Raw genomic sequence first — 72,089 nt, forward strand, 5'->3', positions numbered from 1 at the left:
AAGGCGTGTCTGAGTCCAGCGAATCCGGAGATGCGCGACAGGAGCTGAGGGCCGGGGCCCACCAAACGGACACACGTGCTGCTGTGAAGAGGACGGAAGCTGCTGCTGGCTTTTCCAGTTTTTCGTCTAACTCAACATCTCTAACAGACAAGCATATGCACCGTATCTCCATCCCATTGCCTAATGTGTTTCTGTATCAGAAGCATGAAGAGCCCATTCTAATATTTGCCATGGAACACAACAACAGGTTAGGGACACAGGAGGTAGCCCGGGTGCTTGAAGAGGCAGTGGTGTGGAAAGACGTTGTCTTTCTGTCACTCAAACTTGTGTATAAGTCTCACCTGTGCCCTCTCCCAGCTGGGCCATCTGGGACAACTTTCTGTTTCCTACTTTTTAAAGTGGAGAAAACAATACCTGGCTTACAGAATTGAGATGATGTTTGGAGGTGACATACGTGGCATCGCTCCTATTTCCATCCTCGCTGTCTCTCTGTTACCTTCTGCATCCTGGTATGTGGTTCTCACCCCACTCTTCCACTCTGGCTGGGTCATCAATGCCATCTCTGTTACTAAGTTACTCTTTGTTTTAGGTGTTCTCTCAAGAGTATTGACCAATTTCACTTTCTCAGATCATTCTCTTTCCTTAGTTTCTAAGAAGTGCATCTTTAGATGAGACTTAAGCACAAGTCTGAGTGACAGAAAGACAAAGTCTTTCCACACCACTGCCCTTCTGTTTCTGTGGGCGCTTCTCCTCCTCCAGGGTGCTATCCCAGTCCCATCCCCTATTCCAATGTTGATGGTACTCTGCCTCTGTCCTGGATCCCCTTCTTCTGTACACTTTTGGTTCATAGTCCCAGTCGTCTCCATGACATCAACTGTCATCTATACATTGGAGTGTTCACAACACTATTTAGGTTCAAACAGCATCCCAGTCGCTCTCTAGATGGCAAAGCTTGGACACCACATGTTGGAAATGCAGAGGTTATATCATTCCACATTTCCCTGGCCCATCTTGTGTTCCCTTCCCCTGTGTGGGTCCAGGAGTCTCAGAGAGCCAGCCAGTCCCCTGAGGAGGAGGAGTCTAGTACAGCCTGGCCCTATCCTGGGGTTCTGTGGGCGTGGGCTTGATGAATCCTGTCTGCTGTGTAGAGGCTAAATTTGGTGAGTTGTATGTGGAGTGTGAACAGCAGACCAAGTCCCCACCTCCCCAGTGACCATCAGTGATTGGGTTAAGTCTTGTAGTGACTCTGCAAATGGGTAGCTTGCTTCCCAGAATTCCTATCAAGGAAGGAAAATCTCATCCAAATTGGGCAAAGCCTGAAAGATTAAAAATCACTTTATTTGCTCCCCCAGGTACTTCCTCAGGGCACCAGGGCCAACTGCAGCAGGAGAAGGTTTTGTTAATCACCTAAGGTCATACAATCACATCTAATGAGCAGAGAATGGACGGTGAAGCATCTTTGTGACCCAAGGCCACACAGATACACAGAAGCATTTAGTCTTCCCTGCAGAGGAAATGAGGCTATTCAGGAATGTGGCGGCACCTGAGCCGTCAGTGGGAGATGGGGCTGCACGGGAGGGAGCGCTACTTGTACTGGGCAGCTGACCTGGCAGGTTGGGTCCACATCATGACACCAGCAGCTGCTACCATGACAGCCCTCTTCCAGAAGATCTTGGGGTGAAGGCAGCTCTTGGGCTGGTTCCATGAGAGCTGAGTTGGAAGAGGCTCCAAGTTCACAGTCCCCTATGCGTTAGTCATTAATGCCATTTATCAGTGATTTCCAGCTCTCCATCTCCCAAATATATGACAGTGCACTTTATGGCTCTCTGCTGATTTGGTGGGGCCACGTGAGTAGTTCTGACCAATGGCTTGTGAACAGATGTGGCATGGGTCACTTCTAGGCAAGAGCATGCTTTTGCTGCTTCTTGATCCTCCAGAGCTCTTTACCCTCTGGTAGGCATTGACAAGTTTAGAAATATAGCTGCTCTGTCATTGTGGGTATTTGAGAGACTACAATGAGCAGAGCCCTCTGCTGACCTGTAATGGGCATATAGCGAGAATGAGAAATAGAGCATTTGCTGCCCTGAGCGACTGGCATTGTTCACACTGTTTGTTATCACTGCAGAGCCTAGCTTATTCTAATACATACTCTTTCTTATTCAAGCATGTACTCTCTTCAATAGCATAGGTATAGGTACTTCTTAAAAGACATTTAAAACACAGAGGACTTATTCCACCCTTCTACTAAGGCAGCCAGTAGAGGGCACAAACCAAGATGTTCTTTACTAAACAAAGAAGATCTGCGTTAAGATGATTGTCTGTCCCAGAGCTATCAAGCTATCGGCAACTTTTCTCAAAAAGGAAAAGAAAAATCTATGGTATAAAATGCTGTTAGGGTATCTCTACCTTGTATCCAACACCGATCTCGCGGGCTTCAGACACATCTTTAGCTGCCTACTGATTATCTTCATTTGGAAATTCTACTGGCCTCTGAAACTCATTGATTTCACCCCCAAAATGTTGCTTTTACTGTGTTTTCTATGTCAGAAATGTTTATGTCCATCTGGTTGAATTATCCTTGGCTCCTTTGCCTTCCTTTGCTCTTAGACTGCATTTTTGCCCAGATCTCTGGTCTCTGCTTCAGTGTCTCCCCACCACCGTCCTCTGTACCGGCCACAATGACCTCTTTCACATCAACATAACCCTTCTCATGGGTCCCCCAAGCCTCTCCTATTTTCCATCCATGCTTTACATTGCAGCCAGAATGATATTTCTACAAACAGATCTGATCAAAATATTCCCCCGTTGAGTGACCTTTGACAGTTCCCTATTGTTCTTAGAAGAATGATAAACTTTTAAAATGTCTGTAAATTTCTGATTCGGTTCCTGCCTCCCTCTCTGATTGCCTTTTGACCAATGGTACACATTCAACCACACTGAACATAATTGGAAGTCGCATGCTTTAAGAAACTCTCTTGGCCTTGTTGCCTCCAGCTGGAACACTCTTTTCTCGTTTCTTAGCTAATAATCCTGCTCGTTTCTTTTTTTGTCCTTAGCTTAGATCTTACTTTCTCTGGAAAACCTCGTTTGACCTACGCAGGCAAACATAGGTGGCCTCTTGTGGACTCATTTTACAATGTATTCCCATGCTTGGCCAGTGTTCACAAGTATGTCATTTAATCCTCACAATAATCCCTTAAAATAAATAATATTCCTATTTCAGAACAAGGACATTGAGGAACAAAGGCTTAAAATGAGTCACCTAGTTATTGGTGATGTGGGACATGAACCCATGCGTGCATCCCCAGTGTTTAGGCTCAGCCACTCTGCTGTCTTACACAACTTCAGTGTTTATAGGAGTCAGTCTATATTACTCATTGCTGCATTCCCGGTGCCTGGCACATAACAGGTACTCAGTAAACTTAGCTGAATAAATGAATAAAAGAAAGAATAATGAAAAGGTACCCAGCATGTGATAGGCTTATTGAAAAAGTAGCTATTATTTTTTACAACCCTTATGCACAGCAAAACCAAAAAAGGAAAGAAAAATCAAATAGTACCAGCTCAGTTTCTAGAAAGAATATGAGAAACTGTCACGGAAGACTCAGGATGCAGAAAATAGAGGGAACACTGCTTTGGAACTGAGAGGCAGTTTTCCATGGATGAGGCTTGCTGGGCTCAGGGCCTGTTTGGTTCAGGGTCTCCCTGCACCTTTATAAACGGCTGTGTCACTAATGAACTTTTCCTGATTCAACACCATTTGCCAGGATGCTGTACATTCATCTGTATTTCCTTCAGGACAACAACGTATAAAAAAAAATTCTTCTGAAATAAATCAGTGTTCATGGGACAAGAAAAAGTTTCTAGTAAATTCAATACCAATTTGCATTTGGCTGATACTTAAATACAAGAAAATTAAAATTTTTAAAGTAAAAATTTATATATGGCAGATGATGCTGGTAGGATTTTTGGTACTTTTGAGTCCATATCTTAGTTGAAGATTTTAGGGTAAGCTTTAAAATTACAAATTAAGAACTTCATCTAAGTAACACGTGCATGTATAAATGAAGTTGTAATCAGGATTTAAAATGAAAAGCTCTAGTCTCCTGCCACTCACAGTGCGACTATGCAGAGGCAACCAGCTTTACCTGTTCCTCCTTGTTTTTCTTGTGGACATATGTTATATTTCTAAATTAGTCCAGATTATACTTAATACTGCCCTGTTTCTAAATATGTATATTAAATGATCTCTTGATTGATCATGCACTTGTCAGGTTTCTGATATCTGAAATCTTTTGAACACTCTTTCTTTATTTGGACATGTTCCCTGTTATGGGTCCCACCTCCACAAGGTAGAAGCCAAAATGTGTTCTCCAACCTCCCTTGCTGAAAGGACCAGGTTTTTGGCACTGGCTCTGCCAACCAGATACACTGGCACAAGGGAGTGAAGAAATTGATATAAGGAAACACTTTGCTGAGCACGGCTGCAGTGCTTCCAGCTCGTGAGGGCAACCCAGTGTCCCTGGGAGCAGCTGCCGAGCCTCTGCTGGTCACTACGGTGGGGCAAGGGGCATCTCCTGAGAGCAGCCATTGTACCTACTCACTGCAGAGCCTTCTTGGTGCTAACGTCTGCTTTTCTTTCTCTCTGAGTTTAAAGCCAGGACTCCTGTGCCCACCCAGGCATTGTAGCTGGGCTTGGCATTGGGCGAAATTGTGTAACCAGTTCCGTGAGCCTCAGGGGTATTCTGTGGACTACCCAGATTCCTATAAGGAATTTATTTTCTGTTTCAACTAGTCCCGAATTCTGCTCTTTTCAGAACTGGTCCTTTAGATCAAGATATTGACCACTGACACAGGAGATGAGGATTAATGTTATTATCACAACTTACCTCCTTTTCTCCCTTCTTTGCAATTTTTGGTGGTTATATTTTACCTTTATAGTGATAAAACTAGTGCATCTCCACCTACTATTCCATAACTTTTCTCTCCTGATTCCTCACTCCTAGGATCACAACCCCCTACCCTTCCCACTCTCTCTCATTGCCCTTTCACCTTCCACTTTCTGTCAGCTGTAGCTGTGCCCCTATTTTGTCAAAGTTGATAACATTTCTATTCTGTTCTATGATCATAATTAAATCTTCGGTGCTTTATCTCTCTGTGGATTCTAAAGCTGAAAAACTAATAAGCAGCATTGACATTATTAAGACTATATAAATGTTGACTTCAGAGACAAGGAAGAAGCTAATGATTACATTTGCTGGCCTTCAGGCCTAATGTCATGATTCCTGGGCATTTGAAGCACAATGCTCCTGGCTTCAAGGTCATGTGGATTTTCAGTTCTTACACTTTATCAGTCATTCAAAATCAAATCATAATTTTTTTCCCTTCATATTTGGACCCTGACTTTTGTTTTTCTATGTTTACCAGGTGCTTCTAATTGGAATTCTTTTTTATTGCTTAAAAAAGAATCTTAGGTCACCATCATAACCTCATATGTATCCAACCTTTTAATAATGCTCATTATTATTGAATAATCCTTTTATCCCTCCTGGGATATGTCCATTCCAGAAGGCTCTAATCTGGACAGTTATCATCTACATCTGCTACAAGCCATCATCCTTGGGCTTCTTTTCAGTGACCTGTGGATTAAAGCCCAGTCCTGGATTTTATGTCATTTCTTGGTCTTCTTGCTTTTTATTTATTTTTTGTTGTTGTTGTTATTAATATACAATTACATGAGCAACATTGTGGTTACTAGATTCCCCCCATTATCAAGTCCCCACCACATACTCCCTTACAGTCACTGTCCATCAGTGTAGTAAGATGCTATAGAGTCACTACTTGTGTTCTCTGTGCTATACCGTCCCTGTGCCCCCCCCATACATTATGTGTGCTAATGGTAATGCCCCTTATTCCCCTTATCCCTCCTTTCCCACCCATCCTCCCCCGTCCCTTTCTCTTTGGCAACTGTTAGTCCATTCTTTGATTCTGTGATTCTGCTGCTGTTTTGTTCCTTCAGTTTTTGCTTTGTTGTTACACTCCACAGATGAGTGAAATCATTTGGTACTTGTCTTTCTACACCTGGCTTATTTCACTGAGCATAATACCCTCTAGCTCCATCCATGTTGTTGCGAATGGTAGGATTTGTTTCCTTCTTATGGCTGAATAATAGTCCAGTGTGTATATGTTACCACATCTTTATCCATTCATCTACTGATGGACACTTAGGTTGTTTCCATTTCTTGGCTATTGTAAATAGTGCTGCAATAAACATAAGGGTGCATATGTCTTTTGAAATTGGGATCCTGCATTCTTAGGGTAAATTCCTAGAAGTGGAATTCCTGGGTCAAATTGTATTTCTATTTTGAGTTTTTTGAGGAACCTCCATACTGCTTTCCACAATGGATGAACTAATTTACATTCCCACCAGCAGTGTAGGATGGTTCCCTTTTCTCCACAGCCTTGTCAACATTTGTTGTCATTGGTCTTTTGGATGTTGACCATCCTAACTGGTGTGAGGTGATATCTCATTGTGGTTTTAATTTGCATTTCTCTGATGATCAGTGATGTGTAGCATCTTTTCATGTGCCTGTTGGCCATCTGAATTTCTTCTTTGGAGAAGTGTCTGTTCAGATCTTCTGTCCATTTTTTAAGTGGATTATTTGCTTTTTGTTTGTTGAGGCACATGAGCTCTTTATATATTTTGTATGTCAACCCCTTATCGGATATGTCATTTATGAATATATTCTCCCATACTGTAGGATGCCTTTTTGTTCTGCTGATGGTGTTCTTTGCTGTACAGAAGCTTTTAGTTTGATATAGTCCCACTTGTTCATTTTTGCTTTTGTTTTCCTTGCCCGGGGAGATATGTTCATGAAGAAGTTGCTCATATTTATGTTCAAGAGAGTTTTGCCTATGTTTTCTTCTAAGAGTTTTATGTTTTCATGACTTACATTCAGGTCTTTGATCCATTTTGAGTTTACTTTTGTGTATAGAGTTAGACAGTGATCCAGTTTCATTCTCTTACATGTAGCTGTCCAGTTTTGCTGACACCAACTGTTGAAGAGGCTGTCATTTCCCCATTATATATCCATGGCTTCTTTATCATATATTAACTGACCATATATGCTTGGGTTAATATCTGGACTCTATTCTGATCCACTGGTCTATGGATCTGTTCTTGTGCCAGTATCAAATTGTCTTGGTTACTGTGACTTTGTAGTAGAGCTTGAAGTTGGGAAACAAGATCCCCCCAGCTTTATTCCTCCTTCTCTGGATTGCTTTGGCTATTCGGGGTCTTTTGTGTTTCCATATGAATTTTAGAGAACTATTTGTTCCAGTTCTTTGAAGAATGCTCTCGGTATTTTGATAGGGATTGTGTTGAATCTCTAGATTGTTTTAGGCATTATGGCCATTTTAACAATATTAATTCTTCCTACCCAAGAGCGTGGGATGAATTTCCATTTATTAGTGTCCTCTTTAATTTCTCTTAAGAGTGTCTTGTGGTTTTCAGGGTGTAGGTCTTTCACTTCCTTGGTTAGGTTTATTCCTAGGTATTTTATTCTTTTTGATGCAATTGTGAATGGAACTGTTTTCCTGATTTCTCTTTCTGCTAGTTCATCGTTACTTCTTGGTTTTACTAGGATATATACTCAGATGACTTCCTAAAACAGAAAATATCGTATCTAAACTGGGTCTTTGTATGTCTGAAAGTATTTTTATTTTACTCTCACATTGCAATGCTAGTTTGGTTAAGTATAGAATTATGGGTTCAAAATATTGTTCCTTTTGAATTTTGAAAATGTTGATTCATTATCTTCTGAAACTAATGTGATTAGTGAAAAGTTGGGTGGTTCCTTGCATTTTTCTTTGGAAATTTTTATGATTGTTTTCTCTACCTTTGATGTTCAGAAATCTCAAGAGAATGTGCCTGCTGTGTAGCTATTTTCATACATTCAGCTCAATATTCAATAGATTCATCAAAGGTGGGTATTTGCTTTTCTTCTGTTTGAGGAAATGTTTTCTTATTTCTTTCAGAAAATTCTCCTACCCATATTCTCTGTTCTATTTTTCTTCAATTCCTCTTAGACCACTGGTGGATTTCTGCAACTACTATACTAATTCTTTATAAATCTTACCTTTGACACTAAAATTTGCTATCTCTTTGCTATTTACTTTAAACCCTAGGAACATTTTTGGCTTTCTATTTCAGCCCTCCTGTTGAATTTAATATTTTAGGTATTATATTTATTTTTAATTTATAATAACTCTTTGCTGTACTCTAGTTGTTCCCTTTTCAATCATACTATTCTTGTTTTATGAATACAATATCTTCTCAAATGTCTTTGAAGATATTAATTAAAGTCTTAAAAAGCATCTCTCAGTTCCTGAATTATTTCCTCTTTCCTTGAGACTCTGTGTGCTTTTTAGACTTCTTATTTCCTATGGTGGCTGTTCTCAAATGTCTTGTGATCTTTTTTATACATTCATATTTATGAATAAAGGATTTCATAATGGTAACTTGCCAGTGTTGGTTTCTTCTGAATTTGGGCTGATAGCCTTCTTGATGGGCTTTCCTGGATTGGAAGGCAGACAAGAAGCTCCACACACATGCATAGGGCTAACTAATGGCCACATTTTGCTTTAGGAGGTACACATGGGGTGCCGGCCTTTGCTTAGACACTTTGTTTCCATTCATCCCACCAAATGCTAGAACAAGGAGAGCTCTACTTTCAGACCAGTGCTCACAGCAAAATACAAATTCTTTGTTAGCTAATTCATACTTCTTAGAGATGAGTCTCCAGTTTTTTTTCCTTCCTTTTCTAGAGGTAAAAACCTGGATGCCTTTGCTCTATCTATGTGGAGGGGAAATCACTAACCCTGTGTCTATACGTCCACTGGCATTCTGCTAGGAGGCCTGGCAGCCACTTCTGAAATTCCCCTCATACTTCCATTTAGGCTTTGGCTTCCTCTACTTTGTTTCATCCATGGATATGCTTCCATCTGCTTCCATATTCAAGAAATATGTTGAAGTCTTTCATCTACAATTGACCTTCCTTCCCAATTTCTTCACTGCTACAGATTTATTTTCTTGCACTCTAACACTGTTATTTTAGTGAAATCTCTGGCAAGGAGGGTAGTGTATTCATATGCTCAATCAACTGTCTTGCACCAGACACTTTCCCATTCCAGAGTGGTGTTTTTAAATGCAATTTATTTTTTGTTGAAAGTCTACTCATCTCTTATTTATATTCGTACTGCTTAACATGATATTTCTGGAAATAAGAATAGGGTCTTGTTGAAAGAAGAAGGAAGGAAAGAAAGGAAGAAAAAGAAAGAAATTTAAAAGGAAGTAGGCAAATGAAAGTAATTTAGACAACAACAAGCAATACAGACCCTCTCTTAAACATTTCTGATAACTAGTTAAAAGCAGCCTTCATTATTATTCTCATTGAGTGACCTTGGTTTCACTGACCACCTTACCATGTGCCACAGATATTATTAAATAAATAATTTTCAAGAGAAACCTGGTCCTTCATACATCAAGCTAGAGTTTTTGCTAACAGGGACCCCAGCACACAGAAAACACATGCTCAGGAGTGTCTGTAGGAGAACACAAACTAATCCTGCTCAGGCTGTTGAGGGTTATATCAAGGATCTACTTGATTACAAGATTGGAGAACACCAATACTGCAAGTGTAAGGTTCAGTTTTAAAGAGTGTACCTTCTACTTATTTCCTTTCTGTGAAATTAATTCTGATGTTAAAACTCTACCCTCATTAGGATAGCAGGAAATTTAATCTCAGTTGCTATGATACAACAGAATCATGGAGCTGAGAATATGAAGAGAATCCAGTCTACCCACATCATGAACGCTGTCTTCTTGGTGCTGGAAGTCTAACAGACCTTTGCTGTGGATATTTGTCTAGAGAGGAAATTCAGCACTGTAGGCATTATCTCCCTCTCAGATCTAGTTATCTCTTTGAGGCCTTGCCTTGGGGTGGCATAGGATCTCCCCTTCTTGAGAGACCTGTAGACCATTCACTTCTCTCTAAAACACTCTCACTTTTGAGATGTTTGGATATAATCTCGTTAATTGGTTGAGGCTTTAGGAAATCCAGTAGCTAAACCAATAGACCAGCTTTGCCTTCTGCCCTTCCTTGAGGCAATGAATCCAGAAGAGACTATCTACTTGAATAAGAGTGTGGGTAGTAAGTCTGAGTAGGAGGTACAGGGGAGAAAAAGGAAAAATATCAGAAGGAAAAAAAAATCAGTTAATGTTTCAAAAATACTGTTATGCCATAGTATATATGTCCAAACATGAAGGCATACCCAGTGGGTAATGTGGGGGATTATGAAATGGCACCCAGCCTTGCATGGTTTGGAGAATTAGAGTGGAGCAGGGATGGGGGACAAATAGGGAAGGTTTTCCTAAAGAGAATTCCACAGAGACTATGACAGAATCTCTTGAAGAATTTGAGTACAGGATACGCAACTTCTGGTTGTGCTGGAAAAAACAGTGATGATGACATCCATGCCGTTGCCACAAGACAGCTGTGGAACGCTGTCCGCTGACGTCTCCCAGTATTCCGAGGGACTCTACATTTTAAAAGGGGGCCAGTGTGGTTTCATTTGGAGGAGCAATCATGCCTAGTCACTTAAAATTATAAAGATTCATTTTGTTCAAGGAAAAATATTGAAGATCATGAATATTTAATTAAGCAGATTCTCACACAAGCTCATGGACCCATTGGGTTACACAAATTGAGCTGGTATGGAGAAGAGCTTCCTTACTGTGCCTCAGGCCCCAGCAGCCAGGTTCAGCTCCCTCTTTAAGGACTGATGAGGAGCCAAGTCTGAGACTCCGCCGGGTTCTGTAACTGGGAAGTCATGTAGCAGCTTGGCTGCATGGCCAGCATTTCTTCAACCTTCTCCCCACACAGACTGGATCCTCTGCTCGCTTATGGCTAAATGTGACCACCAGCCTCAAGTCTCCATGACCCAATCTCTCGGGGCGCCAAACCCAATTTCCTATAGGAGAGGATGTGATTGACCAGGGTTGAGTCATGTCCACCAATGTATATAAAGCTGCTTTCTTAGAGATGAGTTTGTTGGTAAAAAACCCAGTGGCCCGGTCATGTCCCTTAGCCAAAGCCATAATTGTGGGTAGAATATTTTAGAAAAGCATGAAGGCAACAGTGCAATGATTGGCCAGTCCTCTAGTCATCCACAGCTAATCCTGGACATCACTGGTGTAGTTACTAAAGCAATTACACCTTATTTCAGTGCATCCTGCCTTTGATTTAGAAATACTCAATATTTTCTGATTCTTGATGTGGTTCTATATTCACTAATGGGATGAATAGAAGGTTATCGTAAACAATTATTTTAGGAAGTTCTACAAGGTTTTCAGGAAGGAACCCCTTGATGATATCATTGCTCTCAAAAATTAAGGGGTGGGTGGTCACATACATGCCTGCTCCAAAAATAAATCAAGGGCTATTATTCATCATCCACTCATTTAATTTCTTTATTAACTTCATTTCCTAAAGGCAACAATTATTAAAGAAATCTACTGCTCAGTGAAGAAAGGCATTCCAGGTCCTTAAAGCTCACTGCAATGAGGGTGGTTTCTATAAAGTCTAATAGTTATTGAATCCTACTTCTAAATGCTAAAACACGTCAATAAACACAGGACACCATTTTGTCTGTGCTATTTTAACTGCTACCATTTTTGCATTTTAGCTCAAGAACTGTTCTTAGCAAAAAAATGCCAGATGGCACTGAAGCAGTGCATTCATACTCTTCCAGAACAACGTCATCTGCAGATGAGAGCCAATAGTTAATTGACAAAGATACCCTTGCTGTTCTTATACAAGTCAAGACGTCCTACTTCTATCACTATGACTTTCCTTTTATAATTGGCTTGAGTCTCAAGCTCTCTTTGGAACCTTTTTCTGGGCATAATCCTACCTCCTAAATTCAACCTTCAGATGCAGCTCTGCAGTGCTTTTTATTTCATAGGGCTTCTCTTTACTTCTTCAGCTTTAGATATTCAGTCTGCTCTTCCTTCGAGTTACCTTAGCATCCTTTGTCTGTATTTTTGGATAATTATCATTTGTTATTTGAAATTTTTAGTTATCTTTTTAAAAAATGTATCTACTTCTTGTCTTGCCAACCAGCTGGTAAGACCTTTCTAGAAGACAACTAAGTATCTTGCTTCTTTGTCTCTCCAGTGGGGCCTCTGAGGTGGTTTTCACTTAGCATGTACCTAATTAATAATTGTCGATTGAGAGGTTGCAAGTCTGAGGTTTGCTGTATCCAGATCAGAAATTTTAGAAGAACATAGTCCTGTAGTGTATGATACAGGAGGGAATTAAATAGTGAAGATTAGCCAAAATCATAGAGAGGGCAATGAAGGTATCTTGGGGTAGATTTCCCTAGAAATTTGTTTTGTTACTCAATAATTCAGCTAGGCCACAGAAAAAATGGCCAGGAAATTTCTTTTTACATGTCATTCTAAAGTTTGCTTGTGAGTGTGGCTCAAGTCCAATGATCTTCAAGTGCCTGTGGATGCATTTGCTACAATGGAATCACTATGAAATGTCTCATTCCTGTGTCCACTTTTCTGAATCAGAATGCCATAAAGGTATTTGGAAATTTAGCAAACACTGGAGGTGCTACTGATGATAGTTAGTTTGGAAAATATTGTTCTAGGAAAGTAGTTCTCAAAATATTGTCCTAGGTAGCAGTTCTCAGATTGTTGTGGGATAGTGGTCCCCAGACCAGCAGCATCACCATCTCCTGGAAGCTTGTTAGAAATATAAACCCTGGGGTCGTAGACTACTAAGCAGATACTCTGCGAGGTGGCTCAGCAACTTTTTATGCTCCAAGGATTCTGAAATTTGCTCAAGCGTAAAAATTACTCTTGTAAGGTGTTCTTATGATTATAATAATTTAATATTTCTAGAGAATCTTTTTGGATAAAAATTGGTCTATTATTTTAGGAAGTTCTACAAGGTTTTCAGGAAGGAACCTCTTGATGGGATCATTGCTCTCAAAAATTAAGGGGTGGGTGTTTAAAAATATGTTTAAAAATATGTGACACTGCTGACAATTTGCCATTTGCTTATTTAACACATTCTTACTAAGTGGCTCTTATGTGCCATGTACTATGCTAGGTGCTGGAAGTAAAAAGATAAACAAGGTATCTTCCCCAAGGAGGTCTTAGACTCAAAAGGGATATGCACAGAGAGACAACTAATTGTGATTCAGTGTGTTCAGTGCTATAAAATATGTGTGTAAAAGATTGATTTTATTGTGAGGGATATGATCTAGGGAAGACTTTTGGGTTCTGAACCAGTTCTGGAGGCATAAATAGATTTCTATATATAAAACTCAGATAGGTATCAAAATATCCACTTAGACTTTATAACTAATTAAGCTAGTTTGATGAATGAAACTTGGACCCCCTGGACTTTCCAGTCCTCCTCTCCAAGTGAAGTCCTGTGGATCACAGCAAGACAGTAAGCGAGTTTGAAGAATAAATACCTAGACAGAAGGGTGACCATGGCTAGTCCCCTCCCTATCATGTGTGACTAAAGCAGAAACCCAGATGAAGGAAGTCACGGGAAAGCATGATCTAGGGCATTACCCTCATCCGGGCTCCCTCATGCTGTACTATCACATGACACCTCCCAGGAGCAATGAATGAGGAGGAAAAGACAGCTTGGAATTATGCTTTTCTTCTGATACTCTTCTGAGAATAAAGCCAAGTTTCTTCTCCCTAATGGAAACATGTGGGGCTGAGTAGTTAAGTACCCTCCACCAAGAACTGAGGGTTTGTAGGCAGATGACCAGAAGGGTGGGAAGATTTCAGAGGGAAGGAATAGCACATACAAAGGTCCTGGGCCTAATAACATGAAAAGTTTGTGGAAGCATGGGATTTGGTTATTTAACTTTATGGTTTTCCTTTTCATTTGGGATCAGGAGACTAAATTAATTTTTTTCCCAGTTCTATTAAGAAATAATTGACATACATCACTGTATAAGTTTAAGGTGTACAAGCATGGTGGCTTGATTATATATATTGTTACATGATTACCACCATAGGTTCAGCTAACATGCATCTTCTCACATAGATGCAGTAAAGAGAGAAGATAGAAGAAAAGAATAAAGGAAAAAAATTCTCCTTGTTATAAAAAATTTTAAGATTTATTCTCTTAACAACTTTACTAAATATCATATAGCAGTGTTGCTATAGTAATCACATTGCACATTAATCCCTGGTACTTATTTATCTTACAATGGGAAGTTCGTACCTGTTGATTGTCTTCCTCCAATTTCCACTACCCCCACCTCCTGCCTCTTGGACCCACAAGTTTGTTCTCTTTTTCTATGAATTTGGCTTTTTAATTTTTTTTTTTAGAGATTCCACATACAACTAAGATCATACAGTATTTGTCTATTTCTGACTTAATTGCACTTACAATAATGCCTACCAGGCCCATCTGTGTGGTTTGCAAATGGTAGAATGTTCTCATTTTTATGGCTGAATAATATTCCATTATATATATGTACCATGATGGACACTTTGGATTCATCCATTGATGAACGCTTAGGTTGTTTCCATATCTTGGTTATTGTAAATAATGGTGCTGTGCACATGGGGGTGCAGATATCTTTTTGAATTAGTGGTTTCATTACCTTTGGATATATTCTCAGAAGTAGAATTCTTTATCATAGTTCAATTTTTAATTCTTGGGGGATCCTCCATACTGTTTTCCATAGTGGCTGTACCAGTTTATTTAATCCCAAAATTCACTGTAAACATTAGAAAGAGAATGTTGTTGGTTTCATACCTGAAAAATTTGAAATGTTGTCATGACTAATAATATGAGATTTAAAAAAAATAAATTATGGTAGAGACATATAATGAAATAATATGTACTCACATTGTACAGCTTTATATTTATTTTATTTGTATTTAATATTATTACGTGTTTATAGTCATTTATATTTAAAATCATATTTCTTTCTTTACTTTATTGATCTTAGAACTAGAAAAATATGGAAATACGTTCTCTAGTGTTAACAATTAGTACCTCCCTGATGAATACTCTGGAAAGAAGTTGCTATTTTAATTTTCTTTGCTTTGTGATTTCCTTGTTTTCTCAGTGTTTGGAAGTGGGCATGTATTGCTTCTACAATTGGAAAGAAAGTAACAGTAGATTTTATTTAAGAGGTTGAGCTTCACATTTGTCTGATAATGAGAATGGGTGATCTGTTCATTTTGACTGTCTGAATTGTCAGTCTGGATGGTGACATATATACATATATATATACACACACACACATACACACACGCACAAAAAACAACCCTAGCCACCAGAATTAGCTACAAAATGGGCATAGCAGTTATGATTTTAGGAGGTTCATTTTCTGAATGTACAACCAATCACAGTTTTTATTGCTCATCATTTAATCTGTTTTCTAGCAACTCTTTTTAAACCTTTTACTGAGTATTTTGGGATTGCTGAAAGGAATATATTTCCTTCTTAAAGGTTCTTTGGTTAGAAAGTGGTGTGGATTCTTTCTTTAACCTCCTTTATGGACTTATTTACTTTTATATAGTTCATGAAAGAGATATCAATGCTTCTTTTCTTTTTTGTTTTGCTGAAATGAATCTTCAAAGTGAAATCTCCAGGAGCAAGTCTCAGGAAGAATGCTCATCTTCTATTTTGCTTTTGTTCACATTTTCTGACTTAATTTGTCTTTTTTCAGAAACTTTGAGGATGCATGCAACTTTTCCCTTGCTTCTGAAATGATAACTTTGTATTCATCCGGGACCACCCTTAGTCTAGCCATGTTGTCTTTGCTATGACCATGGAGGCATGGTTCTTGAGGGCCGAGGCGTGAACAAGGTCTTACTTAGCACTAGTTTCCACGGTTTATCACTATGGCCATGCCACGTAGTATTTTCAGTCAGGATGGAAACACCCAGCAGCTGGGTGTCCAGCTGCCAATTCATCAGTTTGAGAAGTGAACCTGTTTCCGTCCATGTCTTTGCATGCAAGGCACGGGGGCTGGTCCTGTGGCCACAGTGACTTCCTCCACAGTTTCTTCTCCACCCTCCCCCAACCTGCCCCATGGTTGGTGACAAAAGAGCTGTCATTGTCATTATCTTCTCAGGCACAGCAAGCAGAGCAAGCCAGAAACCCTATGGCAGGGGGATCTCCTCCAGGACAATGGAGCAGCAGGGTGGGAAGAGAGCCCTAGCCTAAGAGACAAACCACTTGCCACTGGAATTTTGGGTGAATTTGAACGGGTCATTCCACCCACCCCTCTGCCCCAGCTGCCTCCTCTGGAAAGCATATCCATCCCACTCGATCCAGAGGTGGGGAGGCTTAAGTGAATCCTTATGGGAACATGCTTTGACACATCAATAGGGCCACTTTAACAAGGTGTTTAACAAGGGTCATACCCATGACAGTACATGGACACAGGTCAGATAACCAGAGGGTGTCAGCTCAGAGGTCAGACAGCTCAGAGGATGATAGCCAGGAAGGGTCTGGTAAATCTGTATGAAGTTGAATGAGGGGATGAGGGAGAGGCACACAAGAAACACACTGTTACCTCATTTCAGCTTCATCATAAACCTATGAGGCATCTATTGTAGTCTGATTTCACAGATGAATTAACTGAGACCCACAGAGACTAAGCCAAATGACCAGAGCAATCCAATGGTGTGACTTTTTTGTTTAGGGGTGTCTGATTCTGCAGCCACACTCTTCATATAACATAGAGAGGCTCTATGCGTGCGTGTGCTCAATTAATGATTGTTGCTAGGCGAAGTATAAAATGTGCAAATCATGATTAATATAGCTATATCAGGGTTTAAATGAAAAGGAGTTTAATGGAAACACTGACTATAGATGTGGGGGCAGAACTGAGGGCCACAGGGAGAGGGTAGTGCTCAGGGACTTGCACAGCAGGAAGCTATTTCCACTCTAGGACCTGAAGGACCCGTAGAGCTCTAGCCTTGCAAGAGGTGCTCCAGCCGGGGCCGGGGCTGTAGAAACAGGACCAGCAGGGAGGACCAGGGGACGGAGATAAATACCCTGATCTGGCCTCTCTATCCTCCTATCCTCTTGTCTCCTGGTCGAACCTTCCCCACCTAACCAGAAGCTAGGGCAAGTGGCCTGGCTGGTGCAATCCACTGGGGCCCAGGAGAAAGTCTGAGAGCAACGGGAGGAGCAGATGTAAAATAATAGCACAGGAAACAACTACAAGCGTGGCCAACTGGGCATCAAATCAGAATTGCCAAGGGACGAAACAAATAATGTGAGTTAAGAACACAGAAAGGAGAACAAACTGGACTGAGAGTCCACGGCTTCTCCTGCAGGGAAGGAGGGAGACGGGCTGTGAAATGGAAACAAAATTGAATTATCGCTATGGCCACATGAAGTGCACTGGGATGGTGAAGAGTGAATTAAAAATATTCCCGACCATTGCTGGGCAAGGTACCACGTAGCAGAACAATGATGACTTCCAGGTTACACTTTGCTCCGGGTCTTTTAGGACACTCACTTTCTCTGTTTCTGCTTCCTCCCTGATGTCCCCCAAGCCTCTGGAAGCACAGCTGCCTCATTCTAGACCCCCGGCCTTCCTTCTGCAAGCAGCCCTCCCTTACTGTGGTGAGTAATGGCTAAGGGTCTTGAGCTGGGATCCTGCCACAGATGGATGGATGACCTGAGCCTGGGATTGCCAGCACCACAGTGAAGGGTAGGCTTGTGTAACCCTAACAAGGTTCTGCCTCAGATGGATGAAAGTGATCTAAAAATATAAACTTGGTGCCAGTCTTCTGTTGGTGTTATTACTCAGTGACTTCGGCTGGAATGAGAGGTTTGGAAATAGAGTGCCAGGTTTGATTAGCAGATCTGTCAATCTCAGTCTGACTGTTCTGTGTGCTGAAGCTCCAGGCTCCTCCTACGTGAAGTGCTCCAGCTGCAAAATCTAAAACAGGAAACCCAGAGTGCTGGGTCTTCACTCTGAGGCAAGACCACAGCATAAGTACAGTGATACCTCTGTGGTGTTATGGTGCAGCCGACTCATCTAGATGATTGTCAAGCAACCATGTTTACTGAGCTCCTGCTATGTAAACTATGTAAAGAACTTTGATGTGTGTACTGTATTAGTTTCCTAGAGCTGCTGTAACAAATTACTATGAACTAGGTGGCTTAAAACAATGAAAATTTATTATGTCACAGTTCTGGAGGCTAGAAATCTGAGATCAAGCTGTTGGCAAGGCCATGCTCACTCCACTGGTTCTAGGGGTAACTCCTTCTTTGCCTCTTTCACCTTCTTGCAGCTCCTGACATTCCTTGTGCAGTGGAAACATCACTCCAATCTCGGCCTCTCCCTTCCTGTGGTTGTGTGTCTATGCCTGCCGGTGTGTGTCGGAGTCCAAATATCCTTCTTTCTCTTGGAAGGATCCCAGTATGAAATTTAGGGCTCACCCTAAATTCAGGAAGATTTCATCTTGAGACCCTTAACTGATTACATCTGCAAAGATCCTATTTCCAAATAAGGACACATTCTGAGGTTCTGAGTGGACATGAATTTTGGAGGGACATTAACACACTAACACACTACAGCATGATTTTATGTTAACCTTGCTGTTATGAACCTTAGTGTTTATTATTTCCCCCAAATATTCCTTCTTTGTTCCCAATTTTCTTAGAAAGCTGTGTGCAAAGCATTTCCTGCTGTGTATGTGTCTTTTCATTTGCTTTGGAATAACCCAAGTGCTCTGTCCACACCTGTCTTTTCTAAATTGTCTTATTTCATTGTGGATTTTCATCTTCTCTGGCATTTTATGTGTACCATAAATCTAAATGTACCTTTTTTCTTTTAATGAAAAAAGAAATCTTTCTTGCACTTAATGTTCAGCCTCCATGCTTATGCACCCACCAGGGACATTCTCAATGGCCCATTTTCATCTAAGGTCTGCAGACAGGTCACTGCACCATTAAATGGGAAAAGAAGAACCTTTTTTCTCGAGTTCAAAATTGTTTCCATTTTGTGGCTTATTGATTTCTTGTATATTTCAGCAGCCTGGCCAGACAGGAGGTGGGGATGTATCCCTCAGGTAGGAGGGGTTCCTGCAACTCCAGCAAAGTAGCCACTATTTCCCATACTCTTAGCCTCTCCCCAAACAGACATCAGATTTACCCCTCAATTTCAAAACACATAGAACAATAAGGGATTCATTCAAAGTTCTACAGAGACAACATCAGGAGAATAAAAATGAATGCAGGTTTGAATTTTTAAATCTACAGTATTTCTGCCCATTACCTTGTGCTATTTGGAGATGTGAAATTCTGGGGACAGCTGGGATGGCAACCATGATCCCTTCAGAATAACAGCCACAATAATGGCTTAGAAACACAGGCGGAGTGCTTTTGATATGCAAACAAACAGCCTCAAGCAGATTTTCTCAATCTCTTCTAACAACCCTGTGAGGGGGGAGCCGCTCATTCAGGGATGGGGAAGGGAGGAGTAGAAGGTTAAGTTCCTTTGCATATTAACAATTTCTCATAATGCTTTTTTTCTACATTTTGCCTTTTATCCTCATGTCACTCATAGCCACATGGTAAACACTGGCTCACTCAACTTCAGATACTTCAAGTGGGTTTATTTTTAAAAGGACCATTTATTAAGGTGAGGGATTGCGGAGAACCACATGGATGGCACAGGTTCAGGATTAGTAGCATCAGAGTTGCTACCACGCAAGGCCCTAGAGATGAGGAGGAGAATCAATTCCTGGACCCTGCAAGGAAGGGTTGGGTGGAGGGGACCTCTCTGCAAAGAGCAGTGACTGCAGTCAGGGGTGACCTTGACAGGAGAGGAAATACCTTGACCTCATCCTCCTTTAATGTAAGCTGTCAAAGACCTTCAGCAGTGTCTGGGTAAAGTGACCAACTTGTCCGGGTTTGCTCATGACTTTCCCAGCATTTGCACTGAAAGTCTCATGTCCCAGGAACAAGTTCAGTCCAGGGCAGACCAGCCCCACGGTTTACCCTACCTCTAGGGCCCATGGGTAGGTGCTGCGCTGGGAACCAGTGTGGGAATCCTGACTCCACCCATCCATCTACTTCCTCATTCACTCATTAGCTCTGTTAGTATTTCCTGAGCCCCTACTATGTGCCAGAAACTGTTCCAGTCACTGGGGATTTAATAGTAAACAAGACAGAGGTCCTACCACATAGATAATGAGGGAGACAGTAATAAACAAGGAAGTAAATAAATATGGTATAATTGCAGGCAGTGACAAATGTCAAGAGGAAGGAAATGGATTCCTCAGGGAAGAGAATGAAGGCTGTGACTATGAGGACCTGCCCTCGTGTAGACGGGTGGTCCCCCTGAGGAGGCGCCTGTGTGTATATCCCTGTGTGATGAGGTGCGGGATCTAGAACCCGGGCCACTGGCACCACGTGTGACGCTCACTCCAGCTCTTCTGCCTCTGAGGCTTCCCTTCAGCCTCTCCCTTTCTGCGGCAGACCATCTACTCCCCAACCCTCTCTCCCAGGAGGCAGGCTAGAATAGGGAGCAAGGGGACTCAGGGTTCAAATCAGGACATATGGGATAACAGGGTGCGTAAGAAGTACAAAGTAACAGGAGGCTCCTACTTCAATCCAAACTACAGAACAACAGGATGCTTGCAGACTGGAACATATCAAACATAAAGTCTTGTCGTCTGCCTACCAACTCAGCCAATGCTACTGAGAGGAAAGAAACATTTATCTTTCCCTCAGCAGGCACCTGCACACCAGCCCGTTAGGTAAATTACCCACCCTTACACTCATGAATATTCACCCTGTAGTTACTCAGACCCTTCTTTAAAAATTGAAACCTAGAGCCCCAAGGGCTGCTGACCTTTCTAACATGCCCCACATTCCCTCCTTGAGTGTGTACTTTTGCTTTAATAAACTCCCGTTTGCTTGCACCTACTCAACCTGCTCTTGAATTCTTTTTTGACCAGAGCCCAGAATCCTCTCCAGGGTTGAGGCCTCACCTAGCATGCTGGGAGACTTCCCCTGACTGGATTTCCCAAAAACATTTATATTCCAAAGATAGAACATGTCTTTGCTTGGCCTGATGTTTATACAGGTGATGGTAGGAAGAGAGAAGAGAAAAGGATTTAGAAGCTGAAGCCATAGAAAAGAAACTCCCATCTCTGAATTTCACTTCCTAGGATTCCAGGTATTTCTCCCCAAAGAGTTCATTATAGCTCCTGGGTTCTGTCTCATCGCATGAAATCAGAGTCAGGAGACCAGAAACCATTTTCGGAAGGCCTGGAGATGCTGCAGAGTTACAATGCCTACCCAGGGTCTCCTGAAAGACCAGAATTACTGGCCTTCTCTGGGAAAATTCACATTTGCCCCTAATTCTGTCATTTCTACCATTCTGTATTGTCTAAAGAGGTATGGTGAGTCAAGTTGAAACTCAGGGATTTCCTGAAATTCTAGAGTGTTCATGTAGAAAATATTTATAACTTCGTTCAAAAAGGAAAAAGAGAACCCTGTTTTATCTGAGGATTCCTCCTCTTCGTTCAATAACCATGAGGCCAATAGAGCTTATCGAGCTTCCTTTCTTCTGGAATTTAAAAGAACATAAAAGGCAGTAATTGATGGCTTGTTCTCAGACCACAGAAACCACTTGTCACCATCCATTAACAACTGCTTTTCAGGAACATTTTCCTTGTCTGCGTTAGGAAGAAATAGATGACAAAGCAATATGAAAAAGCTATTTGTTTTATTCCGGCCAGAGGAACTAAACTAAATTTTCCTGGATGGCCACATACTTGTATGTGACACACATTTGTTGTGCTTGTATGTGGTATTTATTTCTTTACTTATTTATTTATCTCTTGATTTAGTTTTGGTTTGTTGGTTTTGTTTTCCAACCCAGATACGTTACAGGAGTGGCTAGATTCTGAATGGCTTCTTTAGGGAGTTGTACTGATTGATGGTAAAGTCATAGCCCACTGCCTGCAGGACTTGGTAGTGCGCTCTCTCTGTCTCTGTCTCTGTGCGTGTCTCTCTCTATATATGTACATATGTTATATATACAATCAATATGCCAATGCTTAGAGGAGAGAAACTTAACTTATAACCTGATGGATCTCCCTTGTTTCTCAATGTTTTCCCCAGAGACTACCATTTGCCCAACAAAATATAATTCAACATAAGGAAAAAGTTGAATCTGACAACTCTTTTTCAACTTACTGATGTAAATTGGGGACAAAATGCCAGCCTTGATCTGGAGTTTTTAGCTTCTTGTAATTCTGTGTTACGGCCTGAAGATCTCTATCTAGAGAGAAATTGGCAAAAAAAGTTTTTTCTTAAGAGAAATCTCTCACTGACCCTCCCAGAGCTCTCTTATTTTCCTATGCTAGATGGCACATTACCTCAGAAATAGACTCTTAGCCATCAAAGCTGTTTTCTTCAATGAATTACAGACTTTATATGCCTCCTGGTTTCTGAAGAGAGATGGAATCTGATGGATCACAGGGGGCCACTTAATCCTGTTGTTTTCATTAAATTCATCTCTTTAAAGACTCACCAGAGGCCCTGTACTTTGGGGGCAGGGAATCTAAGACTGTGAAGGCCTCCTCTTAGGTGAGGGGGTATGTCACATTAGCCTGCTATATTCACTTAGGATTTGGTGTCCTATAATGTCTACAAAGCTAGGAGTTGCATGTGTCCAAGCCTTCTCACAGGGTAGACATTAGAATTTTCTGGAATGCTTGTTGAAAATACAGACTCAAGTTCCTTTCCAGACCTAGTGAACCAGAATCTTTGGGGGCAGGGCCAGGGGTCTGCATATTTAATAAGCTCTGCCCTTGAGTGCTGTACTCTTCAATCTTGAGAATCTCTTGTTTAAACTGGACCCCCACATGGCGGGAGATGATTCCCTTCATCTAAAACCTTGACAAGTAGAAAGGATTATTCAGGTTTATTCCCATTCTTTATTTTCACATCCAAAGTTCCAAAGTGTAGGATGGAAATTAGACAATATGCATGATTGAGAGTCTAAATAGCATTGGTTAAGAGTGTTTTTGGAATACTTTAACACGTATTTATCGAGTAACTTTTCGACAGTACGCACTGTGCTATGCAGTGGAAAAATAAATGAACAAAACACGGTGGCTGTCTGCAAGAAACTCACAAATAAGGAAGGCAAAGAATTCCTACATAACATGGAAAATGCAAAGCTAGAGTCCTGTAGCGAACTTGGAGAAGAAAATGAAGCAGCATTGCACTACTTTCCAACTTTCACATTGCGGTGTAGTTTACACACAGAGAAGCTCATCTATCTTAAGTGTGCAGCTCAGTGAATTTCGCACATGTATCCATCCGTTATAACCACCCCCTAGGTCAAGATATAGAGCAGGTTTAGCATCTCAGAAGGCTCCTCCATGGGCCCTCACCATCAGTTCCTCTCCCCAAAAAGTAACCATTATTCTTACTTCTGTGACCATAGATTAGTCTTGGTTGTTTTCTAACTGCATATGAGTTGAATCATACATGTGATATATTTCTTTTGTCTGACTTCATTCATTCAACATTACTCTGTAACACTTCATTCATGCTATTCCCTTCTGCAGTGTTTCTTCATCACTTTGCAGCACTCCACTGCGTGAATGTGCTAACACTGATTCAACTCTATCACTGACGGTCATCTCGAATATTTCCAGTTTAGGACTATAATGAAGAAAGCTGCCATGAACAGTCCTGCACATGTTTTGGGTAGACATAAACACTCACATCTATTGGGTTTATATCTATAGGTGAAATTACTGGGTTAGAGCGCTGCATATATTCATGTTTAGATAACAGCCAGCAGTTTCCAGTGTGGTTGTAACCATTTTCCACTCTCAGCAGCAGGGTCCCAACTGTTCTGCATTCTTGACAACACTTGGTTTGTTCCATCTTTTTATTCTTGGTCATTTTTGTGTGTGTGTGCATGTGTGCATATACATGCATAGGGCCAGTATTGTGGGCATCACAGTTATGGTATTAACTTGCATTTCTGCCATGAGTAATGATGTTGGGTAACTCTTCATTTGCCTGCTGGTCATTTGGATATCTTGTGAAGGGTTGTTTCAAGTCTCTTGCTCATATTTTTAAACTTAATGATCTTTTCTTACTGATTTGTAGGAGTGTTAAAATATATTCTAGTTTACAAGTCCTTTGCTAGGTACGTCAGTGCACATAACTTCTCCCAGCCTGGGGCTTGGGTTTCACTCTTCCTGATGTCATCTGAAGTTCTTTACTGTAACAAAGTCTAATTATTGGCCTGCAGGTAGCCCACCTTATTCTTTGAGGTTATGCCAAGCAAGTTGGAAAGAGGTTCCCTGAGACCAGACCGGTGACCTTTGAGTTGACTACTCAGGCTATTCTAAGGAAAATATGTTAGACCAGAATGATGGTGGTGGTGGCCCTCAAATACCTTCCTGAAGTCATTTCCCTCTGAAAGCCTCCTGCTTCCCCTCGTTGCATGTCAGGTGGCTTCCTGGGTGTCCCCGTCCTTATTTTATCTTCAATGTGGCTGCAGGTACAATCAGCCCAGGCAGAAAAGAAGTCACAAAAGCAGCAGACAGAACCAGTTTCCTGACGTCCCCACGTTCTCATATGCCCAAAGCTGTGCTTTTTCAGCCACGTGTCCTAGAGGGCGCCTGTAAACAAGAACCCCAGAAATACATCTTTCTTGAGCACATTCGTGAGGAAACCGGACTCAGAGTCCTTTCCCCCTTCTTTCTCATCTGTTGGAGTGGAATTGTGACAAAGCATTTTTGTTTGAAAGATTAATTTTCTCATGCCAAAGCGGAGTGTTCACCTGGTGCGTCCTGGGGCCGGCAGCCTCAGGCAGCCCCCGTGCTATGGGCTCCTAGTTTTGCCCATTCTGTCGGTAATCACACTGGTGTGTCAGATGTGACAAGAGCACCTGACACCGAGAGGACAGTAATTGCTTTCCTGGAGAAAAAAATGGACTTGTCTTTTGTAGAGGGCTTGGCCTCCTGGAAGCTGTAAAACTGCACCTTCCAAGTTCACTTCTCTGGGTAACTGATGTTTTCTTCCTTGGACGTTAAAAAAAAAAAATACAGAACCCAATGCTTGAACAATAAAACCCTTTATTTTGTTTTCCGCTATGTGAAGATGGGATTCCCCCGCGGCACACTCCGTCATCACGGAAAGTGAGAGTAAGGAAGGATTAGGTCCGAGGAGACACCCCAGCCAAGCATCCCGCGGCCCGGGTATAGGGGTGGAGCCCTTGGTGGTTGTGTTGGCTGCTGGGGCTGGGCCCGTCCCTCGCAGAACGACTGGGACTCCGGGGCTGGGTGTGTCTGAACCCCAGGAAGGTCTTCCAGTCCCCAGGCAGCATTCGTGTTGGGGGGAGGGGCAAAGAGCGCGGGCACTGGGGGTTCCCAGAACGATGTTTTGAAGACTCTGTTTCATAAAACACGGCTGTGACTCTCCCTATTAATTTTTGCCTTCTGTTTGTTTTTAAGGGAAATATAACCAACCTTGTTGAGACCGAAATCATAAAGATGTTATTTTTTTAAGTATCGTATTTTTTAAGAGAATCATTGTTTGAGAAGACTTAAAGAAGATAATTGTAAGAGAAGTGTTATAACTCGTGACAAATACAGCTTCCGTTTGGTTTGGGGCCTCTGAGTCTATGATGTTGGTGTGGATCCTGAAATTAGCCGTGAGTTACTCCCAGGCTAGTCTGAGGGGGAAAGAAAAGAAAATGTCCATATGGGCTCTTGGTTCTCTTCAGCCGTGTCGGGTACTCTGATTCCTTTGTAGGCCTGGTCATTGATCTGCCGGTGCTGAAAGGCAGATGTCCCTGCAGTTCCAAACGGAACATTTCCTTCCAGAATGCGCCCTCTTCACAGTACCCGGCGGTGGGTGTGCCGCCACCACCGGCTTTGTAAGAGAGCGCATGTGCAAGGACTTAGGCTGAAGAATTGATTTCTTCACCACTCCCCTTAGAACCCTGAATTTATAAACCCCTCTCACCCAGCTCATCTTTGCTTTTACCCACCTTTTAAACATTTGAAAATATTTAATTTAGTTTTTTCTTCAATGACTTCAAAATCTTGCCAAATTTGGCCTGTTTGACTTCAATGATAAAACACATGTGCCTGGCACAGTTTGACCAGAAAAATGAAGTTCTTTTCTTAGAATGGAGCACACACTCTGATGCATGCTCTAAAATGTGAAGATCTTCCCTCCTTCATCCAAAACTCAAATGATCCGCCAAGCAAAAGGATCCTCATTAGCCAATGAAAAATCCAAACTCCTTTTATCCAGTAAATGGAAAACACAGGCTAAGTTATAATACCCAGTGGCGATGCTACCTGGGTGGTCAAGCATTTACCCCAGGTCACCAGGTTAAACTGTGGCTTCTGCCGATTACAAATCCTGATTATGTCATTTCCCTAGTACTAGCTGCAGTTCCGGAAAGGCTGCCGAGGGGCCTGGTGCTACCAGTATTTGTCCTACTTCTTTGTGGACATGAAAGCAGTGCTCTAATTCTGTACTATAAACTCTATTATCTGCAGCCAGTATGTCCTATTTGAGGGGCTCTAAGGGTGGAGGGGCTGTGCCCTTAGGAGTGCTGGAAAAATGGCTGGTTTCATGCTCTCCACAGATGTAGGCAGTGTACTTTATTTCTCCTCTCTATATCTAAGGTTCCCAGGTCTCTGATCCAGGAAAACACTGAGTTTCAGAACACAGTTTAGCTATCTTCCCCTCTGAGGTCTTTTTCCAGTCTTCTTCCAGTTTAGGTTGGTTTCCTCCCCTATCTAGTATGTGCATATGGTAATTGTCAGTTTAGGTTGTCTGCCTCTCCCATTAGACAGTCATCTCAGTGTCTTTAACACTGGAGTCAGTGCCTAGCACATACAGGCCCTCCCAGTGTTTTGTTGGGTGAATGAATGCAAGCTTGTCAGATGGCCAAGCCGGTGAAGTGTGGCTCCCATGAGCCTTTTGCCGATCGGATTATCCCTTCCCTTGCAGTGGGACACCCAAGCTACCTGTCTGCAAAGGCTGGCCAGGCCTGTTTCCACTGGTGTCCTGGAACATTCATATAATACCTTGAGCAGAGTCACCTGAAAGGCCACTTGGGAAACAGCTATAGCTGGGGTCTTAGGATTGGCCCATCTGCTCTTGATCACCACTGGCTGACTTTGTACCATCAGACCAAGGGTAGAGTCTTATCTTTACCTGCCCTGGCTGTGGAAACAAAGCAGGCTTCTGTTTTCTGGGTCTTTAAGAGTATTTCACTAAACACATGTCCAGGGGACATATACCTTTCAGTAGCCTGTCCTGGAAGTCAAATGATGGGAATGTTTGTTTTATACCCAGTAATAAACTTCAGAGGAACTACGACTGAAGCCATCTGACTAACTCAATGGGTTCCCAATTTTGAGCTCTGTGCCCTAACTCAGAACTATTAAACCAGCTTGCTTGCTAGCAGACATTATGTGGTTATAAGCACAAATAGAAGTCTTTCTGCATAGGGTAGTGGGAGTAAGAGGGGTTATATTACAAACGTTTGGATGTAGATGAAAATTTTTCTGATTCTCTGAAGTGAAGGACAGTTTGTCCTTTAAATCAACTAGGTTCTCATTTCAGCATTTGTCCAGAGGGAAAGCCATTTCTTTGGGCATTGATTTAGGTCAATCTAATTTCTGTTTTTTTGGTCCTCAGCCTAATGATTTATTTTCTCTTTTGAGATTCCATCATGTAGAGCTGAAAAGGTAAAGCTTAATCCACAGTCTTGCAGAGTGGGGTCAGTGACACTAAGTCTCTAGGTTCCCAGTGGGATTTCTAGGAAGCAAAGGAAGAGGGGGCTTCAAGCTATTCCCTTAGAAAGGCATTTTCTGTTTAAACCATTTATTTGGTTTCCCCACACCCTGACTTCTCCATTTGTTTATGCCGTGTGTTTATTTAGCTCAGTCTATCCATTCATTGAAGAGAGTGTATACAAATGTCAGACTCAGAATTTAATATATTAGAAAACAAGACAAAACCATTGTTTCAGAATTTAATAATAAATGCTAGGGTTTCCAAGAGAGAACATCAAATGTATCCTGTCTAAGATGTTAGGAGAAATTTATATAAGGGCCAGGGCTGGAACTTACTCTCCCTCTTTTTCTCCTTAGTCCTTCCATAAGAATACTGCTTGTGTTATTATTAATACTAGTTTGCATTTCAGATTTTCATATTATATTTTTTCTTTTTTTCTCATTAGAAAGTAATCTATGCACTGAATAGACATTGTAAAATTCTAAAGGATAGAAAATGGAGGGAAAAAAGAGAAAACTCTCAATTCTCAAAGAGCTGCTGTGAACATTTTGATGTAATTCTTCTCTTTTCTCTTGTTTAAAAATCTAGTCAAGAACATCTTATGCAGACCACCATAACCTTAGTTTTCACTCAAGATTATAACAAGTATTTCTTCTTGTTATTGTTTATAGTTATTATATAAGCTATTGATATTGTTTAAATGAAGACATACTACTTCAGTATATGGGTATAAAATTATTTACTTAAGCAACCTTTTGTTTATATTTGTCTATTTTCCTTGGTATTATTAACAATGTTGTCATAAACATCCTGTGGATGAATGCTTTATGTAGTTCAGACTTTTATAGAAGGAATTCCCCAAAGTGTAATTACTGGGTGAAATATGTATGGATATTCTTGAGGGTTTTGTCTCTACACTCTTTCTAGCAATGTGTCAGAATATCTAGTGTAGCCATGTAAGTTCCTTTTTTTAAAATTTAATGTTGTGGTAAGAGCACATGAGATCTACCCTACTGACATATTTTTAAGGGCATAATACAGTATTGTTAAATATAGGCACAATGTTGTATAGCAGATCTGCACAACTTATTCACCTTGCATAACTAAACCTTTATGTCTATTGTTTATATATTCTTCATTTAATTATCCCCCTATGTTCCTGGTAGCCACCATTCTACACTCTGATGCTGGGAGTTTGACAATTTTAGATACTTCATATAACTGGAATTGTGCAGTGTTTGTCCTTCTGTGGCTTACTTCATAAGCCATAATATCTCCAAGGTTCATCCATGTGGTTGCATATTGCAGGATTTCTTTCCTTTTTAAGGTTGAATAATATTCCACTGTATGGCATACCATGCTTCTTTATCCACTTCTATCAGTGGACATTTAGGTTCTTTCTGCATATTGGCTATTGTGAATAAGGTTGCAATGAACATTTCGGTGTAATCTCTTCTCAAGATCTTGATTTTTCATGACAATCTCCATAAATGGCAAAAATGTTTGACAAAATTCAATACCTTTCTGGATAAAAATTGTCAACAACTAGATATAGAAAGAAAATACCTCAACATAAGAAAGGCCATATATGACAAGCCCACAGCTGATATTGTATTTAATGGTGAAAAACTGAAAGATTTTCCTGTAAGATCAGGAACAAGACAAGGATGCCCACTCTCACCATTTTAATTCAATATAATACTGGACATCCCAGTCAGATCATTTAGTCAAGGAAAAGGCATCCTAATCATTATCTTTGTAGATGACATGATTTTATATGTAGAAAACTCTAAAGACTCCACAAAAAATTATTAGAATTAATGAGTTCAGTAAAGTTTCAGAATACAAAATCAAGATAAAAAAGCAGTTGTATTTCTATACACTAAGAAGAACTATTGGAAAAGGAAATTAAGAAGGCAATATCATTTATAATAGCATCAAAAAGAAAAAAAAAGTATTTAGGAACACTTAACCAAGGAGGTGAAAGACTTAAACACTACAAAATATTGATGAAAGAAATTAAGGAAGACACACACAAATGGTTTTGTTGACTAGAAAATTGGAAGATTAACATAATGAAAATGTCCATACTATCTTAAGCAATCTACAAATTCAATGCAATCCCTACTAAAATCTTAATAGCATTTTTTACAAATAGGAAAAACAATTCTAAAATCCACATGGAAACAAAAAGCCTGAACAGCCAAAGCAGTCTTGAGAAAGAACAAAACTGGGGGCACCACACTTTCTGATTTCAAAATACATTGCAAAACTACAGTAATCAAAACAGAATGATACTGGCATGAAAGCAGACATGTAGACCAACAGAAGAAAATAGAGAGCCCAGAAATAAACCCATGCATATATGGTAATCTGACTTTCCACAAGGGTGCTATGGGTACACAATGGGGAAAGAACAGTCTCTTCAACAATGGTATTGAGCAACTGGATATCTATACACAAAAGAATGAAATTGGACCCTTGTTTTATACCATACACAAAAACAATTCAAAATGGATTAAAAATTTAAATATAAGACATGAAGTTATAAAACTATTAGGAAAAAAATGGAAACATAGAAAGCTTGTGACATTGTTTTTGGCAATGGTTGCATGGATATAAAAAAATAGACAAGTAGAACTGCATCAAACTAAAGAGCTCTGTACAGCAAAGGAAACAACCACAACATGAAAAGGCAATCCATGGAATGGGAGGAAATATTTGCAAACCATGCCTTTGATAAGGTTTTGATTTCCCAAATATATAAGAACTCCTATAATTCAATAAAAAAATAATGTGATTTAAAAATAAGCTAAAGTTTTGAATAGACATTTTTTCCAAAGAAGACATACAAATGGCCAAGAAGCATATGAAAAAATGTGCAACATCACTAATTGCCAGGGAAATACAAATCAAAGCCACAGTGATATATCTCTTTGTGATTTTATTAAAAAGAAAAGACAAGTATTATGAAGACATTGGAACCCTTGTACCCTATTGGTGTGCAGGGTTATGGGGAACAGTATGAAGATTGCCCAAAAAAACTTAAAATAGAACTACCAAATGATCCACTAATCCAACTTCTGGGTCTATATCCAAAATAATTCCATAAATTCTTAAGAGGTAGGGTGCCATAATTTAAGAACACAAGCTCCAGAACCAGATTATCTTGACTCTAATGGGGTCTTTGCCACTTACTGTGTAACCTTAGATGCATTACTTAACCTCTCTGTGCCTCTATTTGCCATTTGGAGATTGGGGATAAAAATAGTACTCATAGTGAGAATTAAATGAGTTAATATACATGAAGAGATTAGACTATGTCTGACACATGGTAATACTATTTTAGTATTAACTATTATCAACCCACCTGCTATCACAGGTAAGACTGAAGTAAAAGATGACCACTGTAAATCTTTTTTTTACATACTATATCAGAGTATGGTTAGTTAAACAGTGTCTCCCCCAAATTCAATGTCACTGGCAACCTTAAAATGTGACCTTTTGGGAAATAAAGTCTTTGCAGATGTAATCAAGTTAAGAGGAGACCACACTGGATCAGGGGGGACCGTAATCCAGTGACTGGTGTCCTTATGAGAAAAAGAGGGACACACAGATACACAGAGGAGAGGCCATGTGAAGCAGAGACAGAGACTGGAGCAATGCTTCTGCAACCCAGGGCACACTTGGGGCCTCCAGATGCTGAAAAAGGCTGGAAAGGAGTCTTTCTGGAGACTTCAGAAGGCATGTGGCCCTCGCTGTCGACCCCTTGGTTTCAGAATCTATGCTCCAGAACTGTAAGCGAGTACATTTCTGCTATCTTACAGCACCTACTTTGTGGAAATTTGTATGGCAGTCCTAGGACACTAATATACACGGTAAACTCAAATGTCCCATTACGCACTGGGGAGTGTATATGTACATGAAATTACCATGGCATAACCAAGCAGAACTGGCGTTATTTAAAGTCACTAAGCCTTACTAGGGACCCTGAGCAGAATTACAGGCAGTCTCAGAGTGATCTTTCTGGGTGATATGTGGCATCAGTGAGCTGAGAGAGAGACCCAGGCCACCTGCTGTGTTCATACCCACTCCCTCCTCACCCCCAGACCCCATGAGCTTAATGAGGGAATCTTAGCTCTAATCAGCCATTGATAACATGGGCTCATTTCCACGTCCACTCTGTTGCTAGACTGTAATGATGATTGATTCACATTGTAAATGGCCTAAAGTGGCCCTCACAGCCTTATTATTGCAGATACAATTGCCAGTAGGCTGAGCTTGCTGCTACCATATCTGATAATGGACTCTAATTTGCCAGCGAGGTTTGTGATTCTTTGTTCCCAGACGGAGATCCATTTCTAAACTAGAGAGTAATTCATAAATATTTTTCTCCCCAGTCTTGGAGGAAGGCCAGATCTAATTGCCTACTGAAAGACAATTCTATCTAGAGGCCACCAAAGCAAGATATGGCTCAAGCCTGGGGCACAACTCACAGAGCTAGGCTTCTCGTTTTGCAGAAAAGCCTGCTGAGGCCCAGAGAGGAAATGTGATTTATCCAAGGTCACACAGAGAGTTCTTTATGTTCTCCAACACTGTCTCCCTTGTTTCCTGAGTTAGGGAGTCACAGATAGTGCTCTCAGCTGTATTTTGGACTTAAGCCACCTTGACTTCTACTTATTTTAAGCAATGGTAGGAATTACTATTTTTTAAATAGTGTATGTTTTTGTTTCTATTGTGTAATGATGTTGGAAGCTTATTGCTGAGAATTAGGAAAAAATAGAAAAATTGTTTAAAAAGAAAGTTAGGCCGTAATTCTTTCACAAAGAGATGACTATAAGTTAGCATGTTTTATTCACTGACAACTTTTTAATGTATATGTATACATTTTTTATTTTGGATGAAAATTGAGACATATAATATATAGATTTTTCCCCCCCAAATCAATAGGGGGCTCTTATTTTGTCTTTAAAAGTCTCAAATAGACCTTAGGACTCTGGCATCTTGTTCTTTCTGTAACTATGAAGCACCTATCATTAGTCTGCTGAACTGTTCCTTGTTCAGAGACATAGACACCACCCCCAAATTTTCTCTTTTTCTTGTTTTTAACTGTTCTGGTTTGCTGAATCAAAGCAGCTGAATTTGAGACAATTTCAATGTCAGGTCTTTTGAGAATTAACTCATCTTTGTGGGCTTTAGGTACTAAACAAGCAATGGCTGGCTTCACCTGAACCCTGCACATGTATTTTTCACCCTAAAATTTGAGATTTCAACAGGAGACCCATAATCCTAAAAAATGACATTAATGGGGAAAGTGAGCATACACAGACCTTGTCTTATAACAGAGCCCATATACAGTTTTATGTTTCCTGTTTTTCTTCTTATTGAAATTCGGTTATTTTTTCATATCATTAAATACTATATTTTCAAAAGCATGATTGCATAATATTGAGCAATGCAGATTAAGAAGTTCTTTAAGTATTTTTGCTATAAGACATTTAAGTCATTTCCAAATGTTGCAATTATAAATAACTGTTCTGTTATAATGTGCATAACATATTTAAGAGATTACTTCTATTTTTTTATAATAAATACTTAGAAGTAGAATTTGGGGTCAAAGAGTATGAATATTTTGAAGTCTTAAGCAATACATATTGCTAAATTACATGGCTCCTTACGGAGTTAAAAATGAAAGTTGGATTTATAACAAAAAAATTTGGGTTTAAATCTCTAGTTTGCCACTTGTTGGCTGTATAATCACAGGCAATTTTTTCTATTTCTTGACCTAATGTGTAAAATAACAACAATAAGTACCTTATTGGGTTACTAAAATAAATAAATAAAATAGCTATTAAAATGCTTAGCACAATGACTAACACTTAGTACTCAACAAATATTTATTGCTGTTTTGAATTTTTGCCACCAGGCATAAGCCAAGAACCTTATTTTCCAAATCAGTGACTATGGGTGTGGGGTGGAGATAGTAAGAACATTCTGTCTACAAGCGTGTAGGTAAAGTCGATGGAAGAAAGCTATTCTTAGTGCTGGCGTGATGGTGATGAAATATCCAGCCCAAGAGTCAGAGTCTAATCTGGCATTTTGATGATGTCAGTCTCTTCTTAGGGGGAATATTTTGTCAGGTCACACTACTGTTGGAAAATCAGGATTTTCTGAGCGCAACAGTCAACTGCAGACAAGTTAGGCTGCAAGGTTCCCCAGGGGGAGGAAGAGAAGAGAATGGCTCTGTATGGGGTCAAGGAAATAAGGCTTTGACTCTAGACACTTCCCTAAGTTCCCCAGTTCCCACAGGCTGCAAAGGCGGTTGAACTGAAGGAAGTTGGAGGAAAAGAGCTAAAATCAATAAACATAGGCTTTGAGTCGGCTGGACTTGGGTGCAAATCCAGTCTCTGGCATTCCTTAGTAATACAACCTTGGACAAATCACTTCACCTTGACCTCCCTGGGTCTATTTTCTGTTTCTTTAAAGGATGTTAATACAGCCTACTTCACAAGGCTTTTATAAGGCCAAAAGAAAATGAATATAAGACGGAAAGTGGCCAACAAATAGTAACCGCTATTACTATGATCATGTGATATTCTATTACCTTACCTTAGCCTTAATATCCTTACTCATAAAGTGGGAAAAGTAATAATAATTATATTTAAGTTGCAATGCTATCATGAGGATTATTGAAAAAAATAAATGTTTAAGTATTGATTAATCTGTGCAGCAGTATGAAAAACTCCGGTTTGAGAGGAAGAACCCTCACCCCTGAGCACAGGAAAATGAGGACAGCGGCTCTTTAAGGGCCTGGGCACTGGAGCTTCCTCCTGTGCCTTCGCCTTCGCCAGATGTCTTCATTTTGCATGCCTGCTTACTTCGGCAAAACCCGCCAGTCACTGTTTTCTGAGTGCCAAGATTCTTCAGATGTTTAGTTACAAAATCACGCACATCAGAATTTAAGTACATCCCAGGGAGCCAGTTTCGGGATGATCAATGTTTGTTTCCCAACAAGCCTGAGTCTCCTGTGGTCTGCTTCCAAGGTGAAAGCCTTAACATAGCAGTGTGGGAGCACCATGCAGAGAACGGGGGAGTGGGTGGTGCTGCAGAGTACAGGTGCCGAACCTCCAACACCAGGACAGCCTTCCTCTGGTGTCCTGCTGGTTACAGATCCTTCTGGGAGGATTAGAAGTGTCAGGAAGCAGCTGTGTTTTACTTCCAGGGTACTTTCCACCCAGCTACCTAAAACAATACAATCCCTTCTCTCCGGAGCTCACCCTTTGCAGTCATCATTATGTATGTATGAGACTGTGGCCTGGGCAGGGGCAGGGGCAGGTCATGTATGTAAAGCCAAATGCTATTAATGACATAATTTTCAGCTGTTTAAGTTAAATATGAACAGTTTATGAAGCTGGAGCATTAGACAGGCTTACTGATAAAGAGTGGCATTCTTTCTTGCGCATTTGCCTTACATTTGATCCCTATATAATACTCACACCAAACCCAAATGTATCAACTCATTATTATTTACAGTAAAAATTAATACAGCCTACAGAAACTTAGACATGGGACCTGCTGTAAAAAAAAACCCAATGGCAACAAAAGATGATTTTACAAAAGTTATTGTTGATTTGGAAGTTGCAAGGAGAAGTGTGAAATAAATGTATTTCACATACTTTTCTTAATGACCTGATGAGAGATGTAGGTCGATGAACCAGTCATCCTTGAGAATCACTTAGCAGATACTTACTGAGAACTTGCCTTGTGGGTCCTGATTGCTGGTGGCCAGAACACTCCTGGGAGTGAGGATAGAGAGGAGAGAGGGGTTGGCTATGAAAGGTCACGTGGGCTTAAAACTGAAGGACTTGGTCTCAAAGGGATGAGGGAGATGGATCCTTGGTTACTCCTAGGTTTGGGTTTGGGTGGATGCCTGGGCAGTTGGAGGTGATGCTCCCAGAAACAGGAAATGCAGAAAGCAGAGCAGCTTTGCAGAAGCTATGGAAAGCTGTGGAGGGGCCAGTGACCAATTATCTGGTCTTGGTGTCTGAGTCTCTTCCCCTTTGAGGCAGGGCATAAAGAGAGGTGGATCCACAGCAGTACACATTTTATCCAGAGCTATAGAACAGGAAGCCAGTAGTTGAAGAAGAGAAGCTATATTATTCAGCAGTGCCAGGGATCAAATATGTGGGAGAAAGTCTCTTATTGGGTCATCTACCAGGGTGACAAAGCAGAGAACAGGAACCAAGGTATGGGGTGTGTATCAGTTAGCTATTGTGCATAACAAACAACCCAACATGTAGTGGGTTAAAAAAACAGATATGTCTTATTTCTCATGAGTCTTTGGGTCACTTGGGCAGTTCCACTGATCAGGACCAGGCTTGACTGATCTTGGATGGACTGGTTCATGCATTTATCGTCAGTAGGCAGGTTGGATGGCAGCTAGTTGATCTAGGATGGCTTCAGTTGGGATAACTGAGCTCTGCTTCATGTTGTCTCTCCTGTTCCAGAAGCTTGTTCTCCCAGTAGATGCGGGGCTCCAAGAATGAGCAGAAGTGCACAAGACATCTTGAGGCTTAGGCTGTAAAGTAACTTACCCCAACTTATGGGGTAAGGGTGTAAACTCCATTTCTTGATGAGAGGAGTTACAAAGTCACATTGCAAAGAGTGTGGATATAGGGAGACGTGGAGAATTATGTGACCAGTTTTGGGAACAATCAACCCCATGTGACGTCTGGAGAACAGGAAATCTGAGATAAGAATAAGTAAAGCAGAGAGAATATTGCCACTCACAGAGGCCTCAGACAAGGTCTAGTACAGTCTTGTGGGCATGGAGCTGGATGGAAGTGGCAAAGTTGGCATGATCTTAGAGGAAAGACCTGCACCTTTTTTGTCCTCTAAACACTATCATTGTAGGGGACTAACTGATCTGGCAAAAAGCTTTGGACCCCATTAAAAGGGCAGGCAATACTGTATTGTTGTGAATTTGTAAATTACCTTTGAATTTTTTTTTGAGAGTCAGTTTTGTCAGTAAAGCATAAGACGGTGGTTGGCAGCAGAAAGTGGAGGTAAAGCTTCATCCCATCACTGTTGCAAAGAAGCTTACATTGCTTATGTTGAGCCAATAGGGATGTCATCTGCCACTTGGTATCTGCACCCTGAACAGCTGAATGTGTATCAGCAAAGTTGTGCAACTTTTAGAAAAACCAAGGAGCGTCCAAGGAAGGACAAATAAGAGTGAAGCAGTTAGCAACCCAAGACAGACTCTCGTTATTTCCAAATTAGCCAGAACTTACCAGAATGTTCTGTTGTCCTCTGGTCATTGCGTAAGAGCAATCATAGATTGTACAGTATCCAGGAAATGAAAGTAAGAATGAAGTTCGAGTAAAAGGCTCACAAGGGAAGAGCTAAAGATTTGAGCAGCTCAAGGAAAGACTAGAAATAGACCAATGTCATGATTTGTGGTATAAAAAGTGGCATTCATAACAATGAAATGGGCCCCCTTTTCTTTGAAAAAGTAAGAAATAAGGAAAGTGAAGCTGCAACACATGATATTTAAAGGAAAAGTTTACTGAGTTACTTTTTGTAAGTAATATTGAATTAGCTCTTAAGAGAAGGAAATAGGTTGACTACAAGAATAAGTACAGCATGTCAATATTAGTGTTGCTTAGTACAGATGTAACTTGTGCAGCACCCGTGTAAAAAAACTGTGAAATTCCTTCCACAGGGGTCTTTAAAATGAGATAAGTGCTCTGGAGTGAAGGGTCAAGAGGAGGATTGACTGATCTTTTGAATTTCTTTCCAAGTCTTCTACATTGAGTCCTAACACGCTTTTGTGGGTCCCCGAAGTTTTTAAACTACTGTGTTTCATGCCTTTGCTAATCTTGAGGACTCTGTGTCTGTTTTGAATGTCAGGCAACTAGTTATTCCAATCATAGTGTTCCTCTGGTCTTTGCAAACTCTTTGTTCCTTGGTGGGGGTAGGGGTGGGGAGGGCACCCAGCGTGGCTTTGACAAGCAGGTACGTGCATTCCTCTGGAGTTCTCCGCTAGAACGCAGCCCTGGTCCTGACGCCAGCTCATCTTCGGTGTGATTTTGCTACTCATGCACCACTCTGTCAAGGTGGTGTTACTCAGTTCTGTCAGGAGCTCTGTTATTTGGGTCTGAAGACTTGCTGTAGATTTGACCAAGATGCCCTGAGTTTCAAGCACTGAAAGGAAAATAGGATGGAAACAGGAAATATGGTTCAATTTCCTTATTTACAAGATAAATTGGGTTTCCTTGTTTGATAGAGTCAAAGAGGCACACAGACTGGCTAGAAAACAGCAATGCTCTCCACAGTGAATGAAGAGTAAATATGTGTCAAGTGTGAGACTCTAGCCAAATGAGAGGGAGTGTGAGGCTGGGAATGTATCAAATCAGTAGAAGCAAATGAAATCAAATGCCATCTATCACCCTCTGAGCTACATGGCAAAAGAGTCTTAATATTAAGCAGGCTGTGGACAAACAGCCTAGTGCTCGAGGGAGAGGGGGAGAAGCCCCAGAGCCCTGTGGGCAGGACCTTGGTGACAGGATTGCTGGGGTGTCCGAAGTGGGCGATTCACCAGGGAGCTCCAGCTGCTTACAGCTGACCCGTGTGTTAAATATTCATCACCCAGAGCTCTCTTGGGTGTGCAGGGAGATTTGGTCCAGTCCCCACAAGCAAAGAAGCAGTTTTTCTTTTGGATTAGAGGAGAAGTAAAAAATAAGGTAACACGTTTTTTCCTTCTCCTGAATTCCCAGTGCGTCTTTTGGTACTTTGAGATTATTTTCAGGGCTTACATTAGTCAAAGAAAACTTCTCTTTATTTGACAGCAACTTTTTCAGTGTTTGCATGGGAAGGGGTGGTGCTGGGAACAACTTAGAAGTAATTTCTGTTGAACAGACTGATTTCCCAGAGCTGTGTGCTCTCTCCTGACTCTAGGTGCCCCCATGAAGCACCTGCACAGATGACTGGTTTACCGGTTAGGTTCAAAGGCGATGCTATTTTTATTAGTGGATGAGAGATGCAATGCTATGAAAGATTGGCCATAATATATTGTCAGAGCTGATGGTTGCCTTTTTGGGTTGATCTGAAAAATACAGAAAGAAGCCTATGTTCTACATTCAAAATATTTGTCCCTGATGAGCAGTTTATTAGATCCTTTGCAACATTAGTCCGCAATAATACATAGCACATATATATGTAGGACTTGAAGTTTATAATATTTTCACATTTCTATGAGATAGGGATCAGTGTCTCTAATAGAGTCCAAGAACGATCAAGTGATTTGCCTAAATTCACATAGCTGGAGAATGATAGGGTTAGGGCTTTTGATGGAGACTTCCCTAATTGTAAGTTCACTGTTCTTCTACACATAGCTAAGAAGAAATTTTGAAAGAGGCAAGTTAAGGATGCTAAATCAGCAGGTTTGAGGGGGCAGAGCTCACAAAGAGTGGAGATTGAGTGGACCTAAGGCAGATTTTGCCTCTGACCATTGTGGCCCCCCCAGCACACAGTGGTCTGGTGCAGGCATCTGTCGTTCTGGAAGAGGAGGCTTTCCCAGGGACCATTCACCGCATGATCTGATTGAGCCTCCACTTCCTGCCAAGCCCTAGTCTCATCACTGAGGATAGATCGGGGAGCAAGACAGACCACATCCCTGCCCTTACGCAGCTTTGGTTGTAGAGATGTTAAAGAGGTAAGGGTCACCAACCCACACGGCTCACGTGCTTCTGGCTAATTTGGGTCTACGGTGCTTTCCTCACCAAAGAATATCAAAACTGAATAGCAGAATTGTTATAAGTCTAGATTTGAATCTCTACTTTTCCACCCAATGTTCTTTATAGTAAAGTATGATATAAAATTAGCTGATTTATTGGTTTCTTGAAAAATTAAGATAATGTAGGTGATGCATTCGGTACAGTGCCTGATATGCAGGAAGATTCTGTATATGTCTATTGTTGTTATTAATCATTATTACCAGTGAACTTGCCAAGACATGTGATGATAAGCCAGTGGGGTGGAGTTGAGTCGCTGAATCGTCAATACAAATACCAGCAGAGAAAAACACCCCTCCTGGTGTGGATTACATTTGACTGCATCAGACACAGCTGAGTCTCTGTTGTGATACCAGCTTAACAGATGTGGTAGAGGAAGACAGATGCTCCAAAGTGGCCCTAGTGCTGGGTTCATTTAATAATCAGGAAGGTTTCTTAGAATGCGTAAGTCATGCTCAGCAACGTGCTGGCTGATAGGGGTTAAAAATGAATACAGCGCTTTTCCTGTCCTCAGTTCTATAGCTCTGAGGTATCCCCTAATTACTTCTTTTAAATAAATGTGTCCTGTTTTCTGTGGTGTCAATGGAGGGAGGACTGTCCAGTGAGTGCCTAGAGCTCAACTGTCCAGTGCTGGGCTCACCAGGATTAAGGGTTCGCTGGCCTCCAGTGGCAGAGCCTGCACCCCAACTCAGCTTGCCCTAAGAACATGCTCCTTCCCTGCTCATATAGCAGCCCGACTCTAACACCTCACAGGGGGCCCAAGGTGCATAAGCTGGGGTGCCCAGACAGCTTCACCTCCAAATGGAACTTCTAGGCAGGTGGTCTGGTGCAAAAGTCCTGTCTGTTTATCCTCACACCGAGGCTGTTCCTGGCTCTCCCTCCTACGAGAAGGTTCCGGACAGGAAGTTCCCCTTTCCTGGAGCGCAGACGTGCAGTACGCCCAGCAGCAGACTCCCACTCGCACAGCTTTTCCTGGGATGGTGACAGAAAAGGAACTGTGCGCCTCTTCTTGCTGATCTCGGCCTCTGCATCCCCCCAGTGAAGGCTGTTTGCGCAGCCGGGCGGCAATCGCCTTTACTCGTCGCTCCATTACTTCTCACGAGGTGGAATGAGTACCGATGAAAGTCAAAGTGAATATTGAAAAGTGTGTATGAGAACTTGGGATAAGAAGCCATTTACACACCCCAGTGTTCTTAGGTCAGCAGCTCCTGATACTATGGGGTTGAAAATGGTGTTCAGGTAACCATAGGAAAGTGGTAAACTCAGGTAAAGAATGTGAAACTATTCCAGGTCTACTTTCCAGCCTAAATAAATGCCGGCTTGGCACTTAGGAAACATTGTTTCAGCCTGTGATTGTGTCTCATTTTCAGTTAGTTTCTTATACTAACTTTTTGCACTGGATCTGTTTTGTTTTCCCAGTTGGATTGTTGCCAATATCATTTTTCACATATAGATTTTCATTACTCTTAAATTACGTTATGAGTGTATGTTTAATTTCTTTGGTGTATAAGCGTCCCAAGGCCAAGATCTATGTCTTATTTATTTTGTATCTCTCAAGAGTGGATATTTAATAACTGATTATTTCTTTCTTAACTGTACTTTTATGGCTAAGATAAGAAGACATTCTTTGAATATGGCCGAACTAGAAGTCGAGGGCCTGATAAGAAAATAAATCAAGAGCTATGTTTCTTTTTACCTATTGATTCTCAAAACTTATTTGTTAAAGTATACATATGAGGTATTGTTATTTTGTGGTTCTTAGTGTCTTTAGGATAGCAACAAAATCCTCATTTGTTGGTTGATGTCTTCATGCTTCTTTGTATTTCACTGTATTTCGTAAATCTGCTCTTTGGGTTCTAACTTGGAGGGGCTGCTATGCCTCCTCTGCAGCCACCATGATGAGGTCTTCCATGCGTTCTCACCCTGCCTCCTGCCATTTCTCTTAGGGACTTAACTTAAATTAGGGACAGATATTAATGATAACAGGAAGTAGTTGTGACTTTATCTCTTCTCAGGGTTGTGTGAATAGGGGAAACATCCCTGTTGGGTTCATGTCCATTAGCCTTTCAAAGTATATTTAAAACTCTCAGGTTTTGCTTTGGTTCAGAAGGCAGGCTCATCAAATGTTTGCACATGGTAATACCTCCAACTGAAACAGAAAGCCACCACTACATGAACACATAGCTCTAGAAATAGAATTGTGCCACAGAGCACTTAACTTGCATGGGTTTTTAAAAAAATGAATGTTTTAGTGAAATAAGCACCTTACTAAACCGTCAGGAGTTTACGTGACATTTTGGACTCAAATGCTGCTGTGTCTCTTACCCTGGGACTTCTTTCCTCCCTTGAGTGAGTTTAACTGAAAACTTTTTCCAAACTTGTTTTGATTGTCTTTTTGTGTCAGCTAGTTTTGGTGTCTGAACCGTTATCTTAGGTAGAATCGTCAAGCAGCCCAGAGAGCAGGAGGGAGGGAGAACAAGGAGAGAAAGTGAAAGAGAAGGAGGCAGTAAAAAGAAGGAGGGATGACAGGAGTTGGCAGGAGGGGGTCACTGGCTGGGGGAGAAAGAAACACAGAAAAGGAAAGGATAGAAAGAGTAATTTGGGAAAATTTCTTGCAGCCTACAGAAGCAGAGCAATGACATCGGAACTGGCTTGAGAAGTAGCCCGGGGGCTCTTGGTTGGAAAGAGGAGCACAGGCGGCCTGCGTTTTTGTGAACAGAGGCCAGATGTTGTTCCTGAGCAGCCGCCAGGCAGATTTGCAGGCAGTGGCGCCTCTGTAGCAGATGCTGCTGATGCTCCACCCAAAGCTCTTTGGCTCCTTTGCCACTTTCTGGCACAGAGGCCCAGTATGCTTTTCAGTCCTGACAGCCACACTGGGGGACCCCCAGTGTGCTCAGGGTGTGCGGACACTCAACTTTGCCTTCTGGGCGCCTGCTGAAAGCTGGAAGTGCCTGAGAACTACAGCCATCCCCACCCCTGGGGCAGCCCTGCCCCTAAACTCTGAGGTGTGGTTGCACTGTCTCTACAGCTCCCCCTGCAGAACTGAGTCAAATTTACCCTCTGAGGGACCTCTTTCTTCTTTTCCTTTTTCCACCTGCCCATGTTGCTACGGGTTATCCTAAATACACTTCCTATTAAGCCTTGTGAAACTTCATCCTAGGCTCTGCTTTTGGGATCTTGGCCTAAGATAGCACCCAGTTCTCTAGAAGTCCAGATTCTTCTGCAGACCACTGAGCTGATGCTTCATTATGTGTTCCTCAGGAGTGACCCAGCAGGAGGAAGATTTACTCTACACGTGGATCTGCACTTCCAGTTAAAGAGGACATTCCTCAGTATGCAGTCTCTCTCTCCCCACGCTCTGCTCTTCAAGCACGTGGCCTTGTCTGGAACATGCGAGCCTCTGTCTTGACACAGATGAGCCCCATCCCCGGAGACTCTGCTCCCACAGTCTGCCTCCTCCTCCTTGGCTCTGTCGCGGTTGCTGAAACTCAGCTTTGTCTGAAGTCTGACAGGCGTGTTTCTCCGGAGCTGGGAGTTACTGCTGGGTGCGCTGGGAGTTGGCTCAACTTTAACAACTATCTGATTCAACCCCTGCCTGCTGGTGTTACCTTTGCTTGATTGGGTTGGAGGCCACAAGTTGCAGCAGGCAGACATCTTCACTCAGAGCCTTGAGATTTTCACAGATATTTATCACCCAACCCAGGATGGGTGTTAGAACTAGAGTCAGGGGGTGTGCACTAAAATAGCAGCTGGGTTTGTGATATTTTGAGGGAGGCAGCTAAGGCAGGGATTTCTGGTTTCTTGCGATCCCATAATTGCTGTGTGAAGTCAACTGTGGCTCACCACATCCAGTGACTCAGTTCTTAAGATTCTAATGTGGAGAAGGCCACTTTCTTTCTTATCCTGAAATATTATGAAAAATGTGTCTGAATCTGCTCATTTATTCTCCCACTTATAAGAAAGGGGGATGGGAAATAGCTCCCTTTCTCAAAGTTAGAAAATTAGAAGTGGTAATGACTATTTGCACTTAGTAGGATTGTTTCAGGTGGATCCAGGCTGAGAAAACCTCTCTGCTGATGGGCCCATGGAGCAGATAGAGCAGAAATCCAGATGCTTTTGTGATGGGTCTCATCAGGAGGCCAATGTGAGGCCATGTGGCAGAGATTGTACTAAACTCCTTGAAAAACTCTGTGGCGAACATTTGTTAAGCACCTACTATATGCCCAGTAATGTAGGGACAGATGCTGGTGATGGTGGGGATAAGTTAGAGTGACCTTTTTGCCCTTCAGGAATCATATTGCAAAAATATTATATTATGTTGCAAAAATATGTTAATCTAGTCATCTTTGGTTCAGAGAATTTGTTGCCAATAATAAAGACACGGGAAACCTCTCTCAGAGGGAAAACTTGAGAGCTTTTATTTAAATTGCTGCATACTTGAAATAGGTTGTCTGAATATGTCAGAGATTCCCAAGTCAGTGGTCAGGTGCTTCCTTCTCAACCTAGTTGCAGGAAAAGTGCAGTGAATCATGGTTTTATTGGAGCTGTTGCTCATTGTGTCTTTTGTACACCTCTTATTTCTTGAAAGTTTCTTGTAGGAAAGTCAGCTTTAAAAATATTTAAACTTAATTATTTTGACAATAAATTAATGAAAGTAAACATTGCTAATAGGGATTGTAAACTGGAACATGTAACAGTTACATCTTTTTTTTTCCTAAGGGCAATTTTTATTAAATAACTATTATTGCAGAAAACATGAAGCTTGTTAAAAAAAATCAAACAGTACAAAGGTAAAAAAAATCCCAACCCCCTCCACAAACTCCACTTCCTAGATTTGACTTCAGCAACTGTTTGTATATTAGCTGAACATTAAAGTGGAAATGTTATTTGAGGCACTGAGAGAAAAGATTTCAAAGGAAAGGGAAAATCTCTTCTAAGGAGATAGCCCGATCACAGCTCTACGATGCATGCACGTCTTATATTGTATAAGGGCTTAGGTGTCTGAATTAAATGAGAGCTGGTGTGAAGATTTTTGCCATTGGGTTATTGTAAGTTTCTCCTCCAAAGTAGGGGTGCTTTAACCTTTACTTTGCACCCATATGGGGGTTATGAGGAGACTGCTTAGAACTTTTAAGATACCCCTGAAGTTTGGGGGTTTGCTGGGCCAGTATATGGGCCCAACAAAAAAATCAGAGAGGTTGGAGATAGGTTGGCCAGAAGCTCTGAGGGAAGGAGAGAGCGCTGCTGACTGGGAATGCTCTAGTCCTCTAGAGTTTCGGGAGCTTAGGATGGACCAGGGTTTTCCCATGGACTGGGTGCAGCCACGTGAGAAGAACCATTGTGGGGTCAACGCCAATTAAAAATGCCAACATAGCAGAAAGGGGCCAAGAGGAAATGACCAGAGTTTAGAGACTTAAGGATGGAGCCTTAACTGATTAGTAGGAACAGAGATGTTCCTACTTGTATTAGGGAAAGTATAGAAGAAGGGGATGTCTGAGGAATCCATGAAACTGTCCACAAGAGAAATCAGTCAACATAATTTTTTGTCAAGGTGAGAGAACAACTTGCTACAGCGTCAACCCAGTGAGAACCCTCTGACCTCCTTGCTTTGCTCCTCTTCTGAGCCCTAACTCTGGATGGTCAAGTGCCGAGGGGATGGAGCAAGGATCCAGCCAGCCACTGCGGCCCAGTGATGACCCCACCTGCAGCACACCTGAGCTGGGGAACAGGGAGAGATCTCTGTTTTAGATTAAGTGTGGAGTGTTGATTATTAGGTGAATATTAAAGTATTACTAAATTTAGATTCTTTTCTGTGACTTAAGATGACTCTAGGAATTTTTATTTTGTAAAAAATCTCAGAAAGATCTTGTCCTGCTTAAGTTTGTATCCAGGGTCAAAGGAAGAATGACTAACCCCAACAAGTAAGCACCAAGAGAAAGAGTACAGCTCAAGAATCATGCTTGTCTTTTAACAGGAGGGTTATATAAATGCATATATGCAAGCCTATGTACATATATCTTAAAGTCAAACTCAACACACTTGCTCAACGATTAAGGATTCATTGGCATCTGCTCTAAGAACAGCAGTGGCCTTGACTGACCCTTCTAAAAGTAGCACTGAGATTACAAGGAACAAGTAAATGGACACTTAAATAAATATGAGACACCCTCTTGGAATTGTATATCTTCATGTTACTTGTATTTATTTGCTCAGTCACATTATTCAGAGTAATTAACAAAAGACAAATCTTAAAAATCTCAGAAACTTAACCAATACAACTTTATTTCCTGTAAGGACAACATAGGATTCTAGTGGAGAGTGCTCCCCCACCTTGTAACCAGACATCTGAAACACATGGTCTCCATGGTCCCCTTGGCAGAGGGAGAGAATGAGGCAAGATCCCACTGGCCAGAACCCCGTCAAATGGCACCAACCCAGTGCAAGAGGGACTGGAAAGTGCAGAGGAGTGCACACACATTTCGTGAGTTTTGACTCTCTCTGCCTCACATCAACACTCATATTGTATGTTCATCAATATTTATTTAGTTCTCTCTATGTTCCACACCCGTAAGATGACAGTAATTATGTGTACCTCCATAAGATCGCTATAAATAAGAAGGAGATACATCTTTAAAGCTCTTGGTACAATAGTAACATGAATAAATGCTGGTTCTCTTCCACTAATTTTGCCTCAAATCACTATGATGTGGTTATAGAAGATAGAAAAATTTCTGAGTAATGATAGAAATCCCCTTCCTCAAAGAGTATGCAACTTCAGAGATATCAGTAATACTTGTACACAAATATTAAAAGTAAAAGACATTATGAGAAAGCTACAGGGTTGATGTGAATGAGAGGTTCAATAAGAAATCAGAGGAAGAAATGTCATTCTGCTATAAGGACTTCCTGAGAGAAGTTGTATTTGAGCTTGATTTTGAAGAATAAAAGGATTTCAAGATGAATAAGACAGACAATTTGGGGAATCTATGTGAAGAGAATGATTTGAGTAAAGGGGCAAAGTTAAAACATTAAAATACTGTTTGGAGGGGTGAAAAATGGACCAATTTTGACTGCAAAGGGAAGTTTAAAATAGGTTACTGATGAGAAATAAGATGAAAAAGTGGGCAAGGTGTATGGATTAGGGAGGGTCTTGAAAGTTAGCTGAAAGAGTTTGAACTTTACCCTGTAGGTAATGGGGAATCATTACAGAGTTTTAAGAAGTGGAGTGATAGCATCAAAGTGGTGCTTATAGAAAGAGTACAACATGATGGCAAGTAAATAATAACAAAGCCCCCCACTGTCCCACATACATCAAGGAGGAGGATCAAGAGAGAAAGGACCTTACAGAATGCTAAACCCAACCTTGATAATACAGATGAGGGACTTGAAATCAGAGAAATGAAATGATTAGCCTGAGGTTATCTAATGAAACAGGAATGGGTACAAGACGTTCTGATGTTATCATTTTGATGCTGTCTCCTCCTTAGTGACTTCTTTTCAACACTTGTTAACATTCTGATAGCCCAGGACAACTTGGGATCTCAGGGTGCCCTCCGTGTTTCCTCTTAGGAGGAAACTAGTCTGGGTGCCCTTAACGTGCCAGTGACTTAGATTTCTAGACTTCCCAGACATGGCCGTATTTTAGTCCACTCAGTATTTTCTGAATCTGTTGCTGTGGGTACTACAAAGATGACCATGAGATTCCTGACCTCAAGCATATGGGAAGTTAGTATCTTAGCAAAGCATTGGAAATTCCAAAAGGGAACAGAATATTTTAGCTGGGGTTTCTGAAGAGAAAACCTAAGGGGAAAAAAATGGCCTAAAGATCACACTCACAAAGAAATGAATCTCTGAAGTTGGGCATTCATTCACGCACTGTGGAAACAGTCAATGGGGAGAAATCTGATGCCGTTCAAATTGCTCTAGTTAGAGTTTATCTGCCTCTCCTGTCTGTGTATGCAACTTTGGTCCCTAGTGTGGGAGATTATAAGTCTATATGAAAAAATACTTGTACATACACACACACACACATACACACACATTTCTCTAATAATTATAAACCCATTGTAGTGAAAATTTGTTCTTTTATTTCCCTTATTGTCTAATTTCTTCCCTTCCTGACCTTCCACTTCAGGGAATACTTAATATAAGATTTCAAAGTGCATTTTGCCTTGTATCTTGAAAATTTATCAATGATGATACCAAGAATCCTCATTTGAAGGTCAGATAACCATCCAGTTATGTCCCAAAGGTGGGGAGACGGTAGCAGTCCAGTCCACATTGCAGGCTACAAGGAAGTGCTCTGCAAAGACTTTAAAACTAATAATAAAACCTCCTAAAAGTTCATCTCCTTTGTATCTCCTTGCTGCTCCCCCAAAGTCTAAGTTCTCATAATTGCAAGCCGCTCTCCCTGCCCAACTTGCACTGCTGGTGGTTGGGGTCAGTCACCACCTTTCAGAGCTTACTGAGGGGCCTCAGTGGAGATGACCACCCTCACCATTCCCCTCCCTTTCCCCTACCCCATCCCCCTGGATGGAAGGGGAGGACTGGGAGGGGATAGGGGCATGGGTTTTGGGAAGTGCAGGCTTGGGAGGGAGTGTTATTTCTTCCAGTCATCACCCACTTGGGAGGGAGGAAAAGGTTCCCAAAGCCAAGGGAGCACCCTGCATTCCTACAGCCTCCCCTACACCCCCCACCCCCCCAGGCTATCTACACAGCCAACTAACTTGCTAATCTGCCCCTAGTGACCAGACAGGAGAAAGTAACTAGGGAGAGCTGGCATGATGTGGCCCTGTCCTTTCCTTTTGCAAATTTACCAGTTGCCAAGAGGCGTGATGCCTGCAGTCTAAAGGTGTCCACAGAGAGACTGGACGGGGGCTGAAATTTTGACAATACTGTTATTGCACGGGGTGGAGGGGAGGGTGGGGGAAACGGGGGTTAGCAGGAGGGAGGCAAGTCTCTCTTGGCATTCCTTCCTCTCTACCCAGGAGATTTCTTCCATCTCCTCTATTTTAGATATAATCTGTAACAGACAAGGTTTGTTTGAAAAACTCACTGTGCAAATTCAAATTCATCTTTCTAACTTGCAACCTGAATTAGAACTGCCAAGTGGAGACTCCTGCCTTCTTGACTAGCAGATATTTAAGTATCTTCCCTTTGGGGATTCTTGTGTCTGTTGATAGACAGCTCAAGAACCCTGGAAATATCTTTCAATTTGGGGCCAGGGTGGGGCAAGTCAGGTTCACACTGGAAAAACCTGGAATGCTATCATCCTTGTACTGCTGCTGCTTCTTGCTGCCACCACTGTTAACAACACATCCTGCAGAGGTGGGTAGATGCCTCTGCTCATCCAGAGCTCGAGTAGATTTCCAAGGAGGGCATTTCCTCCCTCAGTGCCACCTGTGATGGTGGTGCTTGCTTACAGGTCTCAGATCTTAGACTTAGTGCCCCCCAAAGCTCCAGCCATCAGAGGTCTGGCTTTACCAGAGTGTACAGAGCTCATTCTGTGAAGATCTAGAATCGCTGTTCTCTTTTCTCTCTTAGAAGCTATCTGATCATGTCAGCCAATGCCTTCTTTCCAGGCCCTCAATACTAAGGTCTCAGTAACCTAATTTCCCCCACAAGGGGCTCTAATATCCTCTCAGAATCGGCAGGCAGCAGTAAAGAAGTTCCCTCGCTGCTCTCCTTTCCCTTCCCCTGGGTCCTGATCAGATGCAGAAGCCCGGCCGTCATTCCAAGACAGACGGGCCCTCTGGTGACGTCCCCTCAGAAGGCAGACACAGTGATGTTCAGGCTCCACTCGCCGGAGAAGCTGTCGGAAAAACTGTCTTTACTATGACCCAAAGTTAAAAGCATATTTTGTGAAAAGAAAGATTTAGAAAATGTTCCAAATTATAAGAGACTAAAGAGGCACAGGACAGAAGAATGCAACACAAGACCTCAGATCTCTCTGCCACAAAAGACATTATTGGGGGAATTGTCAAAAATAGCAATGCTGTAAATTAGGTAATAGTAGGTAATAGTACCATTTCAATGTTAATTGCCTGTTTTTGATAATTATATTGTGGTTATATAATTAATATTTTAAAGATATAAATACTGATTTAGGGGTAAAGAGGTATTGTGTCTCCAATTTTTGAATGGTTCAGAAAAAGTATTTTATGTATGTGTGTGTGTGTATATATGTATGTATATATGACACAAAGCAGACATTCATTTGTTGAGTGAATAAGTAAATCAATTAACTTAGCACTCACTGTGGGATGGCTAATAGAATAAAACTATAAACCTAACTGAGAGATAAAAATCAACCCTTTATTTTTGCTGTGCGGTTGAATTACTTTGCTGTCAAACAGAATGAAGGGAGCATTTGTATTTTGTCACAGATTATTAATAACTTCTATAACTCACATAACACAAAATTCATCCATTTAAAGTATATAATTCAGTGGATTTTAGTGTATTTACAGAGTTGAGCAACTATCACAATGTAATTTAGAGCAATTTGATCATCCCCCACATCAACCCCATACATTTTAGTCATTGCTCCCCATCCCTCTACTAATTTCTGTTCCTATAGATTTGCCCGTTCTGTACATTTCATGTAAATAACTGACTTCTTTCACTTAGCATAATATTTTTGAAGTTTATTCACACTGTAGCATGGATCAGTATTCCTTTTTATTGCAAATATCATTCTCTTATTTGGAAATACCACATTTTGTTTATTCATTCATCAGTTGATGGACGTTTCGGTTGCTTTCACTTTTTGGTTATTGTGAATAACGCTGTAAGAACATTTGTATACAAGCTCTTGTGCAGACATACGCTTTCTTTTCTCTTGGGTATTTTATTAGTTTCCTATAGCGGCTGTAACAAATTACCACACAGTGGCTTAAAACAATATGAATTTATTATCTTGTAACTCTGGTAGTCTGAGATCCAAAACATGTCTCACTGGACTAAAATCAAGGTACTGGCAGGGCTGTCATCCCTCTCTGGGCTCCAGGGGAGCCCTGCCCACCTTCCAGAGGTCACCCGCATTCCTTGGCGGCTGCCCGCTTCTCTGACTCTGACATTCTGCCTCCTTCTTGTGAGGATAATCCAGGACAATCCCCTCATCTCAAGACACTTCACTTCATCACAGGAATGTAGTTCCCTGAGTGAAATTGCTGAGCTTTGTTTAATTGTCAAACTGCTTTCAGAAGTGGCTGCAGCATTTTACATTCCCACCAGCAAAGTATGGGGATTTCAGTTTCTCTACATCCTCACTAACCTTTGTCACTGTCTGTCTTTTTGGTTATGGCCATCCTATGGTATCTCTCTGGTTTTAATTTGCATATGCCTAATGACTAATGATGTTGAACAACTTTTCAGGAGCTGTTAGACTTCTTGACATATTCTGAAAGAAGTCCTTTCTCAGATGTATGACTTAACAAATATTTTCTTCCATTCTGTGGGTTGTCTTTTCACTTTGCTAATATACGATTTTCAACAGAATGTTTTACATTTGATGAGGGCCAGTTTATTTGTTTTTTTCTTTTGTTGATGTTGGTTTTTGATGTCATATCTAAAAGACAATTGCTTAACCTGAGGTCATAAAGATTTACTTCTGTTTTCTTCTAAGAACTTTATGCTTTTAGCTCTTACATTTAGGTCTATTATCTATTTGGTGTGTGTGTATGTTTGTATGTGTGTGTGTGTGTGTGTGTGTGTGTGTGTGTGTGTGTGGTATTATATAGAGGTACAATTTCCTTCTTTGACATATAATTATCTAGTCATCCCATCATCATTTGCTGAAAAGACTATTCTTTCCCCATTAAATTGACTTAACCCTTATTTTGAAAATCAGTTAACCATAAAGGTAAGGGTTTATTTCTGTATTCTTAATTCTATTCCATTTATTTATGTGTATCTTTTTCTCATTTCTACTATATCTTGATCACTGTAGTTTTGTAGTAAGTTTGAAATTGGGAAGTATAAGTCCCCAGCTTTGTTTTTCTTTTTCAAATTGTTTTGGCTACTCTGGATTCTTGTCGTTTTATAAAATTTACAACCATCTTGTCAATTTCTGCCAAAAGCCAGGTAGGATTTTAGTAGAGACTGTTATGAATCTGTAGACTAATTTAGGGAATATTGCCATTTTAACAACATTAAGTCTTCTGATCCATGAACCTAGGATGTGTTTCCATGCATTTCAATCTTCTTTAATTTCCTTCAACAATGCTTTGTAATTTTCAAGGTACAAGTTTCACCTTCCTTTTGTTAAGTTTATTCCTAAGTATTTTGTTCTTTTTGATGCTATTGCAAATGGAATTGTTTTCTTACTTTTATTTTTGGATTGTTCTTTGCAAATGTATAAGGACACAATTGATTTTATCCTACAACCTTTCTGAACTCATTTACTAGCTTAAAATTTTTTTTGAGGGGATTCCTTAGGATTTTCTATGTGTAATATCATGTCAAATAGATTGTTGTACATTTTTCCAGTCTGGAGGCCTTTTATTTCTTTTTCTTGCCTAGTTACTCCAGTTAGAAGGCCGATACAATATTGAATAGATGTGACAAGAGTAGAAAGTATTGTTACTGATCTTAGAAGGAAAGCATTCTGTCTTTCACAGAAAAAATAAGATGTTAACTGCATATTTTTGTTTTTGTAGATGCTCTTTTTCAGATTAAGAAAGTTTCCTTTTACTCCTAGTTTGCTGATTGTTTTTGTCGTAAAAGTGTGTTAGATTTTGGCAAATGCCTTTTCTGTGTCTATTGAGATAACCATGTGGTTTTTGTTCTTTATTCTGTTAATATAGTGTATTACATCGATTGATTTTCAGATGTTAAACCAACATCATTTTCTTTGATTCTTAAAACATATTTATAATAACTAATGTAAAATGTTTAATAAGTTCAATGTCTGAGCCTCCTTAGGAACTATTTCTTTTGACTGATTTTTTTCCTTTGTATGGACCTCACTTTTCTGTTTCTCTGCATGTCTTTTTATTTTTTTTGTACTGAAATAGGCATTTTAAATAATGTAATGTGGCAACTCTGGATATTAGATTCCACTCCACTCTGCAGAGATCATCATCATTGCTATTTTGTTACTGCTGTTTGTTTAGTGACATTCCTTAACAAATTCTGTAAAGTCTGTGCTTTATATTGAGTCACTGAGGTCTTTGCTTAGTTAGCTTAGTGGTCAGCTAATGATTGCTCAGAGATTTCCTTACTTGCCTTGAACCAGTAAGGCTTCCACCCTTTGCTGAAGGTCTGTGTGTGTGTTGGGCATGCCTTCAGTACTCAGGTAGTTTAGGTAGTTTGTAGCTTTGTCTTAGTCTTCACTCCCGGATTGTACATGGCCTAGAAGTCAGCCAGAGATGGGAGACTGGGGTCTTCTCAGATATTTATGGGAAATGTGCATGCACAACCTGGCATGCATGTATGGTCTACATCCCCAGAATATGTCCCAACTTTTCAAAGCCCCCCTGTGGATATCTCATTTTTTCCAGATATTCCTTTTACATTTTTGCCCAAGTTCTTATTTGGTCCGATTGGTTTTGCAGCCTCAGTTAGCTGTGATGTTAAACAATTACCATTGGTTGTTTTCAACAAGAGCTCTGGAGATAGGGCTTTTCTGGCAAGCAAGCTCCAAGTCAGGCTGAACAATGATTGGAAATATGGCTTTTTCATGGAGCTGCAAATCAAATAGTGACACCGATCTGGAGATGGAAGATTTGGAGCAGTTCAAATGAAGTCTATTCCTTCTCGTAGGTGCAAGGCTGCTAACTTTCAAGGCTTTTATGGAGTTGTGGAGAGGGCAATGGGAGCAGACAAATTAAAGGTTCACAAAGTCCTTTGTCTTACCAAGGTTCAACTGTTTTTCTTGCATATATGCTCCTCAAATCATTATAGGTGTTTCATTAATTCTTAGAGTTCTGAAGAAGTTGATTTTGAGTATTTTTGCCATTGCTTTGTTGTTTTCATGAGGAAGCAGATTCCCATCAGTCCTCATGCTGCCATTCTAGAACTTCTTCTCCTCTGCAAAAATCTCACTGCTTTGTTAATATTTGCATCTGTTAACTAGTTATGAATAGAAATTATGAGTCTGAAGAAACAAATTAGGTTTAACCTTGGATAAATTAAGTAGATTATAAGTCATAGTGATATAGAATAAGCCAGAAAGAATCAGGTTGATTATCTAGTATTTTGAACTTTAAAGAATATTCCTGTAAAATAAGAATATTTACAATACAGAGCTCAGATGAGGGCTCAGAGAACAAAGAGCACATGGGCAGAGGGAAAAAATCATATGTATATACCAGTCCTGATAATTACCCAAGCTCTTCAGTAAGATAGAAAATTCTTCCTACCTGTTGGCTTGATATTTATTACAAAATTCTTATTTAATTTTTCTGATGCATAAACTCCAACTGAGAAACAATTGAAGGTCCTCTATTGTTTATTTCATCAATGTATTATAATTGTTATGGGATATGAAATTTATTCATTTGTTTAAGTGCATTTACCAATATTATGTTAATCACTATATAATTTATGTAAGCTCTTCCGGTAATAAGGAAAACCACAGACCCTGGGATCAAATTTCCTTCTCTTATACTGCATAAATAAAATGTGAACAAATAGATTCAAATTCGAATGCAAGAAGAGGCCTGGAGTTTTGACAGATAGTAGCTTGTTTCTGAAGATCATATACATGATAGACACCATTGCTTATTGAAATATACATGTTCAAATTCACATAGGTTACTGCTTATTCTTTCAGCAATAGGAATAAAAGGCAATGCTAATGTTTTAGATGATGGGACAAGATACAGAAGGACAATTTAAAAGAAAATTAAACTCTTTAAAAAGTTTGAGGGTACATTTATGTTTTCACTTCTTTCAGTAGTAGTAGTATAAATACATGACTGATACTGATGGAATCTTTTTCAAGTCTTTTGTTAATTCATCATGAAAAAAGCATCTGGTGATTTGACATTTTCTGAATTATGATTCTCCTCAAATCCTTGTTTTTGTTCCAAGCCTTTGCCGTGAATCCACTCCAAGGAGCGAAGATAAGTCGAGCTGCCTTGCTCTGAGCAGCTCAAGATGTCCTGATCCTATGGAAGCTTTGCGGTGCTTACTCTTATCGCAGCAGCCCCTTCTTGAATGGGGCCAAGTGGAGTCAAAGGTGACTGTGTGACTGCTCTTGGGCAGGGGGCAGTTTACGGATGAGTCAGCTGTTAGCGACATGCCTTTCTTGCAGACAGCTGAGTCAGAGCAAACTTAAGGCTAATATCCTGACAGCTTTTGAAGACGAATTTACAAGATATTCCCTTCAGCCTGGCACAAACCCAGATAACTAAACAGAATTCGAGTTTTGTATTTTTTTTTCAGTTGTGTCTGGGTGTTTTTCTTTCTTTTAAAAAAGTTGACTCAAAAATTTCCACTGAGTTCCAATCAATATGCCATGGATGGGCCAAGTCATCCTGGCAGGGGGAAGAACTGAGATTTTGTTCCTGAGTGCCATGTCAGGAGGTAGGGTTCTCAGAGGGAGGGCAGAACCTCCAGAGACCTGGTGGCAGCGAAGACAGATGGCTGCACATGGCCCCGCTGGAGGCTGAGGGGCGCTCCTTCGGGACTGTTGGCATGCCTGCTTTGGCTTTTTCCTTTGTTTCACTGCTATGTGACTTGAGTAAGCCATCTGACTATATTTATACCTCTATTCTCCAGCTACAGAAAGTGAGAGATATTGTGACGATGTATACTGTAACTTTTTTGCAAAAATATGTTCTTGGATAGCTGAATATACACTTAGTAAATTAAATCATATAATTTCTCTGACATAATATTTCTGAGATTGGCTCTTCTCCCTGATAATCTTCAGTTGGCAATGGTGCTGACATGTGAGCCTCTAAAGTCTTTGTCCTCAGCGTCTTTGACAAGGAGTTAATGATTTTTAATGGAAGAGCTTAAGAAAAATTTTTATTTTTTAATATATACATTTGGATATATATAATATTAAATTTGGAAGTCTGTAGGTTAGTGGGAGCTCAGAATGAGAAGGGCTCTAAGTTCTAAAATGTATTGTTTCATTACAACAAAAATTTGGGGTGCTGGCGTACTTGATGTGGTTGATGTTAATCTTTTGATTAATGACAAATTGTCAATAACAGCTATACATACAATTTGGATTGTAACAGAAAATTTCTTTGGGATCCTCAGGGTAGCCTGCATCAGAAGTGTAACAAGTTGTATGGTTGTGTTGTAGAAAACAACATTTGGTAAAATACAGTGCTAGTTACACAAGGGCTTTCCTACATTTTTGGTGAAGTACAAGTAAGTGCAAACTTAGATGCAGTTTGCCAGTTTTTATGTATTGGCACATATCTTTGAATGCACATATATTTGTACCCAGAAATTGGACTTCTAGGACACATATACAAAGTGTTGTTTGTAATGGCAAATGACTGGAAAAATATGGAATTGGTATAACAAATTATGGTTACCTTCAGACATTGCTCACAGAAAGCCATGGAAAAGAACAAGGAAACCCTTTATATGATGATATGGATCTATCTAAAAGACATTTAGTTAATTGAGTAGCAGAAGATTATAACTATGTATCTGTATAAATAAAAATGGATAAATGTAAACATAAATGTAACACTTGTATGGAATATGGGTGGGAGAATTAATGAGAAACTCTAAAAGAAATTGTCTAAAGGGAAGGGATAGTTGTACTGAGAGACAAATATGAGGCATGCACTTACCTTTTGTAAATGTCAAAAAAAATACCACCTTTCTACAGTATTTTTGTTCTTGTATTTGTATGGAAATACTGGCATAGGAAAGATGGTCAAAAATATTGAATAAATAAATGAAGTTTAAGTTAGCAAGAGTTTTTTCACATAGAGCTATATTTAATGTCATAACATGAATTACAGTAACAACTAGTATAAATAATTTCACTAAATGAATGTTGTTATGGTTACCTATTGCTGCATAACAAACTACTCAAGTATTTAGTGGTTTAAAACAAATTTTTCTGATTGTATCTCACAGTACTGTGGGTCAGACATTCAGACTGGGTTTGGCTGGGCAATTCTCTCATGTGGCTTGGGATCACTTGGCGGCCTTCAGCTGCTGTCTCAGAAGGCATGAATAAAAGGTACTCTAAGAATTAAGAGGAGGAGGACTAATTCATCAATAAAAGAGTATTATCACAAAGCTGTCACTTAGGGAAAAGGAATTTTGCAGCATGAAAATACATTATTTTCATCTCTCAACAATTTTACCTATATTCTCTCCCAGGTTACATTCAAGTCCTCACTGTCATAAATAAAGCTGTGCATTTAATAAAAACATATTCACTCATGTCCTTTTAAGAACCTGTGTAAAACTGGTTTGGATCGCAACAGCTGGAACTAGTGTATTAGAATACATAATCTAAGTAAAATGGGATTGCTGTCCAGAATAGCTACACTGGTGTATACTCCTGCCAACGATGTATGAGGATTCCCTAGCCCCACAATCTTTCACCAAAATTTAGCATTACAGTTTTTATTTTATGCAGTCTTATATTTAAGAATTTAGTTGTGGGTTTTTTTTTTACTTCTAATCATTTTTGAGCATTTCTTCCTATGTTGATTAGCTTTGTGAGTTTTCTATATTGAAATTTCCCTGTTCATATTTTTTGCTCATTTTTAGCTTTGAGTTGCTGTAGGTATTTATTTTTGGCAAAGGCTGGCAGGATAATATCTGATATTCTGGCTATTAATCACTACTTTTTGGATGTTGCATATTTTCATACTCTGTCATGTGTTTATTAAGTTTGTTTAAGGTATTTTTCATAAAACAAAAGTTCTTAATTTTTATTTAATCAAATTAAGTGATTTTTTTATACCTATGCATTCCATTATTTTAATTAGTATTTCCTTACTTTTAGTCCACAAAAATGTTCCTTCTAGATTTCATTTCATAAACTCCAAAGTTTTACCTTTCCTGTTTAAGTTTTCAACCCATCTTGCATCCACCTTTATATATAGTGCTCTTGAGAAGAGATTCAGTTTTATTTTTCTCAATAAAATGAGAGAAACATATTTTCTACATATTTTCTCTATTTAATTTTTCCTACATTATCTATGAGTCAAGTGGTACTTTCTCCATTCACTTGTATTTCTCTTTTTTTTAAATATTTTTTTTATTAAGGCATCATTGATATACATTCTTAAGAAGGTTTCACATGAAAACATTGTGGTTACTACATTCACCCATATTATCAAGTCCCCCCATACGCCATTGAAGTCACTGTCCATCAGTGTAGTAAGATGCCATAGAGTCACTACACTGTCTTCCCGGTGACCCACACACACACCATGTGTACAAATCATAACACACCTCAATCCTCTTCTCCCTCCCTCGCCACCTGCCCTTTCCCACCACTTCCCCTTTGGTAACCACTAGTCCCTTCTTGGAGTCTGTGAGTATGATGCTATTCTGTTTCTTCAGTTTGATTCATTGTTATACTCCACAAATGAGGGAAATCACTTGGTACTTGACTTTCTCCGCCTGGCTTATTTCACTGAGCATAATACCCTCTAGCTCCATCTATGTTGTTGCAGATGGTAGGATTTGTTTTATCCTTATGGCTGAATAATATTCCATTGTGTATATGTACCACATCTTCTTTTTCCATTCATCTACTGATGGACACTTAGGAAGCTTCCATATCTTGGCTATTGTAAATAGTGCTGCAATAAACACAGGGGTGCATATGTCTTTTTGAATCTGAGAAGTTGTTTTCTTTGGGTAAATTCCAAGGAGTGGAATTCCTGGGTCAAATGGTATTTCTATTTTTAGTTTAAGAACCTCCATACTGCTTTCCACAATGGTTGAACCAGCTTACATTCCCACCAGCAGTGTAGGAGGGTTCCCCTTTCTCTGCAACCTTGCCAGCATTTGTTGTTCTTAGTCTTTTCGATGTTGGCCATCCTAACTGATGTTAGGTTTTATCTCATTGTGGTTTTAATTTGCATTTCCCTGATAATTAGTGATGTGTACCACCTTTTAGTGTGCCTGTTGGCCATCCGAATTTCTTCGTTGGAGAATTGTCTTTTCATATCCCCCACTCATTTTTTAATCAGGTTGTTTGCTTTTTGGGTGTTGAGCCATGTGAGTTCTTTATATATTTTGGATGTTAACCCCTTGTCGGATATGTCATTTACAAATGTATTCTCCCATACTGTAGGATGCTTTTTTGTTCTACTGATGGTGTCCTTTGCTGTACAGAAGCCTTTTAGTTTGATGTAGTCCCCTTTGTTCATTTTTACTTTTGTTTCCCTTGCCCAAGGAGATGCATTCAGGAAAAAGTTGCTCACGTTTATAGTCAAGAGATTTTTGCCTATATTTCCTTCTAAGAGTTTTATGGTTTCATGTCTTACTTATAGGTCTTTTATCCATTTCGAGTTACCTTTGGGTATGCAGTTAGAAAAATAGTCCAGTTTCACTCCTTTACATGTGGCTGTCCGTTTTGCCAACATCAGTTGTTGAAAAGGCTGTCATTTCCCCATTGTATATTCATGGCTCCTTTATTGTATATTAATTGACCATATATGCTTGGGTTTATATCTGGGTTCTCTATTCTGTTCCATTGATCTATGGGTCTGTTCTTGTGCCATAACCAAATTGTCTTGATTACTGTGGCTTTGTAGTAGAGCTTGAAGTTGGGGAGTGTAATCCTCCCAGCTTTATTTATCCTTCTCAAGATTGCTTTGGCTATTCAGGATCTTTTGTTCCATATGAATTTTAGAACTATTTGTTCTAGTTTGTTGAAGAATGCTTTTGGTATTTTGACAGGGATTGTATTGAATCTGTAGATAACTTTAGGCAGGATGGTCATTTTGACAACATTAATTCTTCCTATCCACGAACACAGGATGTATTTCCATTTATTGGTATCTTCCTAATTTCTCTCATGAGTATCTTTCAGTTTTCAGGGTATAGATCTTTCACTTCCTTGGTTAGGTGTATTCCTAAGTATTTTATTCTTTTTGATGCACTTGTGAATGGAATTGTTTTCCTGATTTCTCTTTATGCTAGTTCATCGCTAGTATATAGGAATGCAACAGATTTCTGTTTATTAATTTTGTATCCTGCAACTTTGCTGAATTCAGTTATTAGACCTCATAGTTTTGAGGTGGATTCTTTAGGGTTTTATGTACAATATCATGTCATCTGCAAACAGGGACAGTTTAACATCTTACTTACCAGTGTGGATGCCTTTTATTTCTTTGTGTTGTCTGATTGCCATGGCTAGGACCTCCAGAACTATGTTGAATAAAAGTGGGAAGAGTGGGCATCCTTGTCTTGTACTCAATCTTAAAGGAAAAGCTTTCAGCTTCTCGCTGTTAAGTGTAATGTTGGTTGGGTTCATCATATATGGCCATTATTATGTTGAGGAATTTTCCCTCTATATCCATTTTGTTGAGAGTTTTTACCATGAGTGGATGTTGAATTTTGTCGAATACTTTTTCAGCATCTATGGAGATTATCGTGTGGTTTTGTTTTTCTTTTTGTTGATGTGGTGTATGATGTTGATAGATTTTCTAATATTGTACCATCCTTGCATCCCTGGAATAAATCCTACTTGATCATGATGGATGATCTTTTTGATGTATTTTTGAATTTGGTTTGCTAATATTTTGTTGAGGATTTTTGCGTCTATGTTCATCAGGAATATTGGTATGTAATTTTCTTTTTTTGTGGTGCCTTTGCCTGGTTTTGGTATTAGAGTGATGCTGGCCTCATAGAATGAGTTTGGAAGTATTCCCTCCTCTTAAACTTTTTGGAAAACTTTAAGGAGGATGGGTATTAGGTCTTCATTAAATGTTTGATAAAATTCAACAGTGAAGCTATCTGGTACAGGAGTTTTGTTCTTAGGTAGTATTTTGATTACCAGTTCAATTTGTTGCTGGTAATTGGTCTGTTCAGTTTTTCTGTTTCTTCCTGGGTCAACCTTGGAAGGCTGTATTTTTCTAGAAAGTTGTCCATTTCTTCTAGGTTATCCAGTTTGTTAGCATATAATTTTTCATAGTATTCTCTAATAATTCTTTATATTTCTGTGGTGTCTGTAGTGATTTTTCTTTTCTCATTTATGATTCTGTTAATGTGTGTAGACTCTCTTTTTTTCTTGCTAAGTCTGGCTAGTTATTTATCTATTTTGTTTATTTTCTCAAAGAACCAGCTCCTGCTTTCATTGATTCTTTCTTTATTTTATTCTTCTCAATTTTAGTTATTTCTGCTCTAATCTTTATTATGTCCCTCCCTCTACTCATTTTGGGTCTCATTTGTTATTCTTTTTCTAGTTTCATTAATTGTGAGTTTAGAATGTTTATAGGGGATTGTTCTTCTTTCCTGAGGTAAACCTGTATTGCAGTTTCCTTCCCTCTTAACACGGCCTTCGCTAGGTCCCACAGGTTTTGTGGTGTGTATTATTGTTGTCTTTTGTTTCCATGTATTGCTTGATCCCTGTTTTTATTTGGTCATTGATCCATTGATTATTTAGGAGCATGTTGTTGAGCCTCCATGTGTTTGTGGGATATTTTGTTTTCTTTGTGTAATTTATTTCTAGTTTCATACCTTTGTGGTCTGAGAAACTGGTTGGTACAATTTCAATCTTTTGAATATACTGAGGTTCTTTTTGTGGCCTAGTAATATGGTCTATTCTTGAAAATGTTCCATGTACACTTGAGAAGAATGTTTATCCTGCTGCTTTTGGGTGGAGTATTCTATAGATGTCTGTTAGGTCCATCTATTCTAATATGTTGCTCAATGCCTCTGCCTCCTTACTCATTTTCTGTCTGGTTGATTTGTCCTTTGGAGTGAGGTGTGTGTTGAATTCTCCTAAAATCCATACATTGCATTCTATTTTCCCCTTTAATTCTGTTAGTATTTGTTTCATATATGTAGGTGCTCCTGTGCTGGGTGCATAGATATTTATAATGGTTATATCCTCTTGTTGGACTGACCCCTTTATCTGTATGTAATGTTCTTTGTCTCTTGTTACTTTATTTGTTTTGAAGTCTATTTTGTCTGACACAAATACTGCAACTCCTGCCTTTTTCTCCCTATTAGTTGCATGAAATATCTTTCTTTTCCCATCCCTTCACTTTTAGATTGTGTATGTCTTTGGATTTGAAGTGAGTCTCTTGTAGGCAGCATATAGATGGGTCTTGTTTTTTTGTCCATTCAGTAACTCTGTCTTTTGATTAGTGCATTCAGACCATTTAGTTTTGAGTGATTATCAATACGTATGTACTTATTGACATTGCAGACTTTAGATTTGTGGTTACTAAAGGTTCAGTGGTAACATGCTTACTATCTAACAGTCTAATGTACCTCACCTAGTATGCTATTACAAACACAATCTAAATGTTCTTTTTTTACCCCTCCTTGTTCTTCCTCCTCCATTTTTATATATCAGGTATCTTATTCTGTACTCTTTGTCTATCCCTTAATTGACTTTGGGTGTAGTTGATTTGATTTTGCATCTGCTTAGCAATTAATTGGTCTACTTCTTTACTGTGGTTTTATTTAATCGGGTGACAGTTATTTAGCCTGAGGAACACTTCCATCTATAGCAGTCCTTCTAAAATACACTGTAGAGACCATATATGAGAGGTAAATTCTCTCAGCTTTTGCTGATCTGGAAATTGTTTAATCCCTCCTTCAAATGTAAATGATAATCTTCCTGGGTAGCGTATTTTTGGTTCCAGGCCCTTCTGCTTCATTGTGTCAAATATATCATGCCACTCTCTTCTGGCCTGTAAGGTTTCTGTTGAGAAGTCTGATGATAGTCTAAAGGGGTTTTCCTTTGTATGTGATTTTTTTTTCTATCTTTGGCTGCTTTTAATGCTCTGTCTGTATCCTTGATCTTGCTATTTTAATTATTATATATCTTGGTGTTGTCTTTCTTGGGTTCTTTGTGTTGGGAGATCTGTGCACCTCCATGGCCTAAGAAACTATCTCCTTCCCCAGATTGGGGAAGTTTTAAGCAATTACCTCTTCAAAGACACTTTCCATCCCTTTTCTCTCTTCTTCTTCTGGTACCCCATTAATGCAACTACTGTTCCATTTGGATTGGTCACACAGTTCTGTCAATATTCTTTCATTCCCACATATCCTTTTTTCTCTCTGTACCTCAGCTTCTTTGTATTTCTGTTCTCTAATTTCTATTCCATTTACTGTCTCCTCTACTTCATCTAATCTGCTTTTAAATCCCTCCATTGTGTGTTTCATTTGAGATATTGTATTCTTCAACATTTGTATCTCATTCCTGAATTCTTCCCTGATTTCTTGAATATTTTTCTGTAGTTCCGTGAGCATGTTTATGATTTTTATTTTGAAATCCCTTTCAGGAAGATTGACGAGTTCAGTTTCACTTGGTCCTCTTTCTGGTGTTTGTGGGAATTTGGGGTTGAACCAGGTTCCTCTGATGTTTCATATTTGTAAGTGGTGCCCTCTAGTGCCCAGAATCTCTACTCTCTGGAGCTGCTTAGCCCCTGAAGTGATGGCAGGGGTTGCAGGCCAGTGGTGCTGGTGCCTGTCAGGAGGAAAGAGCTCTTTCCTCCTTCCCATCTGCTGGGCCTGTTCCACTGCCCGGGCCAGTGGGCCGAGTATGCAGGGAGAAGCCTCTATGCTTTGCACTTGTATATTCTGTATATGGAGCCACTGTCTGGCTGGCCTGGTACAATGGTCAGGGCAGCCATTTTTTGAGCTGGTGCTGGCTGGGAGGTAGAAACAACAAGCTGCTTATCATGGTGGCGGGGGGGAGGGTCTTGTAGCTGTATTGCTTGCCAGGGGGATGGAATACCTGAAGCTGCTGAAAGTTCTCAACCTGCAGAGTGCACCCATACAATTTTCTCCACTTGTCCTTTCTCCTGAGCAGCAAGCCCTGTGCAATCCTTTAGCAGCCCTCTCACTGTTAGGAAGTCTCTCAGACTGCCTGCCTTTCTTTTGTCCCAAGGAGGCCAGATGTGGATCCCTGTGTTCCACAAGTGGCTAGAATCTCAATCTCTCCAAGTATTCCGCCTGTCTTAGCTTTCCAATTCCACTAATCTCCACGGCACCATGTAATGTAGGTTCATGCTCCCAGAGCAGATCTCCAGGGCTGGGTGTTCAGCAGTCTTAGGCTTCCACCCCCACTTATTCCCCCGCTCGGTTTCTCTTCCTCCCTCCAGTGAGTTGGGGTGGAGGAAGGGCTTGGGTCCTTCCAGATCATGGCTTTGGTACTTTACTCTTTTCCTTGAGGTCTTCTGGTTTCCCTAGGTGTGGGAAGTCTGCCATAGCCTTCTTTCCTGTTGTTCTTTCAGTTTTTGATATATTTGCTATACTTTCATATTATGTATGGTTTTGAGAGGAGGTTTCTCTCTCACCTCTCACTCCACCATCTTTAATCCTCCTTTTCAAATATTTTGTTCTCATATACACATACATCTGTTTTTGCAATCTATTTCTTTTCATTGTTCTGTTTGTTTGTTTTTCACCAGTGACACAGGCTTCTACATCATAATACCTTTTTATACTTTAAATCATATAAAATTGCTAATATTCAATCACTTTAACCTACAAATGTGACAAATTCATGTGTTTTCATGTAACAGTATATCTTTGTATTTAATGTGGCAAGTTCCCTAAGTCCTTTCTCTTTACTCTTTTTAAAAAAAGATGATTGTATATTTATACATATTTATTCTGCTATATAAATTCCATGTTAAGTTTGATGATCTTTAAAAAACCCAACTAGTATTGTGTTTGAGTTTCATTGAATTTTAGATCAATAAGAAAAATAATTGCTTCATAATATCAAGATAGCTCACTTAAAAGCATGGGATGTCTTCACTTATTCAAATTTGTATGGTCTTTATTAAGGGTTTAAATTTTCCTGCACAGAAATCATGTACATTCTTGATCTAGTTAATTTGTAGAGGCTTCATAATATTTGTTACTTTGAAAAACATCATTTTAAATTTTATTTTGAGTCAGTCTCTACTGGAATGGAGAAATACTATTGATTTTTCTATATTGATCATCTATCCATATATCTTGCTGAACTCTCTTGTTAATTCTAATCATTTTCTATTAGAACTTCTTGATTCTACTTTGTTGTTTAGGTAGATGGTAATATTATCTATAAGTAATGACAGCTTTATTTCTTTGTTTCCAGTCTTTAAAACTTTTCCTTTTCTTTCCCTGTAACATTAACCGGTACTATGTTGAAATATTGGGGTAACAGATCCTTATTTGTTCTTAGTCTTAAAGGAAAAATTTGGTTTCTCCATGCTTGCAACCTTTAATATTTAGAATTCTCTTTGTGCATCTTACTCCTTGAAAATGAGCTCAGAATATTCATGCAGCTGTGTGGACCAGCTCCCTCATCTTCATGCCTTAAAAATCATATGTAGTTAATGTCTCAGGTAGAAGTAAGGTGGAGTGTAATTACTTTTTACCTTATGTATCTCCCTAGTTCCTATGCTTGTCAGAATTGCATCTCTTTCTATATTTCTATATAAAATAACCAAAAGTATTCTTTTCCTAACCTTTGATGCTTCATGGAAGACTAAAAAGAAAGATGTGGCTTGGTGAAGGCCTTTATTTCCTAAAAAAAGAATTCTCTGTCTCTCCCTAATCAGTTGGAAGCATCTTAAATTTCTCAGGAGTTGTATTTTGAGTTTCCATGCTGATATAAATACAACACTTTTGAGATAATTAGTGACCTTCTCAGCTCTCTCCCATAGCAACTTCAGCACCTATGTTTTATAGAAACCATCCTACTACAGATAATGATGGCATGGCACTACCATTTACTGTTTTAAACTGTACTGTTCTGCTTAAATGTATTTTTTAAGTTTCTGGAACAAAAGGTCTGGCTCATTTGAGAAACAGTTTGACTTGAAAAGTCTCTCAATTCACTATCTAAAAGACAAAATGAAACCTGACTTGCCTTATGATGACAGTCATTATTGCTCACAATTAGACAGATTTTCTCTCTTTTGTTTGATAAGACATAATATTACTATTTTGAAAGACAGTCTGTAAGATTCAAGGCTTGACAGTTTACTTTCTAGACTTCCCATCTTATTTTGTTTTTCTAATATTTTGATGTAAAAAGTTAGTATAAAACTGCAAGTCCTAATGGAGAAGTTATTCAACACAAATCAATTAATGATAGGCAAGTTTGTCATGAAATGGAGCCTGATAATTATTTGATTTTTTAAGGCAATAAGAAATAACAAGTATAAGAGAAAAGGGGCCTATTGTTATTATCCCATATAGTACTCATAGAATCCTATGAGACCAACATTATTTTCCCTTTGCAAAAGGAAGAAACAGAGACTACTAAAATCACAAGTTCATTAATTATCCCACAAAGTGTTTAGTGGGAGAGCCAGATTTGAAACTCAAGAGAGTTTGATTCCAAAGCTCTCACCTTTCTCACTTAAGCACAGAGCCCACAGGCTTTTCTCTGCCAAAATTAGCAGGGAAGCTCTCTTTCAGAGAGGTGTTTTCTACTTGGTAGGCCTAAAATTAATGCAAGCTGCACCCAAAAGTGGAAACCTGGCTATTACTGACTCCCAGTATAGAAGATAAGGAGGATTTGTAGGCTTGAAAACTGGTTTGAATGGCAATCAAAATCAAGTTAAAAAGATGGATATGAACACAACATATCTATTTAAGGAATAAATGAGTAACTAATAATTTTGCAAAACAGAAAGTACCAGGTCAAGAGGATTTCATTGGTAAAATTTGCCAAACATTTGGAAAGAAATTAAACCAATTATCTATGATCTCTTCCAGAAGATGGAAGGAGAGGGAATACTTTCTAATGTATTTTATGCAACCAGCATTATCCTAATACCAAAAACAAAGATGTTACAAGAAAAAAACTATAGACCAAAATGTTTCATGAACTTAAATGCCAAATTATGCAACAGAATACTTATCAACTTAAATCTAATAATATATTAAAAATAATTCTACAGTTCAATCAATTAAAATTTATCCTAGATATGCAAGACTGGCTCAACATTTGAAAACCAATTAGTGTAACCCATCACACCAACAAACTAAGAAAAATCACATGATCATATCTATAGATGCAGAAAAAGCGTATGTCAAATCCAACACCTATTCACCATAAAAACTGTCAGCAATCTAGGAATAGAGTGGAACTTCCTCAACTTGACAAATGTCTATAAAAAGCCTATTCCTAACATCATACTTATGGTGAGAAACTTGAAACTTTCCCACTAAGACCAGAAACAAGGTAAGGATGTCCTGTTCAGCACTCCTTTTCAACATCAAACCAGAACTCCTAGCTAATGTAATTAGATAAGAAAATGAATTGAAAGGTATGAAGATTGTGAAGGAAGACAAAAATTGTGTTTGCTTACTGACAATATGATTGTCTATGTGGAAAATCTGAAATAATTAAGACAAAATCTCTCCTGGAACTAACAAGCAATTATAGAAAGGTTGTAGGATACAAAATTAATATACAAAATCAATTGCTTTCCTAGCTTTTCTAGCCAGATACCACTACATACCTGAATGTCAACAATGAGCAAGTAGAATTTGAAATTAAAAACATGTTTCTATTTACATTAGCACCTAAAAAAGTGAAACATTTGAGTATAAATCTAACAAAATATGTAGATCTACAAGAGGAAAATCATGGAACACTAATGAAAGAAATCAAATAACTAAATAAATGGAGAACTATTCCTAGTTTGTGGATAGGAAAATTCAATATTGTCGATAATATTGTCAAGAAGTTCCTCTCAACTTGATCTATAAATCCAGTATTATCCCAATCAAAATGCCAGGAAGTTATTTTGTGGATTAAAAACTGACTATCAAGTTTATATGGAGAGTCAAAAGACCCAGAATAGCCAATTTAATATTGAAAGAGAAGAATGACATCAGAAAACTGGCACTACCTGACTTCAAAACTTACTATAAAGCTCCAGTAATCAAGATAGTGTGGTGTTAGCAAAACAATACACAAACAGACCAATGAAACAACATAGGGAGCCTAGAAATAGACCCAGATAAATACAGTCAACTGATCTTTGACAAAGGAGCAAAGGCAACACAATGGAACAACGATAGTCTTTGCTACAAATGGTGCTGGAACATTGGATACCCACATGCAAACAATGGATCTAGACATAGACCTCCTACCCCTGACAAAGAAGAGATCAAAACAGATCATAAATCTAGATGTAGAATACAAAACTATTAAGCTCCTAGAAGATAATATAGATGAAAATCTAGGTGACCTTGGCATGGAAATGACTTTTTAGGGACAGTCCTTGAAAGAAAATAATTAATAAACTGGGTTTCATTAAAATTAAAAACTTCTGTTCTGCAAAAGACCATATCAGGAGAATGAGAAGACAAGCCACCATTTGGGAGAAAATATTTGCAAGTGACACATCTGATAGAGAGAGGCTGTTATCCAAAATACACAAAGAACATTTAAAATTCAACAATAAGAAAACAAACTGATGAACAAATGGGCAAAACACCTGAATGGGCATATCACCATATGGAAAATAAGCATATGGAAAGATGTTCAACACTGTACATTATTAGAGAATGCAACTTAAAACAGCAATGAGATATCACTATATAACTATTAGAATGGCCCAAATCCAAAACACTGGCAACACTAAATGCTAGGAAAGATATAGATCAATAGGAAAACTCATTCATTACTGATGGGAATACAAAATGGTATAGACATTTTGAAAGACAGTTTGGGAGTTTCTTACAAAACTAAATATATTCTTACCATACCATTCACAATCAAAACTCCTTGGTAGTTTTTACCTAAAGGAATAGAAAATTTATGCCTACACAAAAACCTACAAACAGATATTTATAGCAGCTTAATTTATTATTGCCAAAACTCAGAAGTAATGAAGATGTCCTTCAGTAAGTGAATGGATAAATAAACTGGTACACGCAGACAATGGAATATTATTCAGCAACTAAAAGGAACCCACAAGCCATGAAACATCATGCAGGAAACTTAAAGTAATATCACTAAGTGAAAGAAGCCAATCTGAAAAGACTACATACTGTCGGAATCCAACTACATGACATTCTGGAAAAGATGAAACTGTGGAGAAAGTAAAAGGATCAATGGTTGCCAGAGGCTATCGGGGAGGTACAGATGAGTAGTTGGGGCACAGAGGAGTTTTGGGACAATGGAACTATTCTGTATGATGTGATAATGGTGGATACATATCATTATACACTGGTTAGAACACAGCATTGAGAGTGAAGCCTAGTGTCAACTGTGCACTTTGCATGTAGTGATGTGTCTGTGAAGCTTCATCCATCGTAACAAATGTACCATAGTGATGTTGGATGTAGGTAGTTGAGGTTGTGTGTGTGTTGGGAGAAGGCATATGGGAAATGTCTGTATTTCCTGTACAATTTTGCTGTGAATCTAAAATTGTTCTAAAAATTAAGTGTATTTTTAAAATACAGGCCTTAGGATGCTTTCTTCTTTCAGCCACTACCTTCTGGAATATGTTTATGCAGATGCTTGTGGTCCATCTTCCTTTAACCAATAAGCTGCTAGGATGTTTTCTTTCTATGAAATAGGTCTGATTTTTAAGCAAAAAAGCTCCACACTTTAAAACCCTATAAAGAAGACATCAGAATGAACTCATATTTAGCTTTGTATAGGTAAAGACTGTTACATAAAGAAATATTTATAGATATATGTATACACAAGGATTAATATGCATGCATATATTTCTTTCCTTTTTTTAGCTGAGAGGGCTAGAAACAATGATGTCCTGGTAGCAATGAGCATAACAGACCTTGATTCCTAACACCATTCTCCAATAAAAGAAACCGGGGTTCCTTAGAGAAATGGCTGATTCTAGGACTGGGGCAGAAATTATACAGGATGAATCTGGAAAATCTTGTAGTTTCAGAAAGTAAGAAAGTTTTTCTTTTTTTTTTTTAAGTCACAATTATGTTGGAAAGAGTGTCAGAGGGACACCGGAGTCAATGGAAAGAGCTCCCAATGGCCAAAGATGGAACAATTTGAACAACAAAATAAATCTTGGATTATACCAAAAAGTAAAGCAAATATCTATGTGTTGATATTTGTATAAATAAATGAATGAGTAAATAAATGAGTGGAGGAGAATAGACACATCTCCCAGGAAGGATAATTCCAAGTAATTTAAGCAAAATCTTTGCTCTCAAGAGGCAGAGCAGAACTCTGAGTCTGTAAGTGTGGGTTGCACCCTTTCCTTCCAAAAAAGAGCTATATGGACAGTGGAGCAGTCTGATGGACACTCCTTCAGCCAGGGGATCAGCGCCAACAGTGGTAAGGCATGTTGACAGCACTGCCCTTGGTAAAATACAGTGAAAATGGCCTTTTCCCTCTGTGGTCTTCCTCCCCGAACCTGTAACCCCCAGCTAATTACGCAGAAAAACAGCAGATGATTTCCATTTGAGGGACATTATACAAAATACCTGACTCCTTGAAACTGTGAAGGTCATCAAAAACAAGGAAAGTTTGAGAAACAATCGCAGCCAAGAAGAGCCTAGAGATAGGAGGACTAAATATCTGGTGTCCTGGATGGGATCCTGAGACAGAAAAAGGGCACTAGGGGAAAACTGAGGACATCCAAATGAAGTATGGACTTTAGTAAGTGATCATCTATCAAGATTGTTTCCATTAATTGTGAGAAAGGTATCATTAACATAAGATGTTAGTAATAGGGGAAACCTGTGTTGGAAGGTTACTACTATTTTTGCAATTTTTAAAAACGTGTCTAAAATTATTCTAAAAGATAATACTTCTTTAAAAGAACCCTGCAGAGGCTTCACAGAGAGTTTCAAGTAAAGTGTGGCTTCCTGCGGCGGGTAGAGGTGATGGTGAGGAGCAACTCTAGGCATTTCTAGGCAGTTTAAGTGGCTGTGAATGACAGGGGTTAACAGTGAATGTTGTCTTTGCTTAGCATGTATAGGAATGAGAACCTCCAGAGGCAGGCAAGTGCATGGGTGTGCCGGGCTCTGCGTAGCTAGTGAGAGCTTCTATGCAGGAAAAAAACAAGCAGTTGAATTAAAGCCAGGATACTCCCTCTGCTTAATAAACAAGAATCTGCAGTATGTATGTGTGTGCATACCTGTACAATTAGAAATGACTTAGGGGCAGCCGCACTGTTCACTCAGATTTTCTGCTCCCCTGGAGGCAGAGTCTTTTAAAGATGAGTCCATTTTTTTAAAGATAGGAAGAGGTTCCCAGAAGGGCCAGGACACATATCTGGGTGTCCCTAGAGCTTTTCCCTTAAACTGCCTTGCCAAAGGACTCCTCCCCATACTCACACTTACCGTCACAGATGGACGATCTTACTGGTCTTCATATTTTTTTCTCTGCTGGAAAGCGACTTTCTCCCCACTACCGCTGGCTATGCTTTGTTCTTATTTTCATGGCCTCCTGGCATTACCTCAGAATAACTAAAATCTTTTCTGATCGGATCCTTGAGTAATTCCAGAGGCGAGAGTTTCTTTGTGAGTTCTGTTTGCTTATGGATTCAGTACAGTGTTTGCAAATTTTACAGTGCTGGAAAGCCTCCAGACCTATTTAAGTCCCATTTCCAATTACCCAGCACCATCAAAGATATCACCAACTTGAAACAAAAATCCATTCTTTCTTCAGAGTGTGCATGTGCCAGTCCAGAATTTTTAAAAAGCATGCTGCTTGCAGGAATGCCATCAGCTGGACACCAGGATGTGGAGATTCTGGCGATTAGTCTTGTCCTATTTGCCACTGAAACTAAAGGTAGCTGGGCTCTGCCTTTAGCAAGTGGTCAAGTTTCCCAGCAAGTGGAACATTTGGAGCAAATTGAAAAAGAACATTTTAGAGCTGCGCCACTCACATTAGTTTGGGCACTCCCAGGAGCCACTGTGAAGTGGTCACTGTGAGTAGGTTGTCAGATTGTCCCTCCCACACCCTCCCTGCAAGTCTCCTAAATGTCAGAAATCTGCAGGTCTGATTATCCTCTGACCAGGTTTTTTCCCTTTTTAAGAAAAGCAGGGTGACAAGGCCCTAAATGTCAAGCCTGGAAGGTTTTGTTAGCTCATTTCATAGCCCTTAAGCTTTTGGGATTCTAACTTTGGAATAAAAAGTTTGGGCTGCAGCTGCCAACAGCCACAGGGCCCTTGGTTGCCTCTTGGAGCTGTTTCACTTTGATGGAGATGAAGTCCCAGAAAACCTCGCCCTAGGATAGTCCACCACCCCACTGGCAGAAATATCATCCTTTGCCCTAAAATGAAGACTTACTGTGAAGGAAACCCAACCACAGCCTGTGATCATCAGGTC

The sequence above is a fragment of the Manis pentadactyla genome, chromosome 16 (genome assembly GCF_030020395.1).
Source record: "Manis pentadactyla isolate mManPen7 chromosome 16, mManPen7.hap1, whole genome shotgun sequence".
NCBI lineage: Eukaryota > Metazoa > Chordata > Mammalia > Pholidota > Manidae > Manis > Manis pentadactyla.